We start from the raw sequence: 66,727 nt of genomic DNA on the forward strand, positions 1-66,727 counted from the left end.
TGGATCTTTGTGATACATATAGTATTTGGCAGATAGTCTGCAAAGAATTTTTTGGGATTTAATATTTGTTTGCTACATGTGAAGCATAGTCATTTAAAATTTAAGAGGAAGGAAAGCAATTTATATGGAGAAAGTTAACGAGGGTACTTTGTTCTGTAATTGTTTGTTCTGAATGTCTTTTCAGCGTGGAAAGTTAATGAGAAATGATTTGCAGAATCAAGAATGTTGAATTCTGTAATTATGATTGGGATGGAGATAGATTTATGGTTGGTATAGGGATCTAGTTGGTTTTGTGATATTCTGAGTCAATCTTAATTGGCATTCATTGCAGACAATCGGTTTGGTTTTTTGTTCAAATGTTGCAGCTTTTCCGTTGAGAGTAATGGATATATGATATATCCCAGTGGATTGCTATCAGATGTGAAGAGATGTGAGTGCTTAAGCGAACTTCATAATTGCAGCTTTGAGATCTATGTGAAAAATTCTAATTTTTTTTAATACTGCTTTGATAAAAAAACAGGCTTATTATTTATGATGAGTGCAGTTTTGTGATGGTGTTGGTATTGCTCATCTGTTAAATGCAATCCTGGTTTTGCCAAAGTTCTAAGTGGCTGCATAGCCTGCATATTGGAATGAAACCAGGATTGCATTAACTTATTGCCAAAGGTAATTCATGGTTATGTTTGTTGCTGAGGATGGGATAGCTATGAGCTTGGAGGAATTGTTTCTAGGTTTCAAGAATCGGAATAAATTAACTGATACAATAGTGCAAGAAAACCTAAACATAATTGATAAAGACAAAGAAAAAGGAATGTTAAAAGAAAGGAATAGTAAAAGAAATGATAGAAATAATGAAAAAGCAAGCCAATAAACTAACCAACTCAAAAGAAACTCTACGTAAGAAGTTGAATATAAAGAAGGACATTGAAAAAGAAAGAGACATGATAAGGAAAGAGAAAGAAAATGATAGTTTATTCAACAAATGATTAAAAAATAGTAGTTCCAAGAAGTAACAATTTTAGTATGTTCATATCATTTAAGAAGTAACTTTTGTCTATTTTTTACCTTAAAATTGTCTGAATAAATTGCTACTGTGATGTTTTATTTATATCATTTAAGAAGTAATAATTTTTTTTTTTATATTATTGTTTACCAATTTGTTGTGTCATGAATCACGATTAGACTGATTGGTATACAAAACAGTTTTAGTTTGTTACTATTTGTATATTTTTGTTGTTTATTCTCAACTCGATCAAATTCGAGTGTTATTTGTGCTCGCACGTGGAAGAAAATAATCCACATAAATAAATATAAAATGACTCATCACTTCACTTTTACAAAACTAGCCACCCATTCCTCCTCTACTCCTTATTTTGCAGCATATCGCTTGCACGCTATGAAAAGAAGGGTATTCCCTGTAATTATGAAAAACTTCTAGGTGATTTTAAATCTACATCCTGGAAAATCCTACTAATTTCTCACTTTTTTTTTTTTTTTCATAGTGTGTTTTACTTCTTATAAAAATTATTTTCTTTGAGAGTTGAGACTAAAAGCACTGCTTCTTCTTCCTCATGGCGCTACTGGCTCAGGGTGGGTGCGCACGCTTGCACGTGCCACGCCATGCGCACGTTAGACCACAGAGAGTACTGAGTCCGTTTGCTACTCTATCTCCAGCTCCAGGTCGAGTTGGAAGCCAAAGCATGGAGTGGGTCGAAGCAACTTCGAGCTTTTTCCAACAAGACTCAAGGCCCATCATGTTATTTGATGGTACGTACGTAATATAGATACATATGTATATGTGGACCAAAATTATTTCTTTAAATGTCTTATGTAATATTGTATGCGTTTATTTAGTCTACCATGTAAATCTTAAGTTTAAGAATACAAAGTAAACCAATAACTGTACTTGTTTCTTTCATATGATATGTGTTAGGGACGAGATTCTGTTAGATGAGTACTGGAATTTTTGGTTGAAATTTGCAAAAATGGTTCATTTGAATGAATGATTCAAAAAATGTTAGTTTATAGTCCTATAATAGAACTAATAGAGGACACCCAAAAATTGATTTACAACAATTTCTCACATATGGACTATTAAAGACAAATTTCAAAATTGCAAATTGTGGTAGCTAGGCTCATTTAGGAATATTATGAATTTTGTTGTGTTTTATTACAAATTTTTTTGGTCAAATTATAGTTAGGCTTATGTTTGGCTGAAACAATTTGAGGCCTTATTGGAGCATTTTCTTATATTTAGATATGAATTAGATAATATTTATTTAAATCTTTATAATATATTTTTTATTTAAACCCATTATAAATGTGAAATTACTAATTAAGTTTTTGTGAAGTTTTGGTGACGTCTTCTTTTCAATCTTAATCTTTAGTTCAGTGTGAAATATTCAATCTTTGGTATGGTTTTCTCAATTTCACTTTACAAAAGCAATGTATTAGTAAAATTCTGTAAGAGATAATGTATTTGGAGAAAGAAATATAGCATTTTTTTTTTATATGTGAATTGGAGTATTTTCTTCTGTTAGTATATTTCTTTTTAAATTTTTTTTTTAAAAAAAAAAATATATAAATAACTAATATCAGAACAAATTTCTTGTTTGTTCCACCCCCAAAATGAATGATCAGATTTTTATTATAAGATATTTTGCAACTCATGGGCTCTTATAAACTTGCCCCATCCTAACTCTTTGTAGGATGTCCAGCTAAGCCCATGGACCGAAGCTTTTGTTTTTCTTTTACTATGTAATGTAAATAAAGAGGACAGGAATGCTTATCTGATAACTAACTTCAAGTAACTACTATACACGTGCATAGAATGGTGCTTGGATAGGCAAATTGTAGTTTTTATGTAACATGAAATGCATATATACTTTCTTTCCCAGAGTCTGAACAAATTAAATTAAGGGGCAATTAATGAATGACAAAGTTTAAAGTAATTCTACCCGAGTTTTCTGTTTGATGTATCTGTATTTTTTTGTTCTGGTAAGTAAATGCTAAATTTGGTTTGACAGGTGTATGCAACTTATGTAATGGGGGTGTGAAGTTTGTGCGTGAAAATGATCGAAATAGGTCAGTGTTTCTTTCCTTCTTGTAAATTCTGATTACAACGATTCTCAAATGTGTGGACTAATGGCTCACAATTAACATGTAATATTTGTTTTTTTTTTTTTGGGGGGCGGTTTTGGTATCCACATGCAAACAAATTAGTGAGTTTAGGCCCACTTTAATTAAGATGTTTGCTGGAAGATGAAAGAAAATGAGGAAGGAACTCTTTAGGCTGAAGTTATTTCGCATTGGAAATTTACCTTGTTACAAAAATGTGTTCTGCATCTTGAGTTTCAATAAGATACTAAGTCACTAACCTTCACGTTTATGGTCCTGGTTGAGGTTCATCCTGAGTTTCACTGTAATGGCCATTGAGTAATTTTATTGCTGATGCTATTCCAAGATAAATCCATATTAAAGACTTAATGATAAAATATGAGCTTTCTAAAAAAATAGATAGGGAATGCTTCTTTTCTGCAAGAAAAGAAAAAAAGTCTTTATATGCACTTTCATATTTTCATTAAAATGAATTCCTTACCATGTTTATAGAGTAGTTTTACCACTTGAGATCTATTCATTTGCTCTTTTGTATCTCATTATTAACAGGAGCATAAGATTTGAGCCTCTTCAAAGTGAAGCAGGCAAGAAATTACTTAGGAGGTCTGGAAGAGCTCCTGATGATATCTCCAGTGTTGTACTTGTTGAAAAGGATAGGTTTGTATATTACTGGTTCAATTCGCTTAATTGTGATAAACAATAATCATGTACCTAGCATAACTGCATGAATTCAATTACCAATCATCAAATCATCCATAGTAGTTCATTTTGGTTGTGAAGATGTTGGACACAGAGAAAAGATTGGTTTCTAAATTCAACAATTCCTAGCTGAATAAATATCCATATTCCTGCTACTTGTCAACCAATGGATTACTACAAGTTTCTTTTTGTTCAAAAAGAGGTTATTAGTTAGGACATAGAAGATAGATCTAAAGATATTTTGCCCAATGAAAACTTAGAAACCATGCTGGATTTCAGATCATACATCAAGTCAGAAGCTGTGCTGAAAATAATGGAATACATAGACTTACCCTTCCCTCAGTTGGCACTTTTTCTAAAGTTTGTGCCTTTGTAAGTACTACCTTTCCAGTTTCCAGTTTCCAGTGCTGTTTTGTTTGTCACTTCAGATTTGAATCTAATGGAAGCAAACAGAGATGATCACTTATTTATCCCTTTTCATGGATGATTGCAGGTTCATAAGGGATTTCCTATATGATAATGTGGCAAACAACCGTTACACATTTTTTGGCCGCTCAGAATCATGTGAGATATAAACAAATTTATTCATCATACTTAGATTAATTCAATATACGGTAAAGTCCAAAAGTAAGGTCTCTTCCTGTGGTCCACTAATATTGTTTTCCCAGAATAAATTGAAGTTGTAATGATATTTATCAACTGATGTTTATTTGTGTATGTTATATAGCTTAGCTTTTCAAGTGACTTAATTGTGTTGCCAGGCAGAAGGAAAAGAAGAATTAAATAATATGACTACAAAATTCCAATGAAAAATGGTTGTAAGATTCTAATTTCCTTCTTTCTTTCCCCTCTATTTTCTTGGCAATTAATAGGAGCAAATAAATAGTAGAAAAAAAAAAAAAAAAAAAAAAAAAAAAAAGAAAAAAAAAAAAAAGTAACCCATTTGGACATATTGAAATAATGCTTAAAGGTGGTTATTGAAGTCTTCTTTCAAAAATGTTATTCAAGAAACTACAATTTTGAGAAGATCTCTTTTATATCACTACTTAAGATAAAAATTATTGACATTTCTCTCATTTTCTTCTATGTATGGGAAGACCCCCTGCTAAGAGCTCATTACTCATAGTATGCATCTCTCGTGTGAATATTTCTTTCATTTTCTTGTTTAAATTTTCCCATCTATTCTCCAAGGAATTATATTAGAGTATACGAATAAACTCAACAAAGAGACTTTTTATTTTTATTTATATATATATATATATATATCTATATTCAGCCCAAAAAAAAAAAAAAAAAAAGCCTTTCTCAAAATACTCAATGGCTATGCAAATTGTTGAAGTGGGCTTGCGTGTGTGGCTTGAATTGCCACAAGCCCATAAGGCCCAACCAAGCCCAATTCGGTCATGGTAATTGACCGAATACAAGTTGTATTTGGAGTCTTGGAACTAACTTGATAAAGTAGCGCGCGCACATATACATATATGTATATATATATATATATATTTATATATGTGTGCGCACGCTTTTTTATGATATGTGGTAGTAAGAATAATTCCAAGAAGTCCTAGTACCGTATAACTCTATAAGAATAAAATAAGAAGAGAAGTATAGCCGCATCAGAGAAAAAATTGTGGGTTCTTTAGTCTAGTGTTTTTCTTGTGTGAGAGAGAGAATTAGGGTGTAATTGAGATTTGAGTTTCTTGAGAGAATTCTTGTACACTATTGTATCTCCCTATTTTTATAGTGAAATTTCTCTATCGTCGCCATGGAGGTAGACGGTTTGCCGAATTACGTAAATTCTTGTATTATTTGTGTGTATTTTTAATTAAATTATGCTTATTTACTGTTATTGATTTGAGTCCTAGGGTGCTAGTTTGCACAACAAGTGGTATTAGAGCAAGGTTAGGATTTAATCCTTTGAATATAGTAAAGATGTTAAGCACAAGGGGATGAAGGATCTCCTAATTCAACAATGAATTCATAAGTCCTTGCTTGGGAAGGAGAAGAAACTGGAAAAGATGAAGGATGAAGAATGGGTAGAGATGGATGAGAAAGCAGCTAGCGCTATTTGTCTCAACATAGGTGATGAGGTTATTCACAATATCCTAGAATCAAAGACCGCAAAGGAAGTTTGGGAAAAACTAGAAAGTCTTTATATGAGAAAGAATCTAATGAACAAGTTTTACATGAAGAAGCAACTGTATAGTTTGCATATGAAGGAGGGTTCAGATTTGTTGGAGCATCTCAACATGTTTAACAAGTTGAAAACCAATTGTCAAGTTTTGGGGTGAATTATGAGGACAAAGATAAAACGTTACTCTTATTAGCGTTGCTTCCTACACATTTTGATAATCTAGTGACTACGTTGTTGTATGGGAAAGAGATTGTAGTACTCAATGAGGTGACTAGTGCTTTCTTGTCACATGTGAAGATGAAGCAAGATGGTAATGGTTCTCAAGCTGATGGAATTGTTGTAAAGTCAGAGTTGAGCAATCGGGGTAGAAGCGAGTCAAGATCCAATGGGAACATATCTTAGTCTATATCACGTGCAAAGAAAGATTAGAGTGCTTTTATTGTCACAAGAAAGGGCACTACAAGAATCAATGTGAAGAGTTGAAAGAGCATATAGATCATTCGCATCAGTCCGGTTAAAATTTTTCGTCTATTTTATACTAAGAAACTACTTTTTCTATTTTATATTATCACTTTTCTAGAACACACACATCAGTTTATCTATTTTACAATCTACTTTATTTGAATAATATTATTTATTCTTTTTTTATCACTTATTTATTAAAGTCTCTCCTTCATCTGAACCGTATCTCTCACTCTCAAATATCAATTCCAAAAGTCTCTCTCTCATTCCTCCCTCAACTATCTTCCTCTCTCAAATACTCACACGTGGCGTCAAATCTGGTGGCAAAGCGGCAGCAGATCGACGGCTGTAGCGGTTTTGTTAGGTTTTTTCACATGGGATTTCGATTTGGTATGGGATGGTTTTCCGGTGGGTTTGAATTGATTTTGAGTTGGGTTTCCCAGTGGGTTTGGACTGTTTTTGAGTTAGGTTTCTTGGTGAGTTTTGATTGATTTTGAGTTGGGTTTTTTGGTAGGTTTGGCTTGATTTTGAGTTGGGTTTTTTAGTTGCTTGTGTTGATTTTGGTTTAATTTTCCGTTGATTTTGGGTCAACTTTGTGGTGGATTATCAACTGTTCAAATGATTTGTGTTGGTGTTGGTTGGGTGGTGGTAGGTGAGGTGATGGTGGTGCTGGATTGGTGGTTGGGAGGTTATCCTCGGCTTCTTTCTTCTTCTTATTATGTTTTGCTGGGTTATTGTGAACGTTGGGATGAAGTAGTCTGATAGAGGAGAGATAAAAAAAAATAAAAAAAATATTATTATACACAGCTATAGTAACCGTGCATATTTGCACAGTTAATGTAACAAATGTGCAAATATGCACATTTTTACATCCACTAATGTGGGTAGTTTTGGAGAAAAATTGTGTAAATTTTGTCACTTTTTTGCATTTTAGAAGATTTTAGAAGCACTGGTGTGGATGCTTTTAGAGGAGAAAAATAATGGAAAGAAGCCTCTAGAATTAGCTAGTGTTGTTGAAGAAATATCAGATGACAATGAAGTTGATACAGATTTACTTTCAGTTTCATCGGGTAACAATGCTATATTGGAATATGGGGTTTTAGATTCAGCATACTCATATCATATGACTCCAAAGAAAGATTAGTTTGACATGTATAAGCCTTACAATGGTGGTATGGTCCAAATGGGTAATGATGCTACATGCTCGGTTATTGGGATTGATACTGTAAAGATCAAGATGTTTGATGGAATTGTTAGAGTTCTTAGTAATGTTAGACATGTTCTAGATCTTAAAAAGAATTTAATTTCCTTAAGAGTATTGGAAGATTTGAGCTATTCATACTCATCAAATGGTGGAATCATGAAGATTACCAAATGTGTTTTGATGGTGATGAAGGGATAGAAAGTAAGCACGCTTTATAGATTGATTGAGAACACAATTGTAGAAAGAGTTGCAGTCACCACTCTGATGGAGTCCAGCATTGATGACACAAAATTATGGCATATGCGACTTGGCCATATTGGTGAACATGGTATGTTAGAGCTGTACAAAAGAAATTTATTGAAGGGAGTGAAGACATGCAAGCTAGACTTCTGCAAGTATGTATTGGAAGCAGCATAGAGTCAGTTTTAAGACAAGCTCTCATACAAGTAAGGGTGTTCTTGACAACATTCATTCAGATGTTTGGGGCCTAGTGTCAGTTTCTTCTCATAGTGGTGCTCAGTACCACTACAACAAAATGTGTTTTTAGTGACGAAAAAATTCATCACTAAAAGTCCAGTTTTTCAGTGAGAAAAAATATTTCCTCACTAATTTTCGTCGCTAAAAATACATTTTGTTGTAGTGTACTTTGTCTGTTTCATTGATGACTACTCTAGAAAGGTATGAATTTATTTTATGAAGCATAAGTCTAATGTGTTTGGCATATTTAAAAAGTGAAAAGCATAGGTTGAGAATCAAACTAGTAGGAAAATAAAATACCTTAGAACAGATAATGGACTATAGTATAGAGAAAAAGAATTCATAAGATTTTGTGAATAAGAAGGTATTACTCGTCACTTCATAGTTAAAGGAATTCCACAGCAGAATGGGGTTGCAGAGAGAATAAACAGAACCTTAGCAAAAAGAGCCAAATGCATGAGATTAAATGCAGGGTTGCCTAAAGTGTTCTAGGCAGAGACAATTAACACAACAAGCTTCATTATTAATAGATCTCCATCATCAGCCATTGATTTCAAGATTCCAGAAGAAGTTTGGTTAGGTAGACCAATTGATTATTCAAGTCTAAAAATCTTTGATTGTCCAGCTTATATGCATATGCAGAGTGGAGAGTGTTCTAAATTGGATTCGAAGTCCAGAAAATGCATATTTCTTGGTTTTGAAAAAGGTGTTAAAGGCTACAGGTTTTGAGATCCAATCTCAAAGAAAACGGTGACCAGCATTGATGTTGTATTTGATGAAGCCTTTATGTTAAAACAAAATGAAGCAGAGACATGTGATGATAGTTTACAGGAGAAATTAACTGTTGAGGTGGAGTTTGACAAGAATAGTTCACCTAGTGATAAGGGTGATGATAATGATATTGATCCACAACAGCAATAAGAAGAGCCTTATTCAATTGTGTTGAAATGGCTTGAATTGTAATGTCAGTGGATTGACATTACAAGCAAGTATTAAATGCTATCTTGCATGAATTGTCAAAAGGTAAGGAACAAATTCTGGCAATGAATACAATCTTGGCAATGAATGCTTGCATGCCTATATTAGAAAGTGTGGCTTGATCAACAAAGCCAAAGATTTGCAATTCAGCAAATAAGCATGCATGAAGAAATTCTACACTCCTTGCATTAAATGTTGCATGGATTCTTGGCCACTATTGTTGACTTCCTTAACAATAGAAGTCTTGTATATGCTGAAAATATTTGTATTTCGGCTGAACTTTAGCTATAAATAGAGGTAGAGCAAGAGAGAGTTCCTACGTGAGATAGAGAGATAGCAAAGAGCTTCTTCTATGTGTGCGCACTAGAGATAGGAAGTTAGAGTGTCTTGCAACTTTTGTCTAAATACAATAGGATGTTCTCTATTTATTTGTGAGAGAACCAATGGTGTATTTGGAGTTTGGGTTTGTGTGAGAGTGCCTTCAAGCTATTGTTGTAATCTCCAAAGTTATAGTGAAACTTTATTCTGTCGTCTCTCGTGGACGTAGGCATATTGCCAAACCATGTAAATTCCTTGTGTCATATTCTCTCCTCTCAATCTCTCTTCTTTAACCTTGTGTAAATAGATTATTTCATCGACTTTTCACAATAAATTGTTAAAGGTAGAGAGGAGTGGGTTCATAAAGCACCACAGAGATTTGGCTTTAAAGACATGGTTAGTTTTGCTCTCATAACTAGCAGTGGAGATCCATCATCTTACAAGGATGTAGAAGAGATGGGGTCACTACAGAAGAATAAGAGTTGGGAATCAGTGAAATTGCCCAAGAGAAAGAGGGCTATTGGTTGCAAGTGTGTATATCGCAAGAAAGAAGCATTATCATAAAATGAAGGTAAAAAATTCAAGGCACAGTAACCACAGTTAATGACTAAGGATCACTCACAGAGAGAGGAAGAGAATACCTCAGATATGTTGACGAAGTCATTTTCAACAGACAAGTTCAAGAGTTACTTGGACTTGATTGGTGTTTGTAGCATGTGAGCCCTTAAGGGCTAAGGTGGAGGCGATGGAGGAATTTGCTAGTGTAGCTTGATCATTTCAAGCCAAGGTGGAGATTTGTTGAAGTGGGCCCATGTGTGTGGCTTGAATTGCCACAAGCCCATAAAGCCCAACCAAGCCCAATTCGGTCTTAGTAATTGACCGAATACTAGTTGTATTTGGAGTCCTGGAACCGACTTGTTAAAGTAATATATATGTATGTGTGTGTGTGTGCGCGCGCGCGTGCGAGTGTGCTTTTATGATATGTGGCTGTAAGAGTAATAACAAAAAGTCCTACTACTATATAACTATATAAGAATAAAATAAGAAGAGAAGAACAGCCGCATCAAAGAAAAAGTTGTGGGTTCTTCAATCTTGTGTCTTTCTTGTGTGTGTGAGAGAGAGAGAGAGCTAGGGTGTAATTGAGATTTGGGTTTTTTGAGTGTTCGTGTATTATTGTATGTCCCTATTTTTATAGTAAAATTTCTTCGTCATCGCCATGGAGGTAGGCAATTTGCTGAACCAAGTAAATTCTTGCGTTCTTTGTGTGTGCTTATTATTTAATTCCGCTTATTTACTGTTATTTATTTGAATCCTAGGGTGCTAGTTTGCACAACACAAGTAAATTTCAATGCAGATTTGTTTGGGACAATATCAATATCATTATCATACAGGTAAATCTTCCTTTTCGTAATACCATGACTGTAATTTGTCACAAAGTTGTTCTTATGAAGCTTCAATCTGAACCTAAATTTTCATGCCTACTAGCATGGTCGTTGATCTTCATTGGGCATTATCACCTTTCTCCCTCCTGTCCTAGTCCTTCATTGGTGACTCATGATATAAGTGCACAAAAGCATCAAAATCAGCTAATTTCTTGACTTATATATTGCTGCATATTTGTTCTTCTGTTTTATTATGTTCCTAACTTCAAATTACCTTTCACAAAAATTTAATCAAGTGTAGGATATTCAGCCAAAAATTCTTATATAAATATTAATTTATTATCGAGATCCATTTGGCTTGTGTCTACTGTCTACCTCATGGGCCTGCATGAATACGTAGTACTTGTATTTAGTTGTTCAGAAAACTAAACTATGCCAGGGTGCATTCAAAATTTTGCTTCCTATCAAATACTTTCCTCAACCAATGACAGGCCATGCCAACTTCTTTTATCTGTATGTAATTATAAATTTTTTGGAATTTTGATAAACTATGTCCTGTCCAATTCCAAGAAAATTTATTAGGTAATCTGGGAGTATACTCTCTCCCTCTCACATGGAAGTGGGCACCATGGTGAGTGAGACCCACCCCATGTATTTAAATGTGCTAGAGTGTACAACATAGGCTGCTGGAATTGAAGAAAATATTTATGAATATATGATACTTGATAGTGTCGAATACTATTTCATATGGTCCTTCAAATTGCTTTCATGCATGTATTTCTCTATCCAATTCCATTAAATTCTCTCATAAGTAATCATTCATGTATTTCTCTATACTGATTTATAAGCCAGATGGATTTGAGTATAGCAAGCTACACCATATTGCAATCTGTGAGTCTCTGGGTGCCTGGTTTTGTCTCTATTTCCCTTCAGCTATGCTCTAACGGAGCAAGTACCTTCAAAGAAAATACAGATCTTTAACCAATTTCAATCGAGGAAGATACAACCACACAAAAATACATACATTCACGGAAAAGTACCTACATCAATCCATTTATACATGCATACACACATACCTTCATATTTACATGTGAACATCCATAAAGATGTCCATGTATATACAAAATGTAAATTCTCACAGAAAAAAAAAAGTAAATGCACAATCCAAACACAGGTATATATGTGCATCCATAGAAAATTAGTATTGTTATATTTGCAAAGCTTGAAGAATAGGAAGTTAGACTGACATAATCTTTCAGCCGATTGAAGCTCTAGACGGGCAGACTAAACATCTTCTGACCAGTAAATAGCTCATAAGATCCGTATGCATATCTGCCAACAATTTATTCATTTATTTATTTTTGGGGTAGACAAAACAAATCAAAAGAAAATGTTAGCAACGGGTGGATCATTTTTCCATAGTAGACTTAAAACAAGAAGCTTAGAATGAAGCGAAATTTCAAGTAAATTACCCAAGAATTAAGAGGACTAAGGCTGTAATCCCATACAGGTACTGATAACACTTGTGCTTGGGTTTCCTCTTTATTTCATATCCAGGAGGAATGTATTTGCGGCTTACATATCCAAATTGAGGACGAACCAAAAGAATAAAGCCAAGGAGAAATCCTGAAATGAATCCTCCAATATGAGCTGAATTGTCCACACCAGGTAGAAACCCTACTGCCAAATTTATGCCAATAATGATCACGAGGCTAAAAAGTGCTGCACACTGAATATTTAGGAGTCAATAACTATTTTCACAAACTAAGAGTATATTATAGTAACTTTTACATTCATAAAAAGCAAAAAAACGAAATGAAAAATTATATTCTTTCACCCTAAACTATCACCCTAATTACACTTTATTCTTTGATCTATTGAAAAGCACAATTGACCCCACAATTTTAAAAATACATTACACTTAACCCTTTACTGTGTATTTAGCTGTTAACTCTAATGAAATTTAATATTGAAAGATCAATTTACCTTTCAGCTATATATTTTGGAGAGGGGTAAATTGATCTTTCAATGTATATTCTATTAGACTTAACACCAAAACAAACGGCAGGGGGGACATTGAAACAAAGTTATTATTTTGGAGGGTAAATCATGTGTTTTGATTGTTTAGGGGGTTAAGTGTAATTAAGATAATAGTTTAGGGTGAAAAATGTGTAAGTTGCCCAAAGAAAATGTAACCTTATTTGCATAGATTGTCCAGTTAGTGAGAAGCTCAGAGAGCATGGCTCCCAGTAACCCGAAAAGTGCACCAGATGCACCAACTGATACTGTTGATTTTGCATGAAGAGCAGATAACAAGCTTCCACCAAAACCAGCAAGCAGGTACAAGACTCCAATTCTCACTGCCAAATTCCAAGAAGTTGAAAAATCAGCTAAGGTAGACAGTCAAAAACTGATTAAGACAATAGTCAGATTATACTAACCAAATCCAAATTCCTGCTCAAGCCGGATTCCAATGAATAGAAGACTCAACATGTTGGCAGCTAAATGCACAACTCCAGCATGAAGCCACATGCAAGACAAGAGCCTCCATCCTTCACCTCCCTCCACCACTGATTTCTTTTCAAGCCCTCCTAGTTTTATCAGCCTGTATATATAATCAAGTTTGTAGCAGTTTGGATGATATTCAACATTAGATTAGCAGATATATCCTATAAGCCCTAGCTTACATTATTCTAATTAAGAGGCTTGACCTGAATTATTAGCTTGCAATGGCTTTTTAATTTTAATTATTCTACTTCTGCTTAAGGGTCCATATTACATGCTTCACTAAGGATCAATATTAAGCAACAAAATATTCATCTTTCAAACCAAAGTTTTATATATAAAAGATTGGTTAAATTGGTTATTGGTGTTCCAACTATTATGTAATGTGTAAATTGGTCTCTCAGCTATTAATTATTTCAATTTAGACCTTAACTTTCAAATCTGGTAAAATTTACCCTTGGGTTTCATATTAGTTTAAATTTCAATTAAATAATGGTTGAAAGATTTGAATTTTGAAATTTTTACACATTTTTACAATATTTTTTTTAACTTATGTTCCATTTATCACTTTAACTAAATTCATTAAAATTCAAGTAGAGTGTTAGTTCAAAGATGAAATTGATTTAATTTCGAAAGTTAAAGGATTATATTGACACGATTGATAGCCACGGGCTAATTGATGCAATCAATAGTCGATTGATCAAATTAAACCATATCCTATAGATGAAGGATCAAATTAATAATTTAACCTAAAAGATTTCTATTGCAAACTATGAACTGTTTAATTCTTTATTGATTTAATAAGAGCATGTCTATTATTAAATAGCACTAATAAACAAGAATCATAAAAGAAACCCATTTTAAATTCTCCAAAGACAAAACTTTTAAGGATAACACAATGGAAAAAACAAAAGAAAATTATTCAAACTTCTTACGTGTTAGAGGAAGGGCCAAGGAGTGCATTTTCTTTGAAGGGTTGGAAAGAAAATCTCCCCAAGTATTTATGGAAAAGACAGTCGTCCTTATTTCCGTGTGCTGGGCAATCATTGTAGTACATGGTGTACACAAACACGACAATATTAGCAGCAAAAATCAACGGCACAAGCCATGAGAACCATGACTGAGGGGCTGGAGGGTGAAAATGGGGTGGAGGCGGTGGTGGTGGCCGAGCCTTGAGAGGGCCCGTCTCAAGGTCACACGGCGGTGTAGGCCTGATATTCCCCATTGTGGCAATGGCAGAGGAAAAGGCAGGCTGCACCGACGTCGCGAATTTGCGACCGTGACAGATTCTATTGTGTGCACGAGAAAAGAGAGAGAGAGAGAGAGAAAAAAAAAAAGAAGGCTATTCCTGGCGAGGAACAGGTCTTGCTGGGTTGGCAGCTTACTTAAGTTTGGTACTTTTCCCCCGGTAATAGAAGTGGAAATTTTTGCATAAATAACCAAATTTTAACGATTTTCTTAAATTTGCATAAATTCACATGATCAAATATGTGTTAGTTTTCTCTTCACAATATTTGAGTCCTATTTATTTGGAGAAATGATATGTCTACAATATTTTTATAACAAATCCTAAGTGGCAGATTGTTACTGATTGTTATTATTGGAGCAAAAAAGTAATCTTAGTGTTAGTTTTAAATTTGAACCAATAACAACTAACCACCTGTGATTTGTTGTAAAAATATTATAGACGTAGCATCTCTCATTTATTTGAGTCAGAAAGCTGAAGCATATAGACATATTATGACTTAGGAGATAGATAATGTCTCTACCACATATATGAGATAATTATTGACTAGAATAGACCACCCAGTCAAGACCTATATATATATATATATATGTGTGTGTGTGTGTGTGTTTTTTTTTGAGAGATGTAGTTCTAAGTAGTTGCAATTATAACACTCTAAAATTTTATTTAAATTTATATACGTACATAGAAATATAATCTTTTAAACAATATTATTATTTTTCTAATGAAAAACGTAAAATCACTTATATATATTCCAGCAAAAGTAGTGATGGGGAAGGCAAGCATGGTTGTTAGGGAAACTAAAGTCTCCACAACTCCTAATGGCTATTCTGACCATTAACATGCACCTCATGCATGCCATTCAGTACATGTGTGGTGCGAAAGAGCACTAAACCGGTGTCAAAAAAACAAATTTCACTAACGCTTAACTTACCTAGACAACATATATAGTGCCATTGTAGGGAATTAACCCGAAATTCCCAACCTGTGAGAAACAAAAATAGAGAAAACACACGCCGAAGAAAAACAATCATACGGACAAGACAATCTTTACATAATTTGACAATTTGTCTACATTCACAGAGTTGCAGGGATTTCACTATTATCAGGGAAAAATACAAAGTGCGGCTACAGTTTTTCACACTCTCTCAAGATGACAACAACAACTACAATAAAAAAAACCCCTAATCACCAAAAAACAGTTTCTATATCCTGCGCACAGGATTCACAATGGGCTACAAAACGGGCCAATGAGCGCTCCAGCTTAGGCCTGTCAGCCCAAGCCTCTGCTCCATAGACTAAGCCTCAGAAAATCTCCCATTAAAAATCACGCAACATTATTTCGGGTCGAGTCGAGTCGTCAACTGGATCAAACACAAACTAGGTTCCACAAAGCCCAACAAATCTCCCACTTGGAGACTAGTTCAATCACCAACATCAGCCGCTATCCTCCAAAAAAAAACCCTTCATCTCTGCAACTCATCCTTCTGTTCTTAAGCTAGAAAACTAACTGAAGTTGCGCACAACTTCAACATATCTGCCAGGTTCTTAAATCTACAAATCTTTTCAAGTATTACTAACTTATCTTCAACAAGGTAACGGATAAAGTTGTATTTTGTCTATATATGCTTCGACATTGAATGAAAAGCCGAATTTTTAACAAGAAAAATTGCACTCTGACTATCACTATGTAGAATGCCCATCTCTTGCTTCTTACCCAATTCATCTAAGAAGCCATGTAGCCAAATCATCTCCTTTCTAGCCTTAGTTGCTGCAACATACTCAGCTTCTGTTGTAGACAAAGTAACAATTTTTTGTAAATTTGAAGCCCATGATATAGTTGTATCACCCAGAGTAAATACAAACCCAGAAGTACTCTTTCTACTATTAATATCACTAGCAAAATTAGCATTTACATAACCTTGCAGTTTCAAACTTGCACCTGTGAAGCAAAGACATGTATCTGATGAACCCCTTAGATATCTCAGAATCCACTTGACTACCTCCCAATGCTGCTTTCCTGGCCTACTCATGAATCTGGTCACAATTTCCACTGCATGTGCAATGTCTGGCCTTGTACACACCATAACATACATCAAGCTGCTAATAGCTGAGGCATAGGGCACCTTGCTCATATGGTCCTTTCTTCTTCTGTCTTTGGTGACTGTTCTTTGCTTAATTTGAAATGACTACCCAAGGGTGTGCTCACTGGTTTAGTTTCATTTATGTTGAATCTACTGAGAACTTTCTTCACATACTCTAACTGTGAAAGTTTCAATGTACTATTAGCCTTGTCCCTAATGATTATCATACCAAGGATTTGCTTTGCAACTCCCAAATCCTTCATTGCAAACTGTTTTGACAATTTCTTCTTCAAATTATTAATCTCCTTAATGCTAGACCCTGCAATAAGCATATCATCCACATACAACAGTAATATGATGAAAGAATTGTCAAAAGACTTAACATAGCAACAGTGATTAACTTCACATCTCTTGAACCCAATTCTATGCATAAAACTGTCAAATTTCTTATACCACTGTCTAGGAACTTGTTTTAGGCCATACAAGCTCTTTCTCAGTTTGCAGACTAGATTCTCTTGTCCCTGAACAATGAACCCTTTTGACTGAATCATGTAAATTTCTTCCTCCAAGTCACCATGAAAGAATGTCGTCTTCACATCTAACTACTCAAGATGTAAGATTTCTGTAGCCACCATTCCTAGTACCAGTCTAATTGTTGAGATTTTCACAATGGAGAAAATATCTCTGTGTAGTTAATACCCTTCTTCTTCTGGAACCCTTTAACAACTAATCTGGCCTTGTAACGTTTGCTACTATCATGATCATTCTTTATTCTGTTTACCCACTTGTTGTGCAAAGTCTTCTTTCCTATTGGTAATTCAGTCAGTTCCCATGTCTGATTCCCCAACAAGGAATCAATCTCATCCTTCATAGCTAACTCCCACTTGCTTGAATTCTCATCTTACAAGGCTTCATCATAACACTCTAGCTTACCACCATCAATCAAAAGGAAATAATTTAGAGTGGGTGAATAATGCTGTAGAGGTCTAATATTCCTGGAAGATCTGGGGACTTCAACTACAGGTGTACTCTGATCTACCTATGAATTTACATTATTCTTATCTTCTTTGCCCATTTTCTGGACAGTACTTTCAGTCAATTCATCTAAGTTAACAAACTCAAATTTATTTTGATCTATCTCTGTAACATCTGACACTACAGTTGACCTATCCTTATACACAACATGTTCATTAAATATCACATTTCTACTTTTGATGATTTTCCTGTTTTGTTCATCCCAAAACCTATAGCCAAATTTTTCATCACCATAACCAATGAAAAAACATATTTTAGACTTTGCATCAAATTTACTACGAGCATCAGAATCAATATGAACATAAGAAACACAACCAAAAACTTTTAAATGGGAAAACTTTACCTCTTTACCACTCCAAATCTCCTCAGGAAGTCTGAACTCTATGGGAACTGATGGTCCTCGGTTTATCAGGTAAGCTGCAGTGCTAACAGCATTAGCCCAAAAAGTTTTTGGTAGTCCAACATGCAACCTCATACTCTTAGCATGCTCATTGAGAGTTCTATTCATGTGCTTAGCCACACTATTCTATTGTGGTGTCTTAGGAATGATCTTCTCCATCCTAATTCCCTGTGCAACACAAGACTCACTGAACCTTCTATCTATGTACTCTTCTCCATTATCTGACCTCAAACATTTTACTTTCAAACTTGTTTCTATCTCAACCATAACCTTCCACTTTTTAAAAGTTTCAAATACATCAGATTTATTTTTCAAAAAATAAACTCATATCTTTCTGCTTAAGTCATCAATAAAAGTGATGTAGTTCCTTGAACCTCCAAGGGATGCAACCAGAGAAGGCTCCCACAAATCAGTGTGCACTAACTCCAATATTTCAGACTTCGGTGTCCTGCCAGTTTTCAAGAAGCTCACATTTTCTGTTTTCCTAAGATGCAGCTTTCACACATGTCAAAATCAAAGGACTTCAATTTTGGTAGTTTTCCTTTTGACAGCAGCATCTTCATCTCTTTCTTACTCATGTGACTAAGTCTGCGGTGTCATAGGCTTGTATCAGTACTTGCTTCAGTAACTGCAATTGTGTCTCTTGGACTTTAGGTCATATATAGGGTACCAGTCTTCTTTTCACAAGCCAATACTCTGGCCCCCTTTATAACTTTCCAAGTACTACCAACAAATAGTATTGTATGCCCTTCATCATCAAGTTGTCTAACAGAAATCAGATTCCTCCTCAGGTCAGGAATATGTCAAACTTTCTCCAGTAACCAAACAGATCCATTGAGCAACAATATTCAGACATCTCCTATACCTACAACATCCAAGGCTGAACCATCAGCCAAATACTCATTACCAAGATCACTTGCAACATAATTCTGTATGATTTCTTAGTGTAGAGTGGTATGAAACGAAGCTCCTGAGTCCAAAACCCAATCATCAAGTGGACTATCTACTGCAATAAGCAATGCATCATGTACCTCTTCTGTTACAGCATTAGCAAAATCATCTTCATTCTTCTTCTTAGGACTCTTGCATTGCCTCCTAAAGTGACCCATTTTCCCACAGTTCCAACATTGTACTTGTTGGCTTGATCTAGATTTACTTCTATTCCGAGTAGAATTTCTAGATTTTGATCGGTCCTGATTTGAATTTCTGTCATTACCTCTGCCTCTTGTCTCAAGGTTTAGGGCAGAACCAAATTCTAAGGTTTCGCCTGCATCTCTTCTACGAATCTCTTCAGCCAAAATTAAATCTTGTATGTCATTGTATTTCATCTTTTCTTTTCCTGTAGAATTGCTTACTACCATCCTCAATGCCTTCTAACTGTTTGGCAAAGAAGCCAAGACGATCAGAGCACGAATCTCATCATCAAAATCAATTTTTACTGACGACAATTGATTTGTGATAGTGTTAAATTCGTTCAAATGCTGCGCTACTGATGCATCCTCTGCCATCTTCAAATTTAACAGTTTCTTCATCAGATGCACATTGTTGTTTGCTGACGGCTTTTCATACATACCAGACAAAACTTTCATCAGATCTGCTGTGATCTTCTCCTTTACAATATTGTGTGCAACAGACCTAGACAGAGTTAACCTGATAACTCCCAATACCTGTCTGTTAAGAAGAGCCCATTCCTTAGCCTTTATAGTCTCAGATTTTGTCCCAAAAAGAGGCAGATGCAATTTTCTCCCATAGAGATAATCTTCAATTTACATCCTCCAATACGCGAAGTCTATGCCATCAAACTTTTCTATTCCAAACGCCTTTCCTGCTTCCTCTGCCATTGCTTCCACTCAAACCTAACCCTAGGCTTTGATACCGGTTGTAAGGAATTAACCCTAAATTCCCAACCTGTAAGAAACAAAAATAGAGAAAACACACGCCAAAGAAAAACAATCACACGCACAAGACAATATTTATGTGGTTTGGCAATTTGCCTACATCCACGGAGTTGCAGGGATTTCACTATTATCAAGGAAAAATACAAAGTGTGGCTACAGTTTTTCACACTCTCTCAAGACGACAACAACAACTACAAAAAAAAAAAACCCTAATCACCAAAAAAAAGTTTATATATCCTGCGCATAGGATTCACAATGGGTTACAAAACGGGTCAAAAATTTTTCTTGGGCCCATTGCCCCCAAACCCCCAAAGAGCTCCGGCTTAGGCTTGTGGGCCCAAGCCTTTGCTCCATGAACTAAGTCTAAGAAAATCTCCCATTAAAAACCACGCAACATTATTTTGGGCCAGGTCAGGTCGTCAACCGGATCAAACACAAACTAGACTCCCCCAACAACCATGTCATGTGGAACAGAATGAGATCGATAAGGAGGGACTTGGCAAGGGTACAGTGCTTTGTGTACATTGGAATGGATCAATTAAGATCATGACTTACATCAAAATGACAGGTTTCAGTGTACAAGAGTACTGAACTCAGTCTTTGCTAGACAAGGAATACTACTACTTGATAGTGTGCCAAAGTTTGCTTTTGTAACCATATCCTAACCAATAGAATTTTAGCATTTAAATTTTTTTTTTTTTCTATACTCCTCTCCCATTTGTGATTATAAAAGGGGGAGTAAGTAAGGTGTTCATTCGTAAGCAATCCTTTCACACTACAAAATAAAAAAGCAATACCACACAAGTGTATATAGCCAAATTGCAAAATGTCCCACGCCTAATGGAACGTCATCGGTAACATAGTGAGAATCCCAGTATGACACATTTTGTAACTATTGAATTTATCAAGCAAAAAAAAAAAAAAAAAAAAAAGTCTAACATCAAAATCATACTTATAGGCATATGGGAATTTTTTTTTCAAATGGTCTCTCTTAAAGGCCTAAAATAATCTAATTATTTTTAAAAAAATTTAAAAACTAATTATTTGGAAATTAGTTGTAAAGCAACATGAAAATTTGTAGGGGCAATGAAAGCTGTTTTAATAAATAATTTCCTCTTTCTCAAAAAAAAAAAAAAAAAAAAAAAAAAAAATTTCCTAATGTCTCACAAAGAGCCTTAACAGACGGCTCACTAGCTAGAAACCAAAAACGTAAGCCTTATCGGAGAGCTTTTTTTATTTTTTATTTTGTAAGCTAGCAGAGAACTGTGCAATTGTTCTGCCATTTCATTTGTGGCGCAATTTTTCTTCTTCTTAGATTATTCCAAACAATTTCGTTTAAATCGAAATCTTAAGGTCAAAATATTATACTTAGAAAACTTGACACAATAGAGTAAATTATAATTTATCCAAAAAGAAAATAAATAAATATGTAGCATCCAAGTCATCTACCTATTTTAATGCAATCAAATTGTGATCAAATAGTGGGTTCCAGTTAGCTCAACTGATAAAGTCTCTGATGGTTAAATAAGAAATCTGAAATTTAATTCCCGCCTATATCAAAAATTGATTGATGTCTTGGTCTGATGATAAAGAGCTATCATCAGGAGCAAACGCCATAGGTTAAAACTATCTCTAAAAAAAAAAAAAATTTGTGATCAAATAAATCCATTTCAACACTTCCCCCCATCTAGGATTCTTCATTCGATCGACCTTATCAATCCATTGAATTGTTCATGAGTGATCTATATATATAATTTGAGTACACAGCTTTTATAAGCTCAAGAAAGAAGACAGATTTAAAAAAAAAAAAAAAAATGCAACAGTGAGCATTCACAATTTTTTTTTTTTTTTTTTTTTTTTTTTAATTTTTATCTTAGACAAGACTTGGGATTTACAGTTCCTATTGCCTCTCCAAAAGCATTGTTGCAGCTAGAACTGACTTTCTCTCCACGGGTTGAAGATGTCAAATCGATATTGTTCAACTTGATGTCGGTGCAACAACATTTTCACTACAATTAAAATTGAGTGCTACGTCGGACGTGGATGTCCCATGCATTTCAGAGTAGAGCACATTGCTTATCTTAACTCCGACTTTCTATCAACACACAACAAAACGTCAATTTTTTTTAAAGTTAATATATATATTTCTTAGCTCAAATATTTGTCCCGAATTCAGCAAACAATTTGTGTGTGATAAACACGACCATTTCTCTAAACTTAGTACTAATAGGTAAGGTAGAATATTCAAAATGATAAGTAAAGAGAGCATGATTGACTTACCGTTGGTGGGCATGCATTTGGGGCGCCACAATAGTGTTGGTCAATAATTATTGGATTTCCAGCATCTATGAATGTTACATCTGTGAACTCAATGTTCTGAACCTGTCCTCTCCCAGTCTACAAAAGATCGAATTTAGATTAACAGTTTGATTTAGAGGTACCAGGAAATGTCAACTAATTAAGTTATAAGGCTTTTAGCTATTTTCTAACTTCTACAAGTAAGAAACTTTAATAAATACAACATATATAGCAGTACAACTAGAAAGTCTAGAATACAAAGGTTGCCAAGGGGGCCTGGCCACCTTAGTATTAGAGTTTAGAGCAGTATTGATTGGCTTCGTGTTAAAAAAATCCTAGCTAGAAGATCCATATTCCATTTATAGGATGCAAGCTGAGCTCAAGATTAACCATCTAAATTGTAAAATAAGTATTCCAAATGAACATGAGTTTGACTCTGCATTTCATACCTGGTATGTCTTGATTCGTGCTCCGTTTTGCGTCCCATTGAAGAGAATATGCCTCGCACGAATGTTTGATACGTTTGACACAGTTCCATCAAGTCCTAAACTTCCAATGCTATCACCAATGAAGAATCAACAAAAAATATTAAAATTATGAAGTTCTTGCAAATTGATTTTAAAATGATAAAATAAAATGTGAAACATGCAAACGAAGATGTCATTTTCCAATGAACCTATTTTAGCTTAGCTTACTTATTATATATGCAAATTCAAGGTAGACAAAATTAGTACCGTAATTTTTTTTTTTATTAAATGAGATTATACTATTTGTTAATTTGACAAAAGTAGAATATTTCAACTCAAACAAATTCTATGAGAGAAAAAAGAAAATGAAATATTTCAGCAAAAGGTAATTTGTTTGGTATTTAATGAAACGTCCAATTCGTTATAAATTGTTTGACATGTAGAAAACAAATCGTCAGCAAAAATTCTAAAACTATATAAAATATAACAACTTTGGTCACAACTGTTTACGGGGCAAACTATGAGTGGTAAAGAAAAAATAGTGGGTTCATGTGAAAGTAATGTGTACTCAATCACAATTTGTCACATAAGATAGTTGTGATAAAAGTTATGAAGTTTTACATGGTACTAGAATTTCTCAATCGTCAATCCTATTTTTTGTGTTCTACAATCAAAACTTACTATGTACTTATTTAATTTTTCTTATAAAATAATTAAAGTTTAAAATGGAAAAAAAAAAAAAAAATTCAAACATATAACATACCATGATTGAATATTCTTTATCCAACAAACCTAAAAATTTACTTCACGGTAGTGTGCCACATCATTTTGCAGTAAAATTTCTCCTTAGATACAATTAGATTTGTGTGTGTAACTACGTTAAAGAAGTGGGCACTGTGAGTTCAAGTGTATGTTTGGGTTAGCTGTTTGAAAATGTGTGTTTAAAAAAATAAGGATTTTAAAACATGCTTTTTGAATCTAGAAAATTTTAAAATCACAGTTTAGCATTCGATAAATCTTGTGTGTTTCTCTCAATCGAGCATTTGGATAATATTAGTATAAAATTATTATTTTGGATGCAGATTTCTAAAAAGGCTTAATGTAAATTATAACTTGCATGTTCTCCATCTGGCAACTACAAATAAAGATTGAGATATATATATATATATATATAGTGAAAATAAAATCATGGGCATTGGTTTGTTTACTTAGCATTCAGTAAGAGTGACCACCTATTTGAACCATATACAAAAACGAAAATAGAAAAGAAATAAACCAAAAATGAAAAGATTAAAAAAGAAAGACAAAAGGAAAAGACAGAAAGGGTTAAAAGAAAGAATATATATATATATATATATATATATATATATATGGAAGATAGTAACTGTGGGGCCTGAAATTTGGAATCCCGGCCCACTTCACATTAAGGGCCCAAAACCCAAGCCGAAGAGCCCTACTGCCGAGGATGTATGATGAGAGCCCCTCAATGGCCCAAGAATGTGGCCGAGGACGATCTCACGCTCAACACCTTACAAAACGTTTGAAGAAAAGGACAAACTCAGTGCAAGAGCAGTACAAGCGAGAAAGCTGCCAACACCATAACGTGGAGCCCAGCGCCTGGCAAGCCCATACTCCATACCATGCTATCCAGCTTTTCCCAATCACTCTGACGTAAGTATTGATAGGACGAGTAACTGCCCCAAAAAAGGAGAAATTGACACGTAGATGAAGAACGGGAAGGAAATACCAGTATAAAAGGGAAGGAGAGCTAAAAGGAAAAAAAGAGAAAAGAAAGGAGGAAGAATGGTGAGAATGTAATGCTCCTCAGACTAATTCCGAGGAGCCAAACCTTCCAAACCACGTCGATGTAAGGCTCAGCTACACAGTCCAAACCTACCTTTATATGAGTTCTCATGAAACCAGGACCAGACCCCTGCCCAGTGCCCAAAGGCAGGCCTTTCCAAACCCACTCTCTACAAATCGTATTGTTCGGGCCCTTTACATACGAGCCCAATGTTATCCTTGGGTCGTTAAAAATCGTGTCCCTACAATTGGCGCCGTCTGTGGGAAGGCTTGCGCGTTGGCGTAGGTGGCGGTGGAGTCAAGTCTCTATCAAGCAGAGGTCCGCGAAGTTTCCCTCGTCTTCGGCGACATGCAGTTGTTGCTCCGACATAAACTTCTGCTGGGGGCTACACCTTGTAGTGCCAATGGAGCGGGTAGCTCTAGGGGCTTCCGGCCTCAAGCCAACTATCCCCGCCCTAGTCTAGGGGCTGACCTTCGAAAAATAAATAAATATAGAGAAAAAACTACTTAACAGAAAAGAAAAATTACAAGTTTTGGACAGAACCAAGGTCTTGTACGGTTCTCGGACTCAAGCCTATGGGGAAACCAAGTACTCAAAAGAAAAATTACAAGTTTTGGACAGAACCAAGGCCTTGTATGGTCCTCGGATTCAAGCTTATGGGGAAACCAAGTACTCAAAAGAAAAATTACAAGTTTTGGGTAGAACCAAGGCCTTATATGGTCCTCGGACTCAAGCCTATGGGGAAATCAAGTACTCAAAAGAAAAATTACAAGTTTTGGACAGAACCAAGGCCTTGTATGATCCTCGGACTTAAGTCTATGGGGAAACCAAGTACTCAAAAGAAAAATTACAAGTTTTGGACAGAACCAAGGCCTTGTACAGTCCTCGGACTCAAGCCTATGGGGAAACCAAGTACTCAACAGACGAATTATTTGAAGTTTGTCGTTCTCGGACGGTCTCCTCGCATGCATTACGAAGCGCTCAGTCATTATCTCGGTTAGTTTTATGAGTTTAATCTACTGGGAATTATCATTATTATGCTTGGTAATGTCGGTAAATTAGAATTAGTAGGGTTCTGTTTCAAGGTTTCCTGCTCTAAGTACCATCAAAGGAAAGCACACATGTAGCACACCCATGCACAAAATAATTGTTGCAGAAAGGAAAGATATTTAAAAAGAAATAAATTCATCTTTTATTAAGACAAAGAAACAATACAGCATACATTGAAAGAGCTCAAATAAGCTCATACTGAAACTAACTACACAAAACAAAAGAAAAAATACAAGGGAATTAAGAAAAAGCCGAAGGATAGGTGCAGGGGAGAGACGTGCTGCCGCTTCAAAATTTAGTCTAAGGAAGCCATTCCTCAATACTTTTACATGCCTATAACTCAGGCAGCAAAAGAGCCCGACTTCGGGTCGGCACCGTTGAAGAAAAGGGGCCGGGAGTCCAACTCGAGGCTAGCGCTGCTGAAGAAAAGGTGCAGGGAACCGGAAGTTGATGAGCCTCCACGGAACCATGCCTGCGAAAAAGCAGACGGCGCTGATGGTGGAAAACCTTTCTTCTGACACACCGAAAGTCTGATGTGACCAGAACCTGCTTCGGATTTTGACTGAAAGAGGTGGGGGTACCATCCCCACCTTATCCAAGCGGGAGGTTACCTTAGATCTGTGCCTTCCCTGCCCAGACCACACCACCTTAAGTCTTGGAAGGGACCGGTGCCTCTGTGGCGGGTGAAGTTCCTCCACCTCCACCCAAGCCTCAGACATACTGCACTAAGGGAAGACGACACTGGATGTGGGAACTGGTTATGGATAAAGGGTTATGATTTTGAAGAGAGCAGTAGGGTTTATATGCCAAGAGAATAACCACCTATCCTACTTATATAAAGGGTAGGACGGTGTCATTTAATTTGAGCAGATTCCCAAGAAACGCTGCAGACAAGGCAGCTCTGGCACGATTTCCAATACTATCCGCCACCACAAGATTTAAAGGTCCTCGTGAAGGCACGCCTCGAATACTGAAACATCAAAGGACACTACGCTGGTGAAGAATAAAGTAATGCCTCTTAATTCGACACATCTCCCATGCAAATGGAAGAACACAAACAACAGTAAGGTACAGAACTGGAACAAGCCGCGAGGTGGGCCCAACATCACCAAAACCCTCCTCCCCAACTAAAAAGTCGGGAAGCAGGATTTTGAGGGGCTATTGTGGGGCCTGAAATTTGGAATCCCGGCCCACTTTACATTAAGGGCCCAAAACCCAAGTCGAGGAGCCCTACTGCCGAGGATGTATGATGAGAGCCCCTCAATGGCCCAAGAATGTGGCCGAGGACGATCTCACGCTCAACACCTCACAAAACGCTTGAAGAAAAGGACAAACTCAGTGTAAGAGCAGTACAAGCGAGAAAGCTGCCAACACCATAACGTGGAGCCCAGCGCCTGGCAAGCCCATACTCCATACCATGCTATCCAGTTTTTCCCAACCACTCTGACGTAAGTATTGATAGGACGAGTAACTGCCCCAAAAAAGGAGAAACTGACACGTAGATGAAGAACGGGAAGGAAATACCAGTATAAAAGGGAAGGAGAGCTAAAAGGAAAAAAAGAGAAAAGAAAGGAGGAAGAATGGTGAGAATGTAATGCTCCTCGGACTAATTCCGAGGAGCCAAACCTTCCAAACCACGTCGATGTAAGGCTCAGCTACACAGTCCAAACCTACCTTTATATGAGTTCTCATGAAACCAGGACCAGACCCCTGCCCAGTGCCCAAAGGCAGGCCTTTCCAAACCCACTCTCTACAAATCGTATTGTTCGGGCCCTTTACATACGAGCCCAATGTTATCCTTGGGTCGTTAAAAATCGTGTCCCTACAGTAACCCTTTTTTTTTTCTTTTTTAGAAGCAGGAAGATAATAACCTAAAAATTAAATGTTGGTTAAGGTCCATTCTATTATACAAACTTCAATTCTTTTGGTGGATTTGTTTCTATTAGGAATATTGATGGTACACCCTCGAAGAGTTTTTCTTGTCAAAGTTTTATCTTTGTAACCATATCGCTTGTGCTATTTTCTTTCCACATATGTTTTAGCAATATATATTTATTTTTGATACAAGATAAAAATTTTATTCTAGCCTAATATAAGTGTATATGTATGTAAAACTCCCTTCTAGAGACTTCAACTCTGACCCTTCCCCCCCCTCCCCCCCACCCCAACACTCCACAAACACTCATACTTGTAGAGTGACTATCACGCCAATGACGCACAATAATTTAGCAGTATTGGTTTGTGAGTTGAACTAACCAAAACTGAACTTAAAAGCACAATTGGTTAATTAATTGAATTTGGCATAAAAGTGGTTAATTGTTTTGTAACTAGGGTCTAAATTTCCCAACAAATCCTAATAAAATCAATCAAAATGGAACAAAATATGTTAAATTTCACATTTTAGAAGATTATAGATCTACCCCCCCCCCCCCCCCCCCCCCCCGGGGGAGATTGAGAAATAGTTTGCAGTTTGTCATTTTTTTTTTTTATAGATAAAGACAAAGTGAGTTTATTTAGATTCTTAAATTACCTTTTACATATTTAAACAAAGTAAATAAAATCAAACAAAATATTTGTTTCAGGAAATCAAATATATAAATACAGTGCGCTCTTCCCTAACCTTATCCCCTGACCCGGCCCACAATTCACATAAGTGATATTTATATCTGTAATTCCATCTCCAATAGAGACACAATCATCACCTGCTTGCCAATAATAACAACATCAAGTTATTGTTTTTATATCCAAAATATCAACTAACAATAGTCGGAAATTGACATTTTCAGTAACACTGCTTGATTCTCCCATTAATTGGAGAAAAATATAGGTTCAATCCTGTCCTTATTTAGCTCCATTTGTTTTAGTAGAAAATGTTTTCTAGAGAAAATTTTCCTCATTTTTACTCTTTTAGGTGCTTAGGGGAATTTTGTCAAACCAATATCATTTTCCACAGAAGAAAACAAACCCACTTTGCTGGATTGAAATTGTTTTACACTCCTATGCTTCAATCTCTCTCTAACAATGGCCTCTTATTGTAAGAATTAAATAATAAATAAAACAAAAATAAAATAAAAATAAAATCGTTGGCCATCTTTTTCGTACCCTACAAAGCCATACATACGTTAGTTATAAATTTCACCCATGAGGTCAAATTCTAACTCTACCGCTCATTATAGTTCACATAAATTCAGAATAAATGTGACCTGAACTGGTAGAGAATTTTTTTATATATAGGGTGTTTGGATGTCCATAGGTATTAAATTGTTCCATTGGGTTATAAAAGTAGGGACAAACAAAAATCCAGAACTTTGCAATATGCTTTAGTTATACTAGCATGTAACTCATACAAACACATGGATATATTTAAAATTAAACAAAAATTTTATTATAAAAATATAAATAATTAGTCAATTTTTTTTTAAAAAAAAAAATAGCATGTAACACATGCATACATATAAATACATTTAAAATCAAACACAATTTTTATCATAAATATAAATAATTAATCAAATTATTTTTTTAAAAAGTAAATGTAATTAGTCACATATTAAAATTCTTACATAAATTTAATACTACTTATGATTTTTTTTTCTAATTTTTAATAAGATATAACGTGTGATGATTTTTATTAAGTATAAATGATTGGTTTTTATTTTATTTTATAGTTCATTAATATTAGATTCTTAATATTTTTTACTCATTAACTCACTTGACACAAAGATTAAAAAACTTAATTTGGCACATTGACATGGCACAGACTTAAGTGGATAATTATGGTGTAATTTCCACATAAATTTAGACACATAGGACAAAATTGGATTCTAATTTCAAATTTTAATTGAACTTTCTTTAGACTTTACCTATTAATATATACACACACATATAGAGATTAAATTTGATTTCTTCAAATTTTCAATTCACTATGGGCAAAATACTTCTCCAAATTTTGGGTATCAATCTTGACAAAACTATTACATGCTTGTTTGGAATGATAATTGAAACATCCATTACACTTTTAAAAAACATTAACTTCCCTTTAATAAATAAATAAATAAACGTCCACAATTGGATGAGTCTCTTGACAAATCTGCTACTACATTAAATTCTCTTCTTTATACCTTCTTAATTTCTAAAAAATAAACATAATCATATATAATTTGTATAATTTTCAAGTAGTTCCTTTTTGGGTGATTGTTCTTGTATTCGCATATTTATATATATGGTTTCATTTGTAAAATGTTCATACAAATTTTATGTAATTTTGTTGAAATATTTTAGTAAACCAACCATTATTACATGTGCATTAATTAAGTACTTTTTTATATATGCAATTGGTAAATAGAAGATGATTGAGCTCCAAACCAACCACTACCATATTTTAAAGTATAAGAGTCAAATTAATGCAGTATCTCAAATATGTATAATAAAATGCAGAAGATTGAGAAAGGCAAAAGGGAAGACAATTACCAACGCCAATAAATGAGTTGTTGATGAATATATGATTTGATTGCTGAATATGAATTCCATCTGTATTTGGGCTCACACCTGAAGATATTATGCTTAGGTCTTGTAATTCAACACCATTGCATCCCAATAGAAGAATATGGGTTTGGGGGCTATTTACTATTTTAATTTGGCTCATGTGGATATCATTGCTTTTATGAAATCTGAGTGTCTGCAAATAGTCAAAATAGAACACCATATAATTTGTTATCAAATTGGAACAATACTATTTGCAATGAGTAATAATGTTAAATATATACTACAAATTCTTACCTTGATTTAAACTGATGTGTGGTACTTACCAACTATTTATACGATTAAATTTATAACATCTATAACAATTATCTTACTAAAAAAATCAAAACATCTAAAAATAATTTTTTATGTTATTACTCAATAATAATAACAACAATAACAACAACAACAACATCATAATAATAATAATAATAATAATAATATTTTTTTTATGTTGACTAAATTCTATGACATTTGTAATGAAAATGTTTCGATTTAATTGTATTTCACTTTTTTGTAATCATTTGGTGTTAGTTTGAAGAAAGTTGTTCATTATGCATGACTGGGAATTTCAATTGAGCAAAATGGTGATCGATCAAGCCAAATCAAGCAATTTAAAAAGTTGTTGGACAAACAAGTTTAGCCTAACATTCGTGCAAAACTTGTTTAAGCACAAACTTGTTAAGGAAAGCCAACGATTTCGCTTTAATACTTCATTTAAAAAGGTGATACGTCTACAATATTTTCACAACAAATCATTGATAGTTAGTTGTTATTGGTTCTAATTAGAATTTATTACTGAAATTACTTTTTTGCCCTACCAATAACAATTCATAACAACCTAATTCATAAGATTTGTTGTGGACAAAACATTTCTCTTTTATTTATGGCCAATCATCCCATGTAACCTATACCATATAAGAATAAAATTAAAACCCTAATATTCCGTAAAGAAAGACAACACAAGAATTCCTTGCCAAAACCAGTCTTTCAACCTCTCTAATTTCCATACACTTGAGAGGATTTTACCACCCAAATACAAAGATATTGTATATTGGAGTGTTGTTGTGAAACCACATAGAAAAAAGAAAATTCTTCTAGAAATTTTGAAGTAAGCAAAGGATTGGGCTTGGCTTCCAAGTGTTTTTCCAAATTGGGTTTTTACTTTGTGAACATTCTGTGTTTTTCGATTATTTTCCTTCATCATATTGCACTTGAAATTGGTTTATTAACTATCCAGATACGTTAATAGCTAAATTAATAAAATTAGTAGTTCGACTTAGGTGTCTAAACAACTTTCAATGGTAATAATAATCAAAGCAGCTTTAACCATACCGTAGGTGCACCCTTGCCACAATCCTGTTGAAAAATTAATTTTGTTACAATTTATTTTGTGTGAAAATCATTTTAGAAAAAAGAAATGAAATTAGCAAAATCATATACAAGAAAAAAGCGAATGAATATGCATGAAGAGGATATTACCAAAAGTTTAGGATGATATCTGCATGAGATATCCCACCAACCCTTTCCACGACCATTTATTAGGCCAACACCAGTTATGTGGAGCCCAGTCACAGACTCAAATTCTATAAATTCACAACATCGTTGAACTCCTTCCATTCCTTAGGACCATCAGGTGCTAATAAGCCTCCCAATAACTGCATAAGAATCCCATTTGAGTCATCCATTTGTTTTCTAACTAAGATTTTATCTCAAGTGTTTTTTTTTTTTTTTAAAGATTCTCTCCAATATATTTCTAATCTATCAATGCTTATGTAGGGACACATTTCAAAATAAACACAATTACATACATATACCTAAGTTAATTTAATACTCACACAATTGGTTTTTGAATTTTTGTTAACCTTTCGAAAAACCTTGATATCATTTTGTTGGATATGCAAACCGTTTATTTTTATTATTATTCTATTTTAGTAAAAAAGAAAAAGCAATGTATTTGACCTATTTATATGCTTTGTTTTTAATTCTCATCATAATTTTTGTTATGATGTAATAAATTTATTCGATATTTATATTTTTCAAATGAAAAATGAATATTTATGAAAATTGTAAGGACTCAATTTGTAACGACCCCAAATTGATGTATTGGGTTCGAACGCTAAAGGCCCAAACAATAAATTTGTAGAGAGTGGGCTAAAAGGCTAGGCCTTAGTTATCGGACATTAGTTAGTCATGGCGTTCATGATGATCGCACAGAGGTGAATTGTGCCTGCCCAAGAAGACTTTCTCCTCGGCACGGCCTGGGTGGCTCTGGTTCTTGGCCCTGGTCCCAGCCACTTTTCTGGACTGCTTCCTTCTTCTTTTATACTAGCCTTTCCCCTTCCTCCAATGTCCACGTGTAAGTTCAGCTTTCTAGGGCTGATACTTGTCCTATTAGTTCATACCCAAAGTGGTTGGAGGTTGTTGTAAAAGCTGAAAAGCATGGCTCTGTCAAGCGCAGAATACTTAATTGCAATAATGGTAGCCTTTCCCTTGTCCTTTGTCACCACACTGTTCAGGGGTCCTTTCCCCATCAATGCGGAGGTGTTTAGTTTTTCCTTGAATCACTCCTATACTGTACTCGCCCTTTCTTCTAGGAGCGCTTTGGGGACTGCCTTTGATGGTGTGCCGTTCCTTCCTTCTAGATTTTGGGATGCCGAGGACAGCATCGTCCTCGGCTATATCTCTAGGTCATTTGGACTTCCGTTGCATGTTCTCGACAATGCCTCTCCTCGGCGCGGGTCTTGGGCCCTAATGTAAAGTGGGCCGGGATCACAAATTCTCTGGCCCCACAAAAATGTATTTAGAAAGAGCCAATTTTTAGGATATTGTAGTTTTTATAGAAATTAACACTTTAATTAATAATAAATTTTGGTAAGAAAATTTGGATTAAGTACAAATGAAGAGAAAGTAATTTTAAAAGAGCTTTAGGTAAAATGAGTTAGAAAGTAGTTTTAAATGGAGTGATGCTTGGCATAAAATTAGAAAATATATGGAATTAAAATCAAATATAGATCATTATTATGCCTCTACTTTAATATATTATATAGACTTATAATTCTAAATCAAAGGCAATGAACTTCACATCCAAAAAAAAAAGAAAAGGCAATGAACTTATGGTAGACAGTAATCAACCCCAAGGTCTTTTGAGTTAGATCATACATTTAGAGCAAGCAAAAAATATTGACCTAAACCAGCTCACAACATTTTGTTACCATAGAATAAATCTCTATTATTAAATATAATTCTTAATTAAAAAGAATGTCAAATTATACTTCTTCCAACTTACTCTAACATAAACGTGAGACTTGCAAGGACCGCTAAAGGTTGTGGGTCTCAAGAAAAATTGCTTTCTTGGAATAAGCATAGTTGGTTCTCCTGTCTCTGCATTGCATGTATCATTCCACGCCTTCAAAAATGCCTACATGCACCAAAGTAGAAATGTTTAAAATTGAAAGAAAAATAAAGAATTTTTATAAATATCACTCTTAAGTTTTAATGTAATTATCAATTTGGTTCTTGAATTTTAAACGATTAACTTATTGGTTCTTTTTTTTTTTTTTGAGGTAAATAGGTAGAAATTTTTATTTAGTAAAAACATTGTAAGTACAAGGGAAGTATATGCCCTGTTTCAACAACCGAGAAACAGGGGATAACAGGAAACATAATAAAAAAACTCCACTATTGCTACATAGCAGTCAGCCCTTCATAAGCTTCACTGTTGACTCTCGGCCTCTCTGTTCTGCTGCTGTGCCTGCATAAATCTCTGATATTCTTGCAAGAATCCGGTAGCCCCCCTCAGTATGTCTCTTGGATGGAGTTGGATCCGTTCAAAGTAATACTTGGTTCTTGGATATATAAGGTTTGCAACAAATTAACTAAATTTTCTATTAATATTTTTTTTAGCTAAAACCTAATGAATTTAATTAGGTGATGTGTGTGTGTGATTTCTATTAAATTGTCAATAAATCTTGAATTGTTATAACATGCCAAGAGAATATTTGATTTGTCATTAAACTAATTCTTAGCAGGTAAGTTTTTAATTTTTTTAATTTAGGGGCCAAATTAATTGACACTCAATTCAAAGTTCAATGATGACTAAGCCCAAGGGAGGGCTGGGACAAATAGCAGGGGTTGCATTGTAGTGTACTGATTTCTAACTATTTCAAAGGAATATATATATATATTTCTAAAGCCTAATAAAATAATGGGTCAACAAATTAATTTCTCATTGACTAAAGACTATAGAAGTTTTAACCCAAAAAAAAAAAAAAGACTATAGAAGTATTACCACGGAATCATCTGTGACAAAGTCGCCTTTTGCTCCATAATCCATAACGTTAAAATATTTAACTTGAGCTTTCGCAGTAATCCAAATTAAAGTCATTGAAACCAGAACCATGATGTGTAGAACAGAAAAGAACTCCTGCATGAAAAACTATAAATTATTAGCTTTTCCTAATGGTGAGTTTAGATTAAACTTCAAGTACCCATCATAGAACATAAGCTAGATTACCATGGCGAATTTCCGACGATGAATTTCCTTTGTGAAACACAGCTAGGTCTACACACGTACGGCAGAAGAGAGCTATTCAAGGCATCAATTTCTTTTCTTTTTCCTTATTTTATTTTATTTTTTATAATTCGATAAATGTAATGGCAGAATGGGAATTTGAACTATGGATGTCTTGAAAACACCAAGAAATACTAACCGACTGATGAAATACAAGGCTCTTAGCAATGCATCATTTTCATTCACAAGGCTCCTGGAAATAAATAGCCAACCATTTAGTTAAGTTATTAATATACATTCTAGCCTTTCAAGGCATTAACAGTAGATTGTCTAAATTTTCTCCTTATTTTAGGATAGAAACCTATTTTTCTTATTGCTGCTAAACGTCTTTTCAAAACTTCCATATTTGATTTTTTATTCTAAACTCTATTTCTTTTTTTTCTTCTTTTTCTTTCTTTTTTTGAGAGGGAGTTTCAATTCATAACGTCCGCTCTTAATGATAGCTAAATGCTCCTAACAATGCATCATTTTCATTCACAAGGCAAGGAAATAAATAGCCAACCATTTGATTAAGTTATTAATATACTGTACATTCTAGCCTTCAAAGGCATTAACATTAGATTGTCTAAATTTTTCTCCTTAATTATTTTAGGATAAGAAACTATTTTTATTATTACGGCTAAACACCTTTTTCATAACTTCCATATTAGATTTTTTATTTTATTTTAAACCCTATTTCTTTTTTTTTTCTTTTTTTTTAGAGAGAGTTTCAAACCATAGCGTCCACTCTTAATGATAGCCCAAAGCTCTTGGCAATGCATCATTTTCATTCACAAGGCAAGGAAATAAATAGCCACCCATTTAATTAAGTTATTAATATACATTCCAGCCTTCCAAGGCATTAACATTAGATTGCTTAAATTTTTCTCCTTATTTTAGGATAAGAACCTATTTTTCTTATTGTTGCTAAACCCCTTTCCAAAACTTCCACATTAGATTGTCTAAATTTGAATAACGTGCTTTGCATCAGATGGTGAGATGTGATTGTGCCTTTTAATCTCCTCACCCCTTTCAAAATAATTCTATAATTTTTTTTTTCTTTTGAATGGTGAGAAGCAAAATGTGGACATTTTATGTTAGAAGTCTTCCAAAAAAAAATAACACTTTATTTTAGATGGTATTGTAAAGAGGGAAAATTCCCAACCTATCACAAGCTAACATATTATACTACCAAGTCCACAACATATAACCAATTACAAAGTGCAACATACTGCTACTAGTTTCTACTATTACCATTCATAAACCAACAAAGATTTGCGAAGTGTTACTAAAATAAAAACATAAAAAGCATGCAAAAGCCAATCATACACCGGTGCGTGAAAGCAATGATATAAGCAATCCAATTGGGTGCTAACATGTATCACCTTGAAAATTAAGACATTTCGGCCAATCAAACGATGCCAAGTGTCTTGGAGTAAAAGTCTTAAAACTCCTCCAATCAGGTTGTGACATGTGCCACCAATAAGACTCCGTCACGTGTCACTCATCCACCCCTAAACTCTTATAAATAGAAGCCTTCATAAGCATTCCAATAGATCTTGGAAGATGTCTTGGAACACACACCAAGACATCCACACTTCAAGCAATATCAAAGAAGATTCAGAAGTATAGAAGCTTTGGTGGAATCAAGCCCTAAAGCCTCTAGGAACTTCAACCTCTAATACGAAGATATTTGAAGCAGATTCATTCAAATCATCTTCTTAGATCTCTCAAAGTTCATTGGAATCAAGCTCAAAAGCCTCTAGAAACTTCAAGAAACCACAAATTAGTGATGCTCTACGAATTCAAGCCTCCAAAGCTCCGAAGAATTTCCATCATAAACCTTTGAAGATGAAGAATACACAAAGAACACAAGAAGAACACGAAGAACGTGAAGAACAAAGGATTCCTAACAAACTCGTAGCCAAAGATTCATTGTAATTCCATTTCAAAGGTGTTCGATCCATCCTTCAGCCAAATTAAAGTATATTCGGTGTTCAAATCAAAATCATATTACTACAATTCTAATCAACAAATATTTCAAGGAGATCAAATTAGAGGATTACTCTTTTGTAATTTCAGAGAATTGTACCACACATTGATCAAAACAAACTTACATTTGTGAAACTATTTTACTCATTTGATTTATTTCAAACTCGAAATTTAGTCGTCAACAGGTATAAAGCTTGAGAATGTACGATAATAAATGCATAATACCAAGGCTCAATCCAATTAAGTCTGTAGCATCTACGAGTTTCACCATATACCCCATTTTTGTTTTGTTGTTTTAAGATTAGGATCTTATTATGATGTCTTTCCTCACTTTTTTCCTTTTTCTTTTATTTATGCCGGACTCTTTGAATTTATTAGAAACCAATTCTCATGAAGTTCTAACACACACTACAAATGTCCTACTATCATTAATTATAAAATAATTAGATAAGGAAATGTTGATCAAATGACCTTGTAGAGATATATATATATATAACTATTTCAATATCCATGCTGTTTGAATTTTTTTTTTTTTAATATACTATTTAAGGATGCATTAGGGATTACACTACATTTAACTTGGGTATAAGTACTTGTAAGGTGTGTGGGGCAAGAGTCAAGGTTCAAGTTTCTAGGAGGGAGTTTCACATATATACACCTAATTTAGATTAGAGTAGAATTCTTTTTCATGTCAAACGGGTTTAAAAAAACTTGGCACATGTCAAATAGATTAAAAACAAATGTCCTTCAAGTTTCTAAAAGAAACCAATATACTTTATTTATAAGTGAAAATACACTTTTGGTCTTTACATTTTGGACCTATTCTCATTTTGGTCCTTAAATTGATTTTGCGTTTATCTCAGTCCCTGAAATCAGAGAATTGTTTCCGTTTTGGTCCCTGCCATCAACCCACTAACAGAAAATGCATATGTGATAGACGAAATGCTCTGTTTGCACAATAAATGCTGACGTGACTAATAAAATAATAATAAAAAAAATATTTTATTTGGCATTTTTTTAAGTGCCACGTTAGCATTTTAATTTTTTAATAAAAGCCACCTCATAAAATTTAAAGAAAAACCTTAAATCTAATTTAATTAAAAAAACTCTTAATGTTCTTCATATTCTTCAACGTTTTCTTCATTTTACAACTTGTTCTTCATGTTCTTCCCAAATCAAACCCAGCAACCAAGAGCTTAAATCCATCACAAGAACACAAACCCAGCAATCAAGAACTCAAACCCAGATCATAAGAACACACACAAAAACAAGAATAAAAATTAAATTAAATACTAACAGGAAATTTAAACAAAAAAAAAGAAATTAAATTTTTTTTTTTTTAAAAAAAACATTGAATTTTAAATATGGAGACGTGTCAAATTCAAAAAACACTTCTCCATTTCCGTTTGATTTCACAACTAAAATTTATTACCTGATATTTTTCATCTCTTAAAATCTTCACTACATTTCTTTGTTTTTTAATTTTCCAAAGCCATCAAAAACTCTGAGAGAGATTCAGATATCTTGGTAGAAATCCCAGTCTTAAGGGAAGACAAACAAAACCCCAAATCCTAACCAAACCCAAAATCCCCATTCAAACCCAAACTTAAACACCTTTCTTGCATAAGCCACACCCAAAATCCCCTTCCAAACCCAAACTCAAACACCTTTCCTTCATAAGCCACAAACCCCAAATCTCCAAACGCAACATGCCAACTAGCGAACGCCACTATCCTGTGGATGCAAGGGTTCATTTTTAGGAATTTATTTTGCAATGGTCTAGGAACCATATATATAACGTCCTTTCGAGGAAGGACCTTTTGATCTTACTACCAAAGATATGGGTTTGGAATTAAGGTACGGTCTTGGAAAGGTGTTAGGCACCCAAAACCACCCAACCCTAAGGTTGGCTTCCCATCATTGTGTCTTATATCTTAACCCTATTAAAGGCACACTCAATACTTGTATGTAACTCACACACACTAATCATGCATCTAACAATCAACATGGCATCAGACATCCCTATACATACATCTATCATGGCAAGCAACCAAAGCTTAAACATTCCTCTAACATGCATCTCAAACAACCTATCATTCATCTAGCATGGCATCTCCTAACATACATCTAGCATACATGTCACTTCCTCCTAGCATTCATCTAATCATGGCATAACATATCATTAACCCTAATCATACATCTAAGCATGCCTCATCACAAACTCCATCATATCATATCACATTCATCCAAGGCAAAAAAACATGTGAGCATTAAATCAAGATGGAAACAAAATGAAGAAAACATGCAATCATCCAAGGCATCAAGATCACAATCATAAAACCTAAGCAAGATCATATCACAAATGCATGTACATTACGAATGCATGACTTACCTTTTACTTACCTTTCAGCAACTCAACACTTATGGCATCATGCATGAGTGTGTGAATGCATGTTCATAGCATTAAAATAAAACCAAATAAGATAAACCCTAATTCTAACATGTGAGAGCAAATAAGCAATTAAACATGTAAAACAGAAGCTTTGAAAGCATAAAAATACAGAAAAGAGGCTATACAGATTCACACATGTGAAAACAGAAGCAAAAACAGAAAAATAAAATTAAGGTTTCTAGGCAAAATCATGCACATGCATGAACTTCCTTACGTGCGCATAATCAAGCCTGCATGCGCAGGCAAGATTATGCGTATGTAGGTTCCAACCTAGAAACCCTAGAAACACAGCAGATACTTAAAGCACTAAATCTAACATCCTAACATACATTTTAAACATACAAAAACATAAACCTAAGCTAGATAAACATATTAAAGCATATTATAACAAGAAAATAAAGCAAACAAAAGGATTTAAAGCATAAAAGTTAAGAAAATGAAAAAAGAAAAGTTTAGACTAATACCTTAAAGAAAAGCTCTTCAAGATTGATTTTTTACCATTCCCCTCAATCAAATTTGTTCACAATTAACAAAAAGAGTGATTAGTAATCTTAAACTCAAAGATCAAGGCCAGAAAAGGCCTTAATCAAAAGAAAATTGACTTGAGGATGTTTTTGTGAAAAATTCCCTCTTTGATTCACTATTTCTAGTGAATCTTAAAGTTTTTCCATGGGATTTCTGTATGTTTTTGAAAATATATCATGTAAGGCTACTTATAGTGTGAAAAAAGGGGATTTGGAACGACTCCTAGATGATGTGAGATTCGTTCCAAACATCAACATTAATGCAGAAAACTTGTATTGTTTAGGCTTTTGGAATTCGCTATGCATGCGCAAAATCGAGCCTGCATATGCATGCAAAAAGCTGCGTGCACTTAGCAAGGGTTTCCTTGGCCTTATTTTTTCAAAAATAGATTTATTTGCTCATTTAACAGTTATATTTTTCATTTTAACATTTCTCAAGTCAATTTATCACCTAATTGGTCCCTAAACCAACCTTGGATCTTAGAATTTAGCATCATAGGGGAGCGGGGGTCCAAGTTATAAGGGGTACAAAATGCAGTGTCTACATATACGGATCAATCAGAATTCCAAGCTGTCCCCACAAAAGACCCAACCATAACATCCAAGGATGTCGATTGACCCATCATCAGATGTGTAGTGAAAAAGGCCGGGTATATATCTCACACCTCTCATATATTTTGCTTGATTTTTTGGCTTATGAATGCTTGTAAGTTAGGACCTGATTTTTTTTTTTTTTTTTATTAAGCTAGGACCTGATGTTGAATATTGATAAAAGGAACTAATTTCAATAAAATAAAATGAAAGAGAGAAGGGAAACTTGTTAGTTTAGGGCTATGGGCTCATTGTTGGGTTATACTTTCTTTGGGCTAGTTGTTTAGGTGATGGGTTTGTTAAAATAAAGAGATTAAATTTAACGTTTTTTTAAGTTAATTTCATTTTTTTTAATTTCCTATTAGTATTTAATTTAATTCTTTCTTCTTGTTTTCGTTTGTGATCTTGTGATCTTGGTCTGAGTTCTTGGTTGCTAGGTTTGTGTTCTTGTGATGGATTTGAGTTCTTGGTTGTTGGGTTTGATTTGGGAAGAACATGAAGAACAAGTTGTAAAATGAAGAACATTAAGAATTTTTTTTTTAATTAAATTAGAATTAAGGTTTTTTTTTTTTTTTGGTTTAAATTTTCTGAGGTGGCTTTTTAAAAAAATTAAAATGCTAACATGTTATTTAAAAAATGCCAAATAAAATATTTTATTAGCCACATCAGTATTTACTGTGCAAACAGAGCATTCTGTCTACCATGTACGCATTTTTTGTTAGTGGGTTGACGACAGAGACCAAACCGGAAATGATTTTCTAATTTCAAGGACTGAGATACGCGCAGAATCAATTTAAGGACCAAAATGAGAATATGCCCAAAATGTAGTGACTAAAAGTATATTTTCGCGATAACTTTAGAAGGCAATCAATTTGAAATAATCATACTTAAAATCCGCACCATAATAAAAGGTGAGTAACTTGAAAGGGAAATAATATACATTTAAACACTCATTTATTTAGGATTAATTTAAGGAAACTTATCTATGTAATATAAATTATTGCTTGCTATATAGCAAATGGCAAAGCCTAGCATGAGGCTTTAATATATACTAGCCATGAACTCGTGTGTTACGTGTGATAATTATTTTTATGGTGGTTTTATTATTATTATTATTTTTTACAATTTAAACTAATTTAATAAAGAGTAATGTATTTTGTAATATATTTTTATTTATCAAAGAAACAATCATAAATGTAATATAGGAACAATCATAAATCATAAATAAAAATTTTGTTGTACCAAAATGAAAGCAATAAAATTTTTCCTAGAAAATCAAAACGCAAGTTAACGGAAATATTCATTTTCAATAAAAGTTATTTATAACATTTTGTGAAACTAAAATTTGTCACCCTTCCGATTATTTTTGTTTGGCTAACCTTTACTTTTCTCTAAATAAATGGCATTATAGAGTACTTCTAATACAATTATTAAAAGTACTTTGTCTACCACAAAGGATTAAAAAATAAACAAAAATTAGTAAAATCTCATAGTTTAACATCTAAATTGAGCACTATAAAAAATCATGCTATGTAATAGAATAAATATCAAATTATTCAAATCATGCTATGTAATAGAATAATATTATATTTTTATATAGTATATTTAATTCTTTATAATGCAATAAGATTACATTTAACAATCAAAGAAAATAGGGGGAAAAAAAAAAACAATAACAACAACAACAACAACAAAAATTTTAAAAACAAAACTAAATCACATTAACCCAAAGTACAGTTTTAAAGAATATAAAAAAATTATTAACCTAAAACAGAGATGCAAGAAAAATTATAAAAAAAAAAAAATCCACCAAAATTTTGAGAGAGAGAGAGAGAGAGAGAGAGAGAGAGAGAGAGAGAGAGAGAGAAACAACTTTTTTGATGTGAGGAAAAACTATGCATAGAATGGAAGGGATAGTGACAAATTTATAGTAAGAGGATATGAATAAGATTAGACAAAAATAAAGGAAAATGAAGGGAAAAAAGAAGAATAATATTAATATAGAGGGTAGTAGGGAGATGAAAATGTAAGGGAAAGAGAAAGGTTGGAGAAGCAGTGGAGAGATGAAAAGGTAAGGGAGGAAAAAAGGTTGGAAGGGTGTAAATATTAAAAAAAATGATAAAAACAATTATAGGAAAATAGGAAAGAAAAATGATAATAATGTGGACGCTGATATGGCTCAACTGGAGCATAACAACAATAAATGTTACGCTTCAGCTTTTAGATATAAAATATATATATATTAAAGAATAGATACAATTTTATTTAGTATTTCACAATTAATATGTGTAGGGGTAAAGTCCCCAGATCAAACAATGGGCCTTGGGCCCCATATAGAATTCGATCATGTTCGAGGAGAAGGTGTGGGCGCCAAAAAGGCTCCCGGCCCAATTCTTATAGGCCCAGACTTGTTTAAAAGGCGGTCCGAGGAGAAATGTCTCCTCGGATGTACCAAGTATGGCTCAAACATGCACCCTACTAGCAGTAAAGAATCACTCCAACGAGTATTAGTAGCAGGGATGAGTCCCACAAGCCTGTGAGAGGGAAGAGAGTATAGGATGTCAAGGGAGAGACCACAGCTGCCACATTAAATGCATGGCAGCTACTTTTCTGACCGCATTAATGTGGAGAGGACTGGCGAACAGTGTTACCTTGGCTACTACAACTCACAGAAAAATAGGGGAGATATCCGATGGGACGGGCACTCAAGTGAAGGTCCAGATGATCAACAGGTGTAAGGATCTGATGACTTCAAGGGGGCTATATAAGAGAAGGGAGTCCCCATGAAGAGGGGGACTGGAAAAAAGGAGGAACATAGAAGAAGAAGAAGAGAAAGACCATAACCATTGAACAGAGACAAGGATTCACCTGATACATCTCCTCAAACCATATACCTAATGGACATGAAGGAGATTTTCTTACTTTTGATTGTTGTATGGCCTAAAGTTAACTAGCACACGCTTCGTTAGGGCCCAGTTCTGTAACCCACTCTCTACAAATTCATTGTCTAGGACTCTTTAGGCTAGAACCCCATAACTGTTGGGCCCAGGTCCCGAATCAAGACCCTACAATTGGCGCCGTCTGTGGGGAGAACTCGTGCCTCGACAAGTAAAACCGTTAGAAATGGAAGGATCAGGTCCGCGCCAAACGGGACACACAGACTCCCAACGGCAAGACAACTTCTTGAACCTCGAATGGGAGAGAGATCAAGACAAGCAGCGAGAGGGTAGTGTAAACACCTCCCACACGAGCAGAAGTCGCTCATAAGGGAAAGGTCACGCATCCCATAAGCGAAACGATCATAGGGCTCTATAGCAAGAAATCGACGACTTGAAGAAGAAGTTACGCCGAGCGCAGCGAAAGCGTCCTTCACCCGGCTCGAACGCTAGCGATGAGGAGGACAATGAGTACAAGCGGAGATCGAGAACCCCTCCAAGTGAAACCTTTTCCTACGAGGAAGAGCAACCTCGCAAACGCGGCCACAAAAGCCCATCTTACCAGGGCCTAGCAAACGACGCCATGAGTAAGGCCCTGGACCGCATCTCCTAGTCGCCCTTCACGCGTAGGATAGAGGGGGCTGAGCTTCCTCGGCGGTTCCACCAACCCACTTTTGCTATATATAATGGTCGAACAGACCCAGTAGAGCACGTAAGCCAGTTTAACTAGAGGATGACCGTCCATTCCAGGGACGAGGTGTTGATGTGCAAAGTGTTTCCGTCCAGCTTGGGACCCATGGCGATGAGATGGTTTGATAGCCTCAAGCCAAACTCCATAAACTCTTTTAAGCAGCTGACACAGGCTTTTGGTTCTCACTTCATAACTAGCAGCAGAGTCCCTCGGCCCCTAGATTTCCTCCTGTCCTTGTCCATGCGAGAAGGAGAGACCCTGAAGGCCTACTCAGACAGGTATTGGGAAATGTATAATGAGATAGAGGAAAATTACAATAACGTCATCATTAGCACATTCAAGAGGGGCCTGTCGACAGAGCATGGTTTAAGGAAGTCCTTGACAAGGAAACCGGTCACTAGCGTGTGCCAACTCATGAACAAAATCGACAAGTACAAGAGAGTCGAAGAAGACCAACAGATGGGAAAGGGCAAAGCGAAGGTTGTCCCTCAGGAGAGGAGGGACTTCAGGTTAGACCGCTTTAACAATAGTAATTGACCGAGAAGGGATTACTCAGAGCAATCTGGATCCACAGGGGCATAGGCAGTCCATGCTGTGTTCCGAGAACCATCACATAAGATCCTAGAGAAAGTGAAGAACGAACCGTTCTTTCAATGGCCAAGCAGGATGGCAGGTGATCCCGCGAAACATAACTAGAATCTGTATTGCGCGTATCACCAAGAGCCAGGCCATACCACCGATGATTGCAGAAATCTGAAAAACCACTTAGAAAGTCTGGTCCGAGAGGGGAAGCTGCGACATTTGCTGCATCACCCTGTCGGATGGCAGGAGCAGTCGAACATCGAAACAAGGCAAAGCACATTGAGACCACCCATTGGCACAATAAATGTTATTCTCGCCGCACCAGGACGGACCGGCTCCCATCCTTTCAGAGTAATGTCGGTGGGCAGACTCCCTTCTAAAGCTGACGACAGGGAGTCCAAGAGGGCTAACGGGATGACCACACCCCTAATCGGATTCTCAGATGAGGACAAACTGGGAACCCTCCAAACCCACGACGACGCCCTAGTCGTCACGCTCAAGATCGGTGGATACGACGTGAAGAAGGTGCTAGTCAATCAGGGCAGCATCGTGAAAGTGATGTATCCCGACTTGTACAAGGGGTTGAAGCTGAAACCGGAGGACCTGACAGCATACGATTCCCCTTTAGTGAGTTTCAAGGGAAAAATTGTCACTTCGAAAGGCATGATTAGGCTGCCTATACAAACAGACTTGGACGTGGTGGAGGTGGACTTCATAGTGGTAGACACATACTCCCCCTACACCGCCATCGTAGCTAGACCGTGACTTCATGCCCTAAGGGCTGTGTCATCAACCTTACACCAAAAGGTGAAGTATCCATCGGAAGGTCGAGTGAAAGAAGTAATAGGGAACCAAGCCATGGCCTGGCAATGCATGGTGTCAGCAATCTCGCGACGACCGAGTACTGAGCCCTCCACCTCAGCCGAGAATGGCTTATAGCAATTAATGACCTCAGCCCTGGCCTAGGGTAGTGAGGGACCTACCGAGGAAGCAAGTTGTGAGGATTTAGAGAAAATTTTTGTTGGCTCCGACCCAGAAAGATTTTTTCAGGTCGGCTCAGAACTACCGCCCCAAGAGAAGGAAACACTAATTGACTTCCTCAGACAGAATGTGGACGTGTTTGCATGGGATGCCTACGAGGCTCCGGGGGTCGATCCAGATTTCATTTGCCACCACCTTAATGTTAGCCTGGCCGTAACACCTAAGAAGTAGCCTCCTCGGCGACCGTCGAAAGAGCATGCAAAGGCAATGAGAGAGGAGGTTATAAAATTGAAGAAAGCAGGAGCTATCAAGGAGGTATTCTACCCCGAATGGCTGGCCAACACAGTCGTGGTGAAGAAGAAAAGTAGGAAATGGCGGGTCTGCGTGGACTTCACAGACCTGAACAAGGCCTGCCCGAAGGATCCTTTCCTTGTGCCGCGGATAGACCGATTGGTGAATTCAACTGTGGGACACCCTCAAATGAGTGTTTTGGACGCCTTCCAAGGCTACCATCAGATACCCCTGGCCGTCGAGGACCAAGAAAAAATGGCTTTTGTCACTCCCGTCGGAAACTTCCATTACAAGGTAATGCCCTTTGGCTTGAAGAATGCCGGGTCGACCTACCAGAGGTTGATGACCAGGATGTTTGAACTATAGATGGGTAAGAGCATGGAAGTCTATATAGACGACATGGTGGTGAAGAGCAAGTTAGTGCCCAACCACGTCAGGGACCTCGGCGATGTCTTTGGAATTCTGAGAACGTACAGGCTGCGCCTAAACGCGTCCAAGTGTTCATTCGGGATGGAGTCAGCGAAATTCTTAGGTTACATGGTGACCCATAGAGGCATTGAAGTCAGCCCCGACCAAATTAGAGCTATCCATAGCCTGCAGCCTCCTCGAAACCCCAAAGAGGTCCAAAAACTCACTGGCATGATTGCCGCCTTAAACCGTTTCATCTCTCGCTCGGCGGACAGGTACAGGCCTTTCTTCCTCTTATTAAACATGTGGAAAGGCTTCGAGTGGACTGAGGAGTGTGCCTTAGCCTTCTAGCAGCTTAAGGAATACCTGGCTCAGCCACCAATCATGTCCAGTCTTGAAGCCGACGAGGTGCTATTCGCCTATATTGCGATAGCCCCTCACGCGGTGAGTTTAGTGTTGATCCGAGAAGACAATGGCACACAACGGCTCGTCTACTACGTAAGCAAATCATTGCACGAGGTAGAGATCCGTTACCTCCCTTTCGAAAAGGCCGTCTTGGCAATTGTGCAAGTCACGCGAAAGCTCCCCCATTACTTCCAGGCACATACCATTGTTGTAGTGACCCAACTTCTGCTCAGATCAATACTTCGAAGCACCGACTACACAAGCAAAATAGCAAAGTAGGGGACGATTCTGGGCGCCTTCGACATTAGGTACATGCCTCATACCGCTGTGAAGGGCCAGGTTCTCGTGAATCTAATAGCTGAGTTTGTAGAACCCACACCAGAAGGAGGAGGAAAGCCACTAAACCCAGATCGGAATCTGATCGGCATAGTCTCTCAGCAAAAGCCCCCTTGTTGGAAAGCACACGTTGACGGTGCGGCCAACCAAAAGGGCTCAGGAGTGGGGCTCGTCCTGGTTTCCCCCGAGGGGATTACCATCGAAAAATCGTTGAAGCTGGGCTTCTCCGCCACGAATAACGAAGCGGAGTATGAGGCATTATTGGAAGGAATGTCAATGATCTAGAAACTAGGTGGAAAATCCTTAAACATGTTCTCGGACTCAAGACTTGTCGTGGGACAAGTAAATGGAGTATTGCAGGTGAGGGATGAAAGAATACAAGAGTACCTAGTCCAAGTCAAGCGCTTGCAGGCGCATTTCGATCACTTCAATCTAGTGCACGTGTCCAGGAGCGGGAACACCCATGCTGACTCTCTTGCAACGCTCGCCACCTCCTCGGCTCAACCACTTCCTTGGGTTATTCTCGTGGAAGATCTATACAGCCCAACGATGGCGAGAACCGACTTAGTACGGGTTCACAACATCAAGGCAGGGCCTAGCTGGATGGATCCTCTAGTACTATTCTTAAAGCACGACACCTTACCAGAAGATAAAAACGAGGCCGACAAGATTAGAAGAAAGGCTTCTCGATTCTGGCTGTCCGAGGACTCCAAACTGTATAAGCGCTCATTCTCAGGACTGTACTTACTATGCGTGCACCCAGATGCCACTGAACTTATCCTAGAGGAATTACACAAAGGAATTTGTGAAAGTCATATGGGGGGTAGGTCCCTGTCCCATAGGGCCATAACGCAAGGTTATTGGTGGCTGAGCATGCAGAGAGAGGCACAAGAATATGTGAAGAAGTGCGACCAGTGCCAAAAGTTCGCCCTGAATATACATCAGTCAGGCGGAACCCTTAATCTGCTATCCAGCCCTTGGCCATTCACGCAGTGGGGCCTAGACATCCTAGGACCATTTCCTAAAGCAGTGAGGAAAAAAAGATTTCTTCTTGTCGGCACGAATTACTTCACAAAATGGGTCGAAGCTGAGCCGCTGGCAAACATTAGAGACGTTGACACCAAGAAGTTTGTTTGGAAAAATATCGTCACCAGGTTTGGAATCCCTCATACCCTGATCTCGGACAACGGTCTCCAATTTGATAGTAAAGCTTTTAGAAGATATTGTAGCGAGTTGGGAATTGCCAATAAGTACTCCACACCGGCTTACCCGTAAGGGAATGGGTAGGCTGAAGCCATCAATAAAACCATAGTAAATGGGTTGAAAAAGAGGTTAGATGAAGCGAAGCGAAGGTGGCTAGAAGAACTGCCTCATGTCTTGTGGACGTACTGCACCACGCCACGCAGGTCCACAGGGGAAACACCCTTTTCGATGACCTATGGGGCTGAGGCTGTTATTCCTCTAGAGATAAATTTCCTAACACAGAAGACCAGCTCATTCTGCCCCAATTCCAATAACGGACTGCTGGAAAAGAGCTTAGACCTCATCGAAGAAAGAAGGGAGAGTGCAATGGTCCAACTTGCCTACTACCAACAAAAGCTCAAGCAAGGTTACGATGCCAAGGTAAAGCGAAGGCCCCTGGCACTTGGGGATCTAGTATTGAGGAAGGTCCTGGGCATTGCAAGAAATCCCGCGTGGGAAAAACTCGGACCAAATTAGGAGGGCCCATATCGTATCACCTCTGTGGCCGACATAGGGCTTACTTTTTAGAAGATTTGGATGAACTTGTAGTGCCACGCCCTTGGAATGTAAATAACCTGAAAAGGTACTATTATTAATGAAAGTTGCAATTCTTGGCGCCACGCTACTATGCAACTTCTTCTAAGGGTTAAATAGAATCTAAGTCCTGCCTGGCTCCTCGGACCACAGGATTGGGGGAAATTAACCAAAATACAATTTCTTCTAAGTGTTAAACAGAACCTAAGTCTTGCCTGGTTTCTCAGACCACAGGCTTGGGGGAAATTAACTACTACGCAACTTCATCTAAGTGTTAAACAGAACCTAAGTCCTGTCTGGCTCCTCAGACCGCAGGCTTGGGGGAAATTAACTATTGCGCAACTTCATCTAAGTGTTAAACAGAACTTAAGTCCTGCCTGGATCCTCGGACCACAAGCTTGGGGGAAATTAACTAGAATGCAACTTCTTCTAAGGGTTAAACAGAATCTAAGTCCTGCCTGGCTCCGCGGACCACAGGCTTGGGAGAAATTAATTAGAATGCAACTTCTTCTAAGAGGTAAACAGAACCTAAGCCCTGCCTGGTTCCTCGGACCATTGGCTTGGGGGAAATTAACCAGAGTACAGTTTTATCTAGGTGTTAACTATCATTTTTCTCAAACATTCATTAATGCTTAACCATGTTACTTAAATTTTGAATAACGTTTGGCTCTTAGCAGTTAGTAGCATAACAGAAACTCATTCAAAACAAAGGCAGAAAAAGAAGCAGTGAGACAAGATTCAAAGGAGTAATAATATCATTCATTAAACTCCAAAATGGGTTCTCTTACAAATGTTGTCAAAATAAGGAGATAAAGGATAAAAGAGGATAACTACAAGTAAAGTCCTACACTAATGCCCTAGGCTTTATCCAAGGCAGAACCCTTTGCAGGGACCTCTGTTTCAGATTGATCACCTCCTACCTTAGGCTCGGGGACGGCCTCCTTGGCTTGCGCAACAACGTCCCTTATTGTGAGGGTGTCCTTAGGCAACTTGTCCTTTGCAAGTGACTGCACCTCCTCGGCTTCAGGTACCAGGGAATCCGAAGTGGCGACCTTAGCAGAGACGGGCTCCTCAGGAGGAAGCGAACCCGGAATCTCGCGAATATCTTGAGGAAAGAAGATATTTTCAATCTTCCTGAGGTCGGAGTCCGCAGAAACTGCCGCCCGGTCCAAGGCCACCCCTCAAGACATAGTGATGTAGTCCCTACATACTGTAGCCACCTCCTCGATCAGCCTGGCCTGGGTATCCGCCATTCTGCGTTCATAGGAGGCTGCCACCGCAGCCTCAGTCGCCTCCCTGGCCAGGTGGGCCGCCTCTTTTGCCTTTGATAGCTCGGCCTTAAGGTCTGAGACCATCTGGCTCTCGGTGGCGAGGTTTATTTCGGACATATGAAGCTGTTTGCGCATGTCCTCAGCCTGCTGGGTGGTGGTCTTAAGCTCGGCCTCGGCGCTGTCGCGGGCCTTCAGTGCATCCTTTACTTCCTTATTTAGGCGATACTTTTCCAGCCTGAGGGCGCCAGTAGCCTTCTCCGCAGTGATGCAAGACTGAACCTCAGTGTGCAGGTCCTCGCGAGCCTTCTTGGCCCACTCCTCAGCTACAAAAATTTGCTGAGTGACTTGCGTGGGAGTAACGGAAAATTGATTAAAAGAAAATAATAGACAGATAGGTGCAGAATAAAGAAACTGAATAAGGAAGAGTCTTGGCTTACCATGGCCATGTCTCTCTTCAGCAACATAAAGAGATCTGGTTATCGAGTAGCCCGGAGCCCCTCCATGTCACGAGGCAGGAGAAGGGGCTGCTGCAAGGCCTCAACCAGATAAGACGCCTGTCCTCATTAGGACTCCCACAAAGTTGCGTCCCACAAGATAGGGGCGCCATCCAACTCTAGGCGTGGGGACCAGGTCCGCTGCTCCCTCCTCATAGCCACCTCGTCTCAGCTATCAATGGATTTTGTTCTTTTTTCCTTGGGCTCTTTGCCCTTCTTCTGTTGCTTGGCCTTCTCAGGGCCGACCTCACCCTCCTCCAGCTCTTCCACAGGTCTCTTCCGCCTTAAATTGGGAAGACGTTATAGCGCTGGGTCAGTTGTGGGGGGAAGAGAAGGAGGAAGTTTGGATGTAGCCTGCTCCTTGGGGGCATCCCTAGAAGACTACCCCTTATTTATATTGGACAGGAGGCCCCTGAGACTAATCCTCGGCTTCAAGTCCATGTCTTCTTCTTCGACCTCTTGGCTAGTGTCAACTTGTACAATTACCAAGCCAAGAGTGGGAGCCGCCGAGGAACGATCTATGTTCGAGTCGGAGTCCGAGAGCTCTACAGACCTGGCGGATACCTCTCCCTCCTCGGCGAAGCGGAATTGGTCAATTTGATCCTCAAGAGATGAGTGTGAGGAATCAACTCCTTCTCCTAGGACAATTGCCTGGGGAAGAACGCGCTGAGCAGGCAATTGGACGGGAGGTAAGTCTCTCCGAGCAAGAAAACCTGGTTTAGAGACGTCGATGCGAGCTAATCAGGGACTTTCAACCCTGATGGCTTGACTAGCGTCCATTAGAGCGCGCGAAAGGGGCTTGTAGTCCAAGATTAGAGGAGCAGCACGCAATTGCCCATCCTCACTCACAAAAATTTCGAACCTTAGGAGGAAGTTGAGAGCCTGGACGTTGACCAAACTTAGCCGAGGAGTTGTTCATTCTTTGTTTGCAAAGTCGAAAGGAAGGGTTACGTTAGTCCGAGGAGGCAAATAATCAAAGCTAAAACTGAAATAAGGAGAAGAAGACTCGAGACTAAGATCCCCACCAAGGGGTCTGATCCTACAGTGCCCCACCTGGTGTTCCCGCCCTAACTGGGCAGTGAAGACCGCCGTGCCATGCTCCGTAGACGATTAAAAGGTCGTCCTTCAAGCCTTTGTTGGACTTGGGAAGACAGGATATCAGTCTTACCTCGTCAGACCTGGATTTCAAGTAATACGACTCATTGAGGCTATGACATTCATATAGATGAACTACGTCGTGCCATGAGAGGCCGAGGTTCATTTGTTCGTTCAGAGCGTCTATGCACCCCAGAATTTTGAACATGTTCGCGGCGCACTGGTGGGGGGCCAACCTATGAGCGTGCAGATAATCCCTAGTTATTCTCCCCATAAGGATCGTCATTCCTCCCTCTATGAAGGCTATCATCGGAATGGCAACCTACCCCGTCTTTCTCTTGGTTAAGACCTCGTCCAAGGAGCAGTATTCTAGACCTACTCCTGGCGGGATACGGTATTTGGCCCTGAAACCTTCCATACCGGCCGAAGAGTCTACTAGTTTCTCAAGCTTACCCATCCCACTAACCCTAGGCGACGCGAAGAATGTTTACTTAAGGAAGAAAGCCGGGAAAGGCAACGGAAGGGAAATGAGCACTTATGGGAGTGAAGATCCTAAATCTCTTGAGCTTGTGAAGAACTCGCCGGGAATCTTCAAGGGAGTGTCTGTGGAGTTTTGAACACTTTGCAAAAGAAGGTGATGGAGTGCTCTAGGACGCTTGAGTGTTTTTTCAAAAAATGGGAGTAAGTTCCCTTGGAAATCTTATATACAGGGGAGAAACTGAACGAGCTTACTCCCGCCCAGAGAAATGGGAAAAATATCAGCCGTTGATCAGGCGCCCCACCGTTGGATTAGAAGGACATAAAGTCGCCTAACACAATAATTAGCGCCTCATGGGTTACGAAACGCCATCAGTAGTAATGAGGCACGTGGGGTTGTACCTCCACACGTGTAAGACAAGGATTTACAATAAGTGACCCCATAAGTGTCAAAATCCCGCCTTTTCTCCTCGGATAAGAGGGAAAGAATCGGAATTTTGAGGGGCTATTGTAAGGGTAAAGTCCCTAGATCAAACAATGGGCCTTGGGCCCCGTATAGAATTCGATCACGTTCGAGGAGAAGGTGTGGGTGCCAAAAGGGCTCTCGACCCAATTCTTATGGGCCTAGACTTGTTTAAAAGGCAGTCCGAGGAGAAATGTCTCCTCGGACGTACCAAGTATGGCTTAAACATGCACCCTACCAACAGTAAAGAATCACTCCAACGAGTATTAGTAGCAGGGATGAGTCCCACAAGCCTGTGAGAGGGAAGAGAGTATAGGATGTCAAGGGAGAGACCACAACTACCATATTAAATGCATGACAGCTACTTTTCTGGCCGCATTAATGTGGAAAGGAATGGCGAACAGTGTTACCTTGGCTACTACAACTCACAGAAAAATGGGGGAGATATTCGATGGGACGGACACTCAAGTGAAGGTCTAGATAATCAACAGGTGTAAGGATCTGATGACTTCAAGGGGGCTATATAAGAGAAGGGAGTCCCCATGAAGAGAAGGACTGGAAAAAAGGAGGAACATAGAAGAAGAAGAGAAAGACCATAACCTTTGTACATAGACAAGGATACACCTCATACGTCTCCTCGGACCATATACCTAATGGACATGAAGGAGATTTTCTTACTTTTGATTGTTGTATGGCCCAAAGTTAACTAGCACACACTTCGTTAGGGCCCAGTTCTGTAACCCACTCTCTACAAATTCATTGTCTAGGGCTCTTTGGGACAAAACCCCATAACGGTTGGGCCCAGGCCCCGAATCGAGACCCTACAATATGTATTTATTAATTTGTAATAATTGAAAGCACTAATGTTTATTTTAAACAGTCCTTGATTATTATAACTAGTGTGTAGCTTCGTGCATATACACGAATGCAATTAAAAATAATCACAATTATATGGTTTAAATCTATATATATAATAATAAGTAAAGCAGAGAGAAGATCCAATTTAATTTCAAATTAAAAATCAATTAAAGTCTAATTTTGCACCACATGTCTCATCTAATCTAAATTTTAGAATTTTGTACCAAGTGAGTTAATTTAGTGTAAAAATTAAATTTCAATTAGAGCTTAATTTTGCGCCATGTGTCTCATCTAATCTAAATTTTTAAATTTTTTGTGCCAAATTAGTTAATTTAGTGTAGAAAACGAGGAGTCCAATATAATAAACCATAAAAAACATAATCATATAACTAAAAAAAAAAAAATCAAATTTATAAGTCATCTAGATATATATATATATATATATTAATAGTTAAAACTTAGAGACAGTTGAATTAGAATTTGAAATTATAATCCAATTATGCACATGTCTAAATTTATGTAACGAGTACACCATAATTATCCACTTAAGCATGTGTCATGTGTCTACTTAAGTTTTTTAATCTGTGTCAAGTAAGTTAATGAGTACAAAATACTAAGAATCTAATATTAATAAATTATAAATTTTTTTTAGAAAAAAAAAAAAAAACAATTACATGTGAAAAAAAAAACCACATGTTTCTCAAAAAATAAATAAAATAAAAATCACTACACATTCTATCTTATTAAAAATTAGAAAAAAAAATGATCATAAGTAGTATTAAATTTGGGTAAGAATTTATGTGACTAATTATATTTACTTTAAAAAATAATTTGACTAATTATCTATATTTTATTATAAAAATTGTGCTTAGTTTTAAATGTATCTATACGTATGCATGAATGCACGTGTTACATGTTTTTTAAAAAAAATAAATAATAATTTGACTAATTATTTATATTTTTATAATAAAAATTTTGTTTAATTGTAAATGCATCCATGCATTTGCATGTAGTTACATGCTAGTTATATATAGTATTAGCTTACACTTTATATATATATATATATATATTTAAAAGCTTACATTTTTTTAAACCATACATTTCTAAAATTTGTAATAGTTTCTCATATTATATATGTGTATATATATATATATATATATATATATATATATATTAGTATTTAATTGGTTTTAGACTCTTTGATTTATGCACTCAATAATTAACTTGCCACAAAAATTAAAAACTTAGATGGATACGTGACAGAAAATTGGACTCCAATTGAAATCCAATATAGTATCTAATTAGATTTGAACTCTTTAAAATTAAAAATTCACTTGACACAAAATTAAAAATTAAATAGGACATATGGCGCAAAATTGAGAATGTAATTAAAATTTAATTGAATTTTCTGTAAGTTTTGGCTATATATATATATATATATATATATATATATTATGTTTTAGTTATTATTATAACTAGGCAAATTTGTATAGGGAACTAAACATTCACATTGGTAGGCAAACAATAAGTGGAGCTTGATTTTAACAAAAATGTCTGAATGATGACAAAATCACTATCATTGTAACCATAACTTTGGTATATACACTATTTTGAGAAGATCGGCCTTTTTTTTTTTTTTTTTTTTTTTTTTTAAATAAGTATTTTGAGAAGATCAGCCTTAAGGTTTAGCTTCCGTCTTACAAGATATTGTCTCTATTAAGTCCGTTAAAATCAAACATGTCTCTATTAAGTCCGTTAAAATCAAACATACTTCTAAATTAGATTATAGCCAAGAATGTAGAAGTAAAACTGGATGCAAAAGTTGTGGTGGAGTGAGGTGTCTGATCCTTCTCTTGTGAACATTGCTCATTCTACTCTCATTTTGGATTGCAAGAACTTACTGGGACTATGATTCCAAGAGTAAAGATTAAGCATTGCTTCAGGGAAGCTAACCAGTGTGCAAATCGTCTTGCAACAGTTGTAGATTTTATGCTTTTTGATGTTCCTCCTTTGTATATTAAGTTTTTGTTGTATTTTGATTGTATGGGCAGATTCTCTGAGAGGATTTGCCTTATTTCCTTTTAGTTGTTCTAATATAACAGCGTTTATTAGCACCCAAAAAAAAAAATTCAAAAAATATTTAAAGATGGTGAAAGTGATTTTGTATCATCAACATATCCAACAAGACCAAAGTCCAGTTTAATTTATTAAAAGTCACTGCAACATGTTACCCAAAAGCGGTGAGAAAATAGGTTGTAAAGGATTTTTTTTTTTTTGATGAGAAGGTTGTAGAGGATTCTAAATGTACAATAAAAGCATTGCAACTATTATGGTTGTAAAGGATTTTAAATGTAGAATTATATATATATATATATATATATATATATCAGTAAACTGTATCAGATATAACTACAAAATAATTTAAATAATAAATTAATTACTACTCATTCTTGTATATGCGTTAATGCTCATTCTTGAACCTGACTTCTTGTTGAGTAGCAATGCGATAATTTCTCCTCACCAAAGAAGTCCAATTTAAGTTCTTAATGTCCGTACTATTTAATAATGAATGAGTACCACAATAAATTCCTGAAAATAGCATTTGTGACATAGTTTTATTAAAAAGAAACTTATACGAAAAAAAAAAAAAAAAAAGGATCTGTGGGAGGGAGAGGGAGTTGGTGACTTACAAAAAGTTCAAATAAAAAGGGTTTGGTTCCTCAGAGCCACCATTTGGTTTCTCACTGAGAGTCCTCACTCACCATCTCAGAGTTATCTTGTGTGCTTGAATTCCCAAACGGTCATACTCTCTTAGTCTTAGGGTGTGGTATGTGAGTAGAGCTACCTTTTCCACTAGCTCCATTCTCATCATCACGACTTGGCTTAGTTTTGATATCCTCTTCAAAATGATCGACACCCTCATTATAAGGAATAATGCTGCTGCTGCACTCACTCTGACCCATGCTTTGTTTCAGATCTTCCATTTCTTCCTCGCACACCACATGGGCCCCGCATTTCTTTATCTCCATCATGCTTGGATCCTCGGATTTGAATTCAATCTCAAGTAGGCAGCTGGATCCATTAGCAATTTGAAGAAATTCTTTTTGGAAGAAGCCTTGTAAATAATTAGGGAGCAAATACACGAACCAACAATGATCCGATTCAACCGTATCAAACTCTTTCGAAACACTTACAAATGGATAACTACTGAAGTAATTTCCATTGGCTTTAAAGTAACACGTAAGGTGAAGGTTATAACTAAGATGGTTAGGTGGACGATGCTGGTGCGGTCCAAAAACAGCGCAGAGAGCAATTCCTCTAAGTTGTTTAAATAAATATGAAAGTACTTCCAGATTTACTGAAGCCCCCACACTTTGATGCCTAAACCAGTTCGGAACTTCACTTCCAGGAATAACAACATCAAATCTTACTTTTTTAGTTGATTCTCGATAGCACGATTCCTGAAACATAAAAACCAACCAAGATCTTTAAAGAAAGAGAGAAAGAGAGAGAGAGAGAGAGGGAGAGAGAGAGAGAAACCTGAAAATATTCTCTTAGCATTGTAGTGAACAAGTCACAGCGGCCTTGATTGTCAACCAATTGGAAACAATTGAGAAGATAGAAATAATTTTGTGAATTATCTTTTATTTTAAATGGTAGTAAAGATTCCAGTGAGGTACATCCATTTGCCTGAACATCTATGTGAGCACTTGATCCAGGTGCCGGCAACAATTGAAGGCTCTTGCAATTCTCCACCCAAAATTCTCTCAAATTAGATAGTTGATTAATGCTTTCTGGAATGAAAACAAAATCATTTCCACTTAGATCTAATTTTTGTAATGAGGACAAACAACCAATATCACTAGGGATTGCTTGAAGATTGCAGTTCCTTATATTCAATGTAGTTAATGAAAACAAACCTGATACAGAAGGCAATACCAAGCCCATGAGATCTGGAGTTTTTGTCATTAACAGAAAATTAAGTGGCTTCTTCCATGACCATGATTCAGATGACAGCCCATTACATCCTTGGAAAGATAGTACTTTGAGATTTTTTAAGCAAAAGATGGAGGAAGGTGGCTCTCTTATAGCAATTCCACTCACATCTAGTTCCTCTAAGCCTTCTAGATTCCCCAAATTCATTGGCATATTGTCAAGATTTAAGCAACCATATAGAGTGAGAGTTTTTAGAGATGTCAAACTACAAATGACTCCAGGAAAACTTGAAAGATTTTTGCAGTTTGTTAGATCCAATTTGATAAGCCCGGTTAACTGCTCCATTGATAATGGTAGATCTCTTATACTAGTACAACTCATGTCTAGTTCCTTTAGGCCTTTAAGATTTCCCAAATTCTCTTGCATTTTGTAAAGTTTTGAGCAACCAGATAGAGTGAGAGTATTTAGAGATGTCAAACTATAAATAACTCTCGGAAGACTTGAAAGGTTTTTACAATTTGTTAGATCCAATTTGATAAGCCCAGTTAATTGCTCCATTGTTGCTGGTAGATCTTCAATAGCAGTCCCATCCAAATAAAGTTTTAACAAACAGGACATATCTCCTACAATTTCTGGAAACTTCTTCAGCTTTGAACAACTTGAAAGAATAAAAATTTCAAGAGATTCCAAACTGATCTTGCACGGAAGGCTTTTAAGACATTTGCAATTATTCAAATCCAACAAAATAAGATGTTTGAGATCTCCAAGGGATGCGTGAATCATAGACAATTTTGTGCATCCTTTGAGAATCAGCTTCTCAAGATTTGGGACTCTAGCAAAATCCAGAGTCATGATCAACTCTCTAGAATCTCTAAGGTCAATGATTCTTAGCCACTCTAAACTCTGTTAGCATTGAAAAACAATTAAAAAGAGAAAATTAAACCCTTATGAACATAATTGATTCTTAAAAAAAAAAAAAAAAAAAAAAAACCACATTTTGCATGAGTGAAAATCTTACCCAAACTCCCTCCCATAGTTGTTTGATGTGGCTATGAGGCATTATGAGTTCAACAAGTTTGTTGGGATGGAAATTTCTTGGCATGAATTTTAAAGGATATCCAAGCCAATTCATAAGACGTAACTCACTTGAAAGAAAATTGAGGCCTTCAGGAAGGTGCACATTACCAATTTTAAGCAACCTTAGGTTCCTCATCTTTGAAAAGGCTTCAAAATTGACTTTAACATTATCCTCTTTATTTGGAGATGAGTTGAGGAAGATGCCTTCAACATTTTTTGTTCCCTAGTACCCAACAACAAAAAGTAAGCATATTAAAAGTTATTAAGAGAGAGAGAGAGAGAGAGAGAGAGATTAAAATCCTGCATAATCAACTTACTGAACTATTTATTAGTAGATGAAGGGCATCCTCCTTCAACCACAACCTACTACGTTCACCAGGCTCATTAGGAGATTCACAACGAACAATGTCCTTACCCAATTCTTGTAGTAAATCATGCATCCACAACATTCCATCAGCTGAGATGGTTATAAGAGATTTTTCTACAAGAACATCTACATCAATGTATGGCTTGTAATGGAGAGTTTGTAGTATATTTGCTACACGATATTTAGCCATTCCTTTGAAGAAACAAGCAATATCCAAAAATAGTTTTTGCTCTGTTATCTTTAGGCCATCGAAACTTATTTGGAGCACATCTAGGATTTTCCTTTCCGGACTTTCATTTAGTCTACCTAGTACAGATTCCCAAGCATCTAGATTTCTGCGAAACATGAAGGAGCCCAAAACTTCAAGTGCTAATGGAAGGCCTTGAGCATAACGTATAAATTTTTTAGATAGCACCTCGTAACCTTCTAAAGGATTGTCCTGCTTGAAGGCTTTCAGACTAAAAAGCTTAAGAGCTTCATCATTATTCAATATCTTAGCCTTGTATATTTTTTGTTTAGCCACTTCATGTCTAATTAACAAATGTTGATCCCTACTTATTATAATGATCATACTCCCTAGACCAAACCAACTTCGCTTGCCTGCTAAAGCTTTTAATTGTTCAGGTTGATCCACATCATCAAGAATGACAAGAACCCTTTTATGACATAATCTATTCCTTATCAAATTGATTCCCCACTGAACATCCCAAATATCAATATTTTTTTCAAACAAGATATCAGAAAGAAGTTGTTTCTGTAAAGTAACTAGACCACCATTTCCACTTTTTTCTCTAACATTTGCAAGAAAACTACTGCCAGCAAAATGATAACGGATTCTATCATATAGAACTTGTGCAATAGTTGTTTTACCGATTCCACCCATTCCCCAAATCCCTATAAAGAGAACATCATTCAACCCCATGCTTAAATATAAATTCTCCATTTCCTCCACACGAGATTGTATTCCAACAAGATCCTCATGAACACCTGAGTATGAATAATGCAAGTCACCAATTAATTTTCTGGCAATCTCCTCAATAATTGTTGACTCCTTCCTGCCAGGAATATAGAACAATAATTTTTTGTGTCAACAAGACAGAAGGCTCAACAAGTGTACTATTTTAGATTCGCTCATTATAGAAAATGAAATTCTAAGTTTCATAATATGAAAAAGATATAATCAATTGTGAAATTGGCAAAATAAATTTTGTACTACATATTTGGGATGCTGTAGAAAACATAAAATAGTAAGCCATTGTTTAAGAAGGACCAAAAAATATATATATCATCATTGGGTGGAAGTCATCTGTTTAGTGGTACCTTACCATCAAAACTAAAGTGCATGTATAGTGGTCCTGGTCAGGAAGAGTTGGAAGGTAGCTATTGCCTTTTAAATCTGCAATTAACAACTTTCAATATAACTTCAAAAAAGCGACATTTCAATTTTACATTATTCTTCATTTGTTGTAACTATTCTTCATTACAACTTGCATGTCATGTTATATTTTACCTTGACCATATATCTAATTCAAATTTTGGAATTCTTCGGGCTTTCATTGCTTGATATAGAATAAAATAGAAAAATAAAGAAAAGACGCCTGTGATCCCAAACGAATGTAGTTTAAATTATTGTTTCTGCAGAATGAATAGAAGTTCTTGTTTTCAAAGAAAGAAGCTTGCCTTCTCGGAAGTAGGAGGAGCCTTTGTGCAATTCCTGTACTTTCTGAGTGTAACTGGGAATGGAATGAAGTTTTATGATTGGGGTCAGTAACAAGGCATTCCTGAGGAGTCATATGGAGAACAGTGATTCATTAAGGATGTATTCTATGGCATGAACACTGGCATCTGGATTGGCCATTACTGTAAACTTATAACAGGTATATAGTAAGGTCCATGCCCCTCGCTGCACTTACACGGAAACAGAGATTCTAGTTGTGATTAGTGGAAAATGGTGTTAGGTTCTAAAGATTTAGATTTAAATATTTAGAATCATTGTTGTATTGTGTTGGCAAACCAAGAACAAAACATATTTAGTCTAGGTATTTAGGCAATGCTTAAAAGTGGTTGTTTCAAGGCTAAAGTCCAGTTGATTGCAGAAAAAAGGGAATATGGTCCTGCCTTGCTCAATCGATCGAGAATTAGGCTCGATCGATCGAAGATCGCAGGTCCAATTTTTTCTGCAGAATTTTAAACGGGCTCAAGCCCACAAAAACATTTAGAGTTTCTTCTAAACTTCTCTACATATAAAAAGAAAAATCCTAGCCATGTTTTGAAGACTTTTAGAAGACTTATGTGTTACTCTTTGTGATATTTGAGAGGTTTTGTACCTTCTAACTATATAAGATTCTACTGAAGCCATAACTACAATCAAGCATTGGTAGAACATAGTTGCTGCATCAAGATCATTACTGAGGGTGATCTGAAATCTTTGAGTGGGATCTCAAAGTCAAAAGCAAGATGGCTTGTGTTGGTGTAAATCCAAGAAGAGAAGGAGTCCGTGGATTTAGAACTTGCACGTGGTCTTGTCAATAAGTTACTAGTAGAGGTAGCATTAGATTTAGGGTTAAATCTTTTGTAAAAACTTCAATTATCTTATAATGGATTTGGTTTACCTTGAGAATACCTAGGTCAAATCCTCTCCAGGTTTTTGCCTTGAAACGATTAGTTTCATTGGCTTTCTTGGGTCATCATATTGTGGTGTTATTTACTTTTTCGCATTTGTATATGATATGATATATGCTTGTTTAACCTAGATCTGGATAATTAATTTAAGTAATTATTTGGTTAATACATTAGGTTAAACAATTTATTTAAGGGGTCTAAACAAACAAACAAATGGTATCAGAATGGGTTAGCTCTTGTTTATAGGTTTCTTAACCTAGAGTTGATCCTTAACCCCTGCTGTCATGGATTCCTTGTCTTGTATCTTGAAAGCAACTAGGATGAGAATTGAATCTATTTTCACTAGTACTATATGGATTTTTAGATGTGCTAATCCTATCCTTGAATGTTTACGTATAACTACTTCATGCAATAATTATGTCTATTATACCGCTTTAACTGCCTTAAAGGCATGTGATACTTGTCTTTGGTATTTGGATAGTGGTTGTTCCAGACATATGAAAGTTAATAAAGCCTTGTTCAAGACTCTTTTTGAAGGAAAGATTGGTACTGTCATTTTTGGAGATGGAAGCAAGTTAGTCATCCAAGGAATTGGAAAAATAGACATTCCAGGGCTACCTATGTTTGAAGATGTGTGGTTCGTGGATGGGTTAAAGGCAAACTTGCTAAGCATCAGTCAAATTTGTGACAAAGGGCTGAATGTATTGTTCACCAAGTGTGAATGTGAGATACTTGATGAAGGAGGTGACTGCATATGTGTTGGTGTAAGAACAACTGATAATTGTTACGGTATAACACCAAGCATAAATCATAAGTGTTATAGTGTAAAAATTAATCAGGTGGATTTGTGGCATCAACGGCTAGGACATGCTAGTCACAAGCAAATAGAGAAAATCTCCAAGTGTGAGGCAGTTCTCGAGTTACCAAAGTTTGAAAAGATAGAGAACAGTATTTGTGAACCATGTCAGATCGGCAAACAAGTGAAAGCTAGGTATCCATCAATCAGTGAAGTTCAAACATCTAAACCTTTGGAGTTACTACATATTGATCTTATGGGTCCTACCAGAGTTCAAAGCTTAGGTGGAATGAAGTACATCCTCGTTGACGTGGATGATTTTACAAGATACACTTGGGTGGTTCTTTTGAAAGATAAGTCAGAAGTTGCTGACAAGATAATACATTTGTGTAAGAAGTTGCAAGTAGAGAAGAATATCCAGATTGCTCTGATTAGAAGTGATCATGGAAGAGAATTTGAGAACTCTAAACTCATATCCTTTTGCAATGATCAAGGGACAAAACAAGAATTCTCTGCACCCAAGACACCTCAGCAAAATGGAGTTGTAGAAAGAAAAAATATAGTAATTCAAGAGATGGCTGGGGTCATGCTAAATAATAAAAGCATGCCAAAATCCTTTTGGGGAGAAGCTGTAAACACTACATGTCATACCTTGAATAGAGTGTACTTTCATCCTGATACAAAGAAGACTCCATATGAACTTTGGAGAGGAAAGAAACTAGAGGCGAAATACTTCAGATTTTTTTGCAGTGACTGTTAAATCCTTTGAGACTGAGAGAATTTGGAGAAATTTGATGCAAAAAGTGATAAAGGGTTCTTTCTTGGGTATTCTACATCAAGCAGAGCATACCGGGTATATAATCTTAGAACGAAAACTATGATGGAATCTGCTAATGTGGTAATAAATGATGAACAATGTGCTAAAACTCAAGCTGAAGAAGCTCAAGAGGTTCAAGAGAGATCTATAGAGGTTGAAGATGCTCTCCCTAAGGAGTATGTTGAAAAGTCTACTAATGAAGAATTATTGATTCCAAATGATACAGTTTCAGAACCAACAACACCGTTCAGAGAAACTCTACAGGAACATGATGAGTCAAGTACATCATCCAGGCAAAAGAGTACAACAACTTCATTGGTGAAAGGTCCATCTGCTAGGGTCAAACTTAATCATCCTTCCACAAATATCTTGGGAAGTCTGAATGACAATATAAGACTAAGATCTAAAGCATTGAATGTCATTACACACTCATGTTACCTTTCTCAAATGGAACCTAAGAAAGTCGATGAAGCTCTACAAGATGCTGATTGGATTAACTCAATGCATGAAGAATTTCATCAATTTGTTCAAAATGATGTGTGGGAACTAGTTCCAAGACCTGAAGGAGTCAATGTAATTGGCACCAAATGGATCTTCAAAAACAAGTCTGATAAGCATGGAACAATTGTTAGAAATAAATCAAGACTTGTTGCACAAGGATACACTCAAGTGGAAGGAGTTAACTTTGATGAGACATTTGCACCTATAGCTAGACTTGAGTTTATCTGAATACTTTTAGCCATTGCTTGTCACTTGAATTTCAAGCTGTATCAAATGGATGTCAAAAGTGCTTTCTTGAATGGGATGTTGCAAGAAGAAGTGTATGTAGAGCAGCCCAAAGGATTTGTGGATCCTCATAGGCCTGGTGATGTCTACAAACTGAAAAAAGTATTGTATGGTCTTAAACAAGCTCCTCGAGCTTGATATGATAGACTGACCTCTTATCTCATAGGGAATGGACTCAAGAGAGGAAATGCTGATACTACTCTTTTCATTTGGAAGGATAAGAATCACCTTGTTGTAGCTCAAGTTTATGTTGATGATATTGTTTTTGGCTCTACTAATGATTTTCTTGCTAAATCTTTTGCAGATGAAATGAAAAAGATGTTTGAAATAAGCATGGTAGGTGAACTTACCTACTTTTAGGGATTGCAAATAAAGCAAACGGACACTAGAATATACATTAACCAAGCAAAATATGTTAGAAACCTTGTCAAGAGATTTGGACTCAAAAAGGTAGCACATGCTAGAACACCCATGGCTACCAACACAAAACTTGGGAATGATTCATCAGGTCAGTCTGTCGACATCAATTTATATAGAAGTATGATTGGTAGTTTGTTGTATTTAACTACTAGTCAACCTTATATAACTTTTAGTGTTGGTGTATGTTTTAGATTTCAATCTAATCTGAAAGAATCACATCTTAATGATGTTAAGAGAATAATCAAATATGTTAGTGGTACTTGTGATTTTGGATTGTTTTATAGTAAAGAGTCAAATCTCTCTCTTGCTGGGTATTCTAATGCGGATTGGGTATTATGTCTCTCTGTCAACTGCAGAAGTAAAATATATTGTAGTTGGAAGTTGTTGTTCACAACTTCTTTGGATGAAGACGCTTTTAGGTGATTATGGTCTATCATAGGAAACTATGGTTGTTTACTATGATAATTCTAGTACTATTAATATCTCTAAGAATCCGGTATAACATTCTAAAACTAAACACATAGAGATTAGATATCACTTCATTAGAGATCTTGTTGAAAGAAAGTTTGTTTACTCTTGAGTACATTCATGCTGAGCATTAGAATGCAGACATCTTTACCAAACCTCTTGATAGAAGTAAGTTTTGAGTCTCTCCGTCAAGTGATTGGCAAACTAAGAACAAAATATGTCTAGTCTAGGGATTTAGACAATGCTTAAAAGTGGTTGTTTCAAGGTTGAAGTCCAGTTGATTGCAGAAAAAGGGAGCATGTTTCTGCCTTGCTTGACTGATCGAGAATTAGGCTCAATCGATCGAAAATCGCAGGTCCAGTTTTTTCTGCAGAATTTTAAACAAGCCCAAGCCGGTAAAAATGTTGGGTTTCTTCTAAACTTCTGTACATATAAAAAGAAAAACCCTAGCCACGTTTTGAAGACTTTTAGAAGACTTGTGTGTTACTCTTTGTGAGATTTGAGAGGTTTTGTACCTTCTAACTACACAAGATTCTATCGGAGCCAAAATTACAATCAAGTATTGGTAGAATATATTTTCTGCATCAAGATCATTATTGAGGGTGATCTGAAACCTTTGAGTGGGATCTCAAAGTCACAAGCAAGGCAGCTTGTGTTGGTGTAAACTTAAGAAGAGAAGGAGTTCGTGAATTCGGAGCTTGTACGTGGTCGTGTCAGTAAGTTACATAGCATTAGATTTAGGATTAAATCTTTTGTAAAAACTTCAATACTGTTATAGTGGATTTGATTTACCTTGAGGATAACTAGGTAAAATTCTCTCTAGGTTTTTAGCTTGAAATGGTTAGTTTCATTATTTTTCCTAGGTCATCATATCGTAGTGTTTTTTACTTTTCCGCATTTGTGCATGATATGATATATGCTTGTTTAACCTAGATCTGAATAATTAATCTAAGTAATCACTTGGTTAATATATTAGGTTAAACAATCTATTTAAGGGGTCTAAACAAACAAACAAGTGGAAATGGACAAAGGTTCAAATATATTAATATATATATTTGGTCGGTTGGACTCTTTCAATACTGGAAAATTCAATGGCACAACTACTTATGAAGCCATTAGATAGTCTCCTTCAATTCTAGATTAGTGGAAAAATATTTGGTTTTCAACTGCTTAAGCATTCATTATAGCTTAGTTTATGATCTAATAAAAATAAAAGGAAAAAAAGATCAATTCACAAGTAACAAGTTTAGTGGGGGAAAGGATGGAAACACTATTTTCATTTTCTGTAATTTTTTCAATCAAAGTAGTGAGCATTTTTTATGCCTACAATTCACAAGACATATTTGGAAAATTGACTTGAATTGTTGATCATTATGCAGACATATTGAAGATTGGGAAGCAGAATTCAGATGGGTTATACAGGGTAGCAGCTTTGGTCTACACTTCTAGTAGTTGCCTAAGTTGCTAATATTTATTATATATATACTAGAAACAAATCAGAGATTTCATGCTGCAAATTTTAAAGGTGAAAAAGCCATTTTCAAAGCCATGAAGAATGATATAAAATTTGGATTCGCCTCTTGCAAAAAATGTTAAGGGGAGACGCACACAGAGGAAAATAAGAGTTCCAGGAATTATGCTATTTAAAGTTACTAACTGCTGCTTGAGATTGTGCCCCGTGTCTACAGCTTAAGCTGCTTGTTTTGATCTATTATTTGTTCAATTCATCAGTTGTATTAAAAGATAAAATCAATCATTTCACAAAAGAAATTAAGCTTGCTTAGGCTCTGTAATGATATAATGAAGTGACCGGTTGAAAATTCCAGTTTTATAAATTATATGAGAAACTCATCAAATTCTCTACGTAGAGTAATTGATTAAAGTCCACTAGTAACTAATCTTCTTCTTTTTTAAGAATCCATTAGTAACTAATCAAGTAGCTAATCTATATATAAAATAATAGGTGAAGCAGAGAGAAACTCAAATTGCAAATTCAAATTAGAACTCTAATTTTGTGCCACGTGTCCAGATTGCAATTCCAAATTAGAACTCTAATTGTGTGACATGTGTCTAGATTCATGTGAGGATCACACCAATTTCAATATGAAATTAGAGTCTAATTTTGAGCCATGTGTCTTAATATATTTTTCTAAATTTAGATGTCAAGTGAAGACCACACCATACATA

At 36.2% G+C, this 66,727-nt stretch overlaps 5 protein-coding genes and 1 long non-coding RNA gene across 7 annotated transcripts; 3 read left to right on the forward strand and 3 right to left on the reverse strand.

Annotated features, from left to right (window-relative positions):
• The first annotated feature begins 1,464 nt into the window (after nt 1-1,464).
• On the forward strand, nt 1,465-4,629 carry LOC115988805 (DCC family protein At1g52590, chloroplastic). 2 transcript variants are annotated; one of them, XM_031112419.1, is made up of 6 exons: nt 1,489-1,590; nt 1,675-1,767; nt 3,027-3,084; nt 3,667-3,774; nt 4,096-4,188; nt 4,310-4,629. In XM_031112419.1, exons 1-6 carry the CDS (start codon nt 1,572-1,574, stop codon nt 4,389-4,391), a joined length of 453 nt encoding a protein of 150 aa, XP_030968279.1. In that variant the 5' UTR covers nt 1,489-1,571; the 3' UTR covers nt 4,392-4,629. The 2 variants fall into 2 exon arrangements, with proteins under 2 accessions (XP_030968278.1, XP_030968279.1); XM_031112418.1 differs by having other exon boundaries at nt 1,465-1,767.
• A 5,767-nt stretch (nt 4,630-10,396) lies between these two features.
• LOC115989361 lies at nt 10,397-11,512 on the forward strand. The gene is made up of 2 exons (XR_004091897.1): nt 10,397-10,780; nt 10,875-11,512. It is a non-coding gene; the product is annotated as an uncharacterized LOC115989361 (long non-coding RNA).
• Nucleotides 11,488-14,613, reverse strand: LOC115989360 (RHOMBOID-like protein 5). Its single transcript, XM_031113031.1, has 6 exons — nt 14,212-14,613; nt 13,213-13,376; nt 12,968-13,131; nt 12,244-12,500; nt 12,019-12,103; nt 11,488-11,727 (listed from the first exon to the last, which is right to left on the reverse strand). The coding sequence occupies exons 1-5, from the start codon at nt 14,499-14,501 to the stop codon at nt 12,043-12,045; spliced, it is 936 nt and encodes a 311-aa protein (XP_030968891.1). The 5' UTR covers nt 14,502-14,613; the 3' UTR covers nt 11,488-11,727; nt 12,019-12,042.
• A 7,304-nt stretch (nt 14,614-21,917) lies between these two features.
• LOC115990282 (polygalacturonase QRT2-like) lies at nt 21,918-34,673 on the reverse strand. Its single transcript, XM_031114130.1, has 10 exons — nt 34,593-34,673; nt 34,368-34,502; nt 33,366-33,497; nt 31,559-31,734; nt 31,412-31,435; nt 30,026-30,233; nt 28,179-28,260; nt 22,687-22,795; nt 22,220-22,336; nt 21,918-22,034 (listed from the first exon to the last, which is right to left on the reverse strand). The coding sequence occupies exons 4-10, from the start codon at nt 31,694-31,696 to the stop codon at nt 21,918-21,920; spliced, it is 795 nt and encodes a 264-aa protein (XP_030969990.1). The 5' UTR covers nt 31,697-31,734; nt 33,366-33,497; nt 34,368-34,502; nt 34,593-34,673.
• A 10,077-nt stretch (nt 34,674-44,750) lies between these two features.
• LOC115990283 lies at nt 44,751-45,161 on the forward strand. Its single transcript, XM_031114131.1, has one exon. The coding sequence runs from the start codon at nt 44,751-44,753 to the stop codon at nt 45,159-45,161; it is 411 nt and encodes a 136-aa protein (XP_030969991.1).
• A 4,289-nt stretch (nt 45,162-49,450) lies between these two features.
• On the reverse strand, nt 49,451-59,708 carry LOC115990284 (TMV resistance protein N-like). The gene is made up of 6 exons (XM_031114132.1): nt 58,582-59,708; nt 58,206-58,487; nt 56,942-58,090; nt 56,097-56,712; nt 49,805-50,208; nt 49,451-49,687 (listed from the first exon to the last, which is right to left on the reverse strand). Exons 1-6 carry the CDS (start codon nt 59,572-59,574, stop codon nt 49,451-49,453), a joined length of 3,681 nt encoding a protein of 1,226 aa, XP_030969992.1. The 5' UTR covers nt 59,575-59,708.
• Nucleotides 59,709-66,727: the final 7,019 nt, after the last annotated feature.

This window comes from Quercus lobata, chromosome 5 (genome assembly GCF_001633185.2).
Source record: "Quercus lobata isolate SW786 chromosome 5, ValleyOak3.0 Primary Assembly, whole genome shotgun sequence".
Taxonomy (NCBI): Eukaryota; Viridiplantae; Streptophyta; class Magnoliopsida; order Fagales; family Fagaceae; genus Quercus; species Quercus lobata.

Coding starts and splice junctions, on each gene's coding strand:
- LOC115988805 (XM_031112418.1), top strand. CDS start 1,572: ATGGCGCTACTGGCTCAGGGTGGGTGCGCACGCTTGCACGTGCCACGC. Junction 1,768..3,026: donor GCCCATCATGTTATTTGATG/GTACGTACGTAA, acceptor TTGGTTTGACAG/GTGTATGCAACTTATGTAAT. Junction 3,775..4,095: donor GTACTTGTTGAAAAGGATAG/GTTTGTATATTA, acceptor GCTGGATTTCAG/ATCATACATCAAGTCAGAAG.
- LOC115989360 (XM_031113031.1), bottom strand. CDS start 14,501: ATGGGGAATATCAGGCCTACACCGCCGTGTGACCTTGAGACGGGCCCT. Junction 13,132..13,212: donor TGAGCAGGAATTTGGATTTG/GTTAGTATAATC, acceptor GGAATTTGGCAG/TGAGAATTGGAGTCTTGTAC. Junction 12,501..12,967: donor GGACAATCTATGCAAATAAG/GTTACATTTTCT, acceptor CTAAATATTCAG/TGTGCAGCACTTTTTAGCCT.
- LOC115990282 (XM_031114130.1), bottom strand. CDS start 31,696: ATGGAAGGAGTTCAACGATGTTGTGAATTTATAGAATTTGAGTCTGTG. Junction 28,261..30,025: donor CAACTCATTTATTGGCGTTG/GTAATTGTCTTC, acceptor ATTGGCAAGCAG/GTGATGATTGTGTCTCTATT. Junction 22,796..28,178: donor GGGCCGGGTCAGGGGATAAG/GTTAGGGAAGAG, acceptor CATTGGTGATAG/CATTGGAAGTTTAGGACTTG.
- LOC115990283 (XM_031114131.1), top strand. CDS start 44,751: ATGTCGGTGGGCAGACTCCCTTCTAAAGCTGACGACAGGGAGTCCAAG.
- LOC115990284 (XM_031114132.1), bottom strand. CDS start 59,574: ATGGAGAATTTATATTTAAGCATGGGGTTGAATGATGTTCTCTTTATA. Junction 58,488..58,581: donor ATCTACTAATAAATAGTTCA/GTAAGTTGATTA, acceptor GTTGGGTACTAG/GGAACAAAAAATGTTGAAGG. Junction 58,091..58,205: donor AACTATGGGAGGGAGTTTGG/GTAAGATTTTCA, acceptor CAATGCTAACAG/AGTTTAGAGTGGCTAAGAAT.